This window comes from Microcaecilia unicolor, chromosome 11 (assembly GCF_901765095.1).
Source record: "Microcaecilia unicolor chromosome 11, aMicUni1.1, whole genome shotgun sequence".
Taxonomy (NCBI): domain Eukaryota; kingdom Metazoa; phylum Chordata; class Amphibia; order Gymnophiona; family Siphonopidae; genus Microcaecilia; species Microcaecilia unicolor.
Genome location: NC_044041.1, coordinates 81,253,005 through 81,325,093, shown reverse-complemented (window position 1 = coordinate 81,325,093; position 72,089 = coordinate 81,253,005). Strand labels below are relative to the sequence as shown.

At 44.2% G+C, this 72,089-nt stretch overlaps 1 protein-coding gene across 2 annotated transcripts; it reads left to right on the top strand.

Annotated features, from left to right (window-relative positions):
- Positions 1-16,643: 16,643 nt before the first annotated feature.
- LOC115480436 (GRAM domain-containing protein 2B-like) lies at positions 16,644-70,276 on the top strand. 2 transcript variants are annotated; one of them, XM_030219106.1, is made up of 13 exons: positions 16,644-16,886; positions 25,274-25,417; positions 34,690-34,771; positions 48,797-48,866; positions 54,038-54,141; positions 55,777-55,875; positions 56,400-56,471; positions 57,968-58,039; positions 58,188-58,251; positions 58,965-59,042; positions 61,041-61,140; positions 62,733-62,837; positions 68,912-70,276. In XM_030219106.1, the coding sequence occupies exons 1-12, from the start codon at positions 16,834-16,836 to the stop codon at positions 62,827-62,829; spliced, it is 1,035 nt and encodes a 344-aa protein (XP_030074966.1). In that variant the 5' UTR covers positions 16,644-16,833; the 3' UTR covers positions 62,830-62,837; positions 68,912-70,276. The 2 variants fall into 2 exon arrangements, with proteins under 2 accessions (XP_030074966.1, XP_030074967.1); XM_030219107.1 differs by lacking the exon at positions 58,965-59,042.
- Positions 70,277-72,089: the final 1,813 nt, after the last annotated feature.

Below are 72,089 nucleotides of genomic sequence, written 5' to 3'. Positions count from 1 at the left end.
CCCCACCCGTGCTACCTCAGCAGCAAGGAAGCCTGTGGGGTGCTTTAGCCGTGGATGCTGGCACTTCTGCATATGCTCAATTTAGTTATGAGCATGCACAGAAGCACCCTGCCAGCTTCCTCACTGCTGAGGAGGTATGGGCAGAGGCTGAGCCAGCTAATCTCTTTGACTGGCAGTGCTTGGGCATCCATGCCAGACATTTATCTGGTGTGCATCTGTAGGAGTTGACCCCCTCGTGGCTACACCATTGCTGGAGATAGAAGAGGAGCAAATTAGTTTAGTTTATTACTTTTATTCTGCCTTTATCCAAGGCAGAGTACAAAAAACATACATAATTGTAAAAACACAATACTTCTTTAAAAAAGCAAAAAAAACAAAACCCTACAATTGTCTAAGACAGCAAACCAAGTCATCCCAAATTCTCCCAGGTCATAGCAGGGGTGTAGCCAGATAGCCAATTTTGGGTGAGCCTGAGCCCAAAATGGATGGGCATGGAATTCAGCCCCTCCTAGCCCCCCCCCCCCCCCCCTCTGCTCTGCTCTCCCCCTATCCTCAAACACAAAATATTAAATACCTGAGCTGGTGAGGATCCCCAAACTCCACCACAGGGGCGTAGCCAGACACCCAATTTTGGGTGGGCCTGGGCCCAAAATGGGTGGGCAGAAAAACTCCGCCTTGTCCCACAATTGATTTGGTCTCTCCCTCTCTTGCCTGCATGCCATATGGTCTCTCAAACATCCCCCTCCCCCCATTACCTTTTAAATAGCAGATTTTATCTGGCAGCAAATAATACACATTGCTCATGTTGGCTCCACAGCTTTCCCTCTGATACAACTTCCTGTTTCCGCATAGGCGGGAATACATCAGAGGGAAGGCTGGTATGCAGGAAGGACAGGAATTTTTGGCTGGTGGGGCTTGGAAATCCCTGTCAGACACTTCATAGGTGTGCTGCTAATGGGTGGGCCTGAGCCCAAGGTAGGTGGGCCTGGGCCCACCCAGGCCCACTCTTGGCTACGCCACTGCTCCACCAGCTGAAGATTTCCTCCTCCTCAGGAAGCCAGTGCTGTTCCAAACAGCAGCTCCAAACAGCAGCTAGCAGCACTTGACTTGAGCTGACGCTGCTGCCAGTTGTCCGTACATGTTCAGTGCTTCCGCTTGGTGAACACTAAGCATGTGCAGAGGGGCCGGTGTGTGGTGCCAGCTGCTGTTTGGAAAAGCATTGGCCGCCTGACCAGGAGGAAATCTTTTGCTGGTGGGGTTTGAGGATTCCCACCAGCCACAGCAAGACAGCCACAATTTTGGGTGGGCCTCAGTACAAATTGGGTGGGCCAAAGACACAGAGAGCTACTACCATTCAAAAGCACTTTGTACCTGCATATTGGGTAGGCAGTTTCAAAGGAAATGGACTACATTGTTTCCCTCTGAAAATTGGCTGAAATTCATGGACATACAAGTACCTGCATACTTTGCATTAAAGCAGGCTAAATTGCCCCAGCAGCCAGTTTGGATACAAAAAATCTTAGGCCTCACAGATTGTAGCAGGGGTCAAACATGGGCAGCTGGCAAAATGTGTAAGCAGTAGGTGACACTGCTGCACAGACAGAAGTTGTGCTACCTTCAGGATTGCAATGGATAATGTTTTGAACTCCCAGCTGTGCAACAGATGTGCCTGCAAGCTTCTGTGTGTCCAGCTATGGTACCAACTGCAAGGTCAAACTCCAGCCACCCGTCTATGAGCCCTAGCTGTACATACTTCTACTGTTTCATATTGCACCTATATGTATTTGAACCCTTGTGTTTTATATATACACACTCTCATCACCTCTCGCTTAGACTACTGCAACTTGCTTCTCACAGGTCTTTCACTCAGCCATCTCTCTCCTCTTCAATCTGTTCAAAACTCTGCCGCACGACTAATATTTCGCCAAAGTCATTATGCCCATATCAGCCCTCTCCTGAAATCACTTCACTGGCTCCCTATCCGTTTCCGTATACAATTCAAGCTCCTCTTGTTGACCTATAAGTGCATTCACTCTGCAGCCCCTCACTACCTCTCCACCCTCATCTCTCCCTACACTCCTTCCTTAAAACTCCGTTCACTAGGCAAATTTTTCCTAATTGCACCCTTCTCCTCCATTGCTAACTCCAGACTCCGCTCCTTCTATCTTGCCGCACCTTATGCCTGGAATAGGCTTCCTGAGCCATTACGTCTAGCTCCATCCCTCGCAGCCTTCAAATCCGGGCTAAAGGCCTACCTGTTTGATGCTGCTTTCGACTCCTGACTTGTAACTTCTATCTTATCCTTATGTGTCCTTCTGTCTGTCCTTCCCTTATCCTTTTTGGTCCAGTCTGTTTATCCTGATTTAGATTGTAAGCTCTTTTGAGCAGGGACTGTCTTTCTTCTTCATGTTCAATTGTAAAGCGCTGCGTACGACTGGTAGCGCTATAAAAGTGATTTATAGTAGTAGTAGTAGTAGTAATATAGACACAGAAGTTCAGGAAATGTTCTTTTTTAGCCAAGTTTAAATTGTGGGCCTGTGTACATAAGACAGAGGGAGAAAAAGAGATCAGTGCCTCACCAGAATCCGAATATTTTGAGTTTTGTATCACCATCCTCTCTACACCTTTTCTTCTGCCTAATACTGGCTGATATGATGTCACATTCATGTTGTTTACTTTTCAAAATGCCTGAAACATCAGGTGAAGAGTAGGCATGACGCTGAAGATTTGTGTGTGATCTGAACTGTCACCTTGTCCTCGAAGGCACTGACTCATTGCCCTGAGGTCAGGAGAGTTTGTCTTCTGTACAGAAGCCTAGAAAGTGCTATTGTCTTGTGCTCTGTTCATCTGTAGCGAGAGCTTCTGGTCCTGATGTCTTTGTCCAATAGAGAGAGAGAAGCCTCACACTGCCAATTGAGAAATAATGCAAAGTAAAAATCAGATGTACAACAACTTCAGATTTTCTGCTTTATATATGTATTGGAAAAGCTACTTGGTACAACTGATCCATTACAGTCTAAAACAAATCATTTTTTTTTCAACATCACCATGTTGAATTTGAATATGACCCAGATACACAAATAGCAGATCTAAATATCCTGGGTGCTGCCTTGTCTATTTCCTGAGGAGATTCTAGTCTTCCAATAAAAGGCTACTTTGGGTGGAGGTACTGCTTGCTATCATGATCCATGGTTCTCACTTTCCTTCAGCAGGACAACTCCCAGTCAAGGAATGAACCCAGCACTGATTTTCAGAGCTGCCAAGTTACCCATTCCAGGAGGGAGACTTTTTGGCCGGTCCTGGTTTTAAACTTACATCCCAAAGCAGGTAGTATTTAATAGTCCATGATTCTATTCATTGAAATCAGTGCATAATGCACTGGGATGAGGCTGACAGAAATCCAGGACAGGCCAAAAAGTACTTGGCAGCTCTGCCCCAGAGATCACTTTACTTTGCACACCATTATATCCAAATACTTCATCATAAAAGGCCAGGAGATGATTATGGTAACATTCTGTTTGCCAAGTCATTAGCACTGAATTGGGACTAAAAGAGTCATTATTCTCTGTCACATCATGGCTAGGGTTACCATTATGGCTCCAGAAAAAGGAGGACAGATTGAGCCAGGCTGGGTTTTACTTTCATTGCTTTCAGTGGAAGCAAAATCCGGACTGGATCAATGTGTACTCCTTTTTCTGGAGCCCTATCGTAACCCTAATCATGGCATTAGTTTGGGTTTATTCGTGACCCAAGAAAAATTCTGAGGTTTCCTAGAGGTTAATGTTCTGTTGTTCTTTAGCAATAAAACATGTTGTGGGTACCTGTGAAATAAGGAACTGGCTCTGAGGAGGGAATTAAGATAGTGGTCTGCATTATGCTAGTGCAGTTTCCAGCTCTCACTTTCATCTGCTTGGAAATTCACACCCCTTTGCTTTTATTCCTACATCACACTTGATTTATTGTAAGTGAACAAATCAGACACTCCCACTTCCCCTTCGATGGCTCAATCACCCTGATTATTTCCAGATATTGTATGTATGTGCAAAGGTATTTGGATTCAGGGGAGGGATGAAAGGGGGATCTAGGCAGTTTCCTGGCATAAGTTGGCCAACACTGATTAACTGCAGGAAATGAGGTCCTGGCCTAGTGGTTAGAGCACAGGTCTTGCAATCCAGAGGTGGCTGGTTCAAATCTCACTGCTGTTCCTTGTGATCTTGGGCAAGTCACTTAACCCTCCATTGCCTCATCAGGTACGAACTTAGAATGTGAGCCCTCCTAGGACAAAGAAATATCCAGTGTACTTGAATGTAACTCTACTACTGAAAAAGGTGTGAGTAAAATAACAAAACAAAAACTGCCCAGACTACCAGCTTCTACCAGAGGATGTTGATGCAGAGTAGGCTGCTGTTGTGCCTATCCACCCAATTTGATGCCTATCTGCCTTCATTTACTAAAACAACCAATTTTCTGTTCAGGCCAGTGCTGCCTTTCAAGGGTGGGGGAGGGAGAGCAAGGATTAAAACTGAGGCCCCAATGCTCAAAAATCCAGCACTGTTCTAAATAGCAGTACAGCGCAGAACAATGCTCAATGCTAATGGATGCAAATATAGGTGCGCTCATAGCATTCAGCATTAGGGAGTTCAGCGGGAGGATTGTGCATGGCGCATGCGCAGAAGAATTCTGTAGTAAACTTGGCTTACTACTACTTATCATTTCTATAGCACTACTAGACGTATGCAGTGCTGTACACTGGACATAAAGAGACAGTCCCTGCTCGAAAGAGCTTACAATCTAACTAGGACAGACAAATAGGACAAATAAGGGATAAGGGAGTTACAAAGGTGGGAATGATAAAACGGGTGCTGAACAATTGAATAAGGGTTAGGAGTTAAAAGCGACATCAAAAAGGTGGGCTTTTAGCCTAGATTTGAAGACAGCCAGAGCTGGAGCTTGAGTGTAGGCTGAGAAAGTCTATTGAAGGCATATGGTGCAGCAAGATAAAAGGAATGGAGTTAGCAGTGGAGGAGAAGGGTGCAGATAGGAGAGATTTACCCACATGCACCTGGTAAAACCCGAACGTGAAGCATACATTAGCGTCTGTTTCCTGCATCTAAATTTAAAGCGTCCATGCTAAAAAAAAAAAAATTTAAAAACGCTTATATTTAGGCTGCAGAAAACAGATGCCAATGTGTGCTATCGCTTGGGTCTGCTGTTTCTCACGACCAGCGCTTAAGGGCTTGCGTGGGTTTTCTTCTGCTTCCAAAAGCAATCAAAACCAGTAGATTTTGCAGAAAGAATCATGGGAAATCCTCTCTTCCAACACTGTAACGCCTGCTCCGACCTAGCGTTATTTTTTGCAGCGGTAAGGCAGTTTTGTTTCCGGCGCTCTTTTCTGAGCATTGGGGAAGAATATAAAATGACCTCATTTATATGAGCTTGACTATATTGCATTTTTCATCTGTGTGTTCATTTGTTCCCTCACTCTGGGCCTCTGAACATTCTACGCAGGTAAATGCGGGCACTAGTAAGGCGCTAATAGCTTCTAGCACCCGCTTTCACTTTTTAGCATCAGGGCCTAAATGATAAAAAGGCAAAGTAGCAGCAGGACATATGAAATCTCCCAAAGGTAGGGATGCATGGAGTTCCAGCAGGGCACCAATAGGATGGAGTCTGATTATGGTTTATTAAAATTTGATATATCGTTCACCCTTACTGGATCAAAGCAATTTACACAGCTAAACAAACAAACATCAAAAAAGGAACTCTTTAAAATGATAGAAAAGACCTACTACAGACACACAAAATCACAACCATTCTTAGAGATAAATGTTACCAAAATACATTGGAGAAAAAAAAAAAGGGACAGTTCAGTCCTCCCAGCCCCTGGCTTATAGATTAAAAAGCCTGCTTAAAGAAATGTGGTTTCAATAGGACTTTAAATTTCCTATAATTTGCCTCTGCACAGATCTGCCTGCCGGAAGAAAGCCTTCTCTCTAGTTGTAGCCCAATGCAGTAGTGTAGCTACGGGTAGGCCTGGGTGGGCACAGCCCCACCCATTCTTGGCTCAGGCCCACCCAGCGGCAGCGCCACACTGCTCTCTTCCCCCCCTCTCCTCTGCCACATCCCGGCATCTGTGCACCTGTCTCTGAACCCCTATCCCTCCCCAGTGTCAATACAGGCATCCTCGGCACCTGCAGTGATTCTTTCTCACTGCTTGCGCAAGCCCCGTAGGCTTCCATTTGTCACATTCTGCCAGAAGGAAACAAGTAATGATGTCAGCAAGGGCAGGGCGTAGCAGATGGAAACTTGTGGGTCTGGCGCAAGCAGCGAGAATGAATCGTTGCAGGCGCTGAAGATGCCTGTACAGTGCACCAGGGAGGGACAGGGTTCAGAGACAGGAGCACCAATGACTGAATGCCGCGGAGGAGAAGGAGGAGATGTGGGGTAGGTGAAGAAAAATCTATATTCTTAAAAAATATCTCTGGGAAGATATTTGTGGTGTGGTATGGTGTGGAGGGTGGCAGCATATGCGCGTGGAAGGGCCCGTCAAAAATACTGAGTCTGGCTATGCCTCTGGCCCTAGGATCATTCTGGTAATCTCCATTTATACTTTCACACTAAGGGGTCCTTTTACAAAGCAGGGGTAAGCCCACCGCAAACTTATCGCGTGCCAATCTGGAGCTACCGCTGGCCCAATGCAGGGGCCAGCGCTAGTTCCACCCCAGCACATGGCATTTCCGGTGCTAGTGGAAATATTCAAAAAATATTTCCCAAGGGGTTTACCTAGCAGTAATCGGGCAGTGCCGCACACTACCCGGTGGGACCCTTACCGCCAGCTCAATGGATGGTGATAAGTGCTCCTCCCCCGCATGGCCACACGGTAAGGCCATGTCTTTTTTTGGCCTTTTTACCGCAGCTTAATAAAAGGGCCCCTTAGGCATTAACATGCCTTGTTCTTCTACTTGAGAAACAGGGTCCTTGGCCCCTTTGAGTCACTTGAGACCTAGGGTGGGTGCTGCTGAGGACCATAACAGGAGGTACACAAAAAGGGCCACCACGTTAGGCACTAGGCTGGTGGGGCACCACACTACCCTTTTGGGAAGAGGATGCCAACAGCAGCCCTTGACTAGGGTGCCATTTTGTCTAGGGGCTGCCTTGAGTGCTGGTACCCTAGCAGTGATAGCTTGCCACAGACACTCAGTCAGTAGGTGTACACAAGCCTGTTTGCTGCCATCCCCTCTCCCTCCTCCCTCATGGATTTTTTCTAGGACACATGAAGTTGGCTGGCATGTATGTCTGAGGGTGCCATAGCAACAGCTTCATTCACGTGGCATCCAAACAGGTATCAACCCTTGCTCCTGCCTTCTCTACTGCCTTAAACTTGCCCCTTTGCCCAGTGGCATGGAAAGGGCACAGAAATAAGAAGACCAGGGCTTTTTTTGAGGGGGTACTTGGGGGTACTGAGTACCGGCACCTTTTCCATTGTCTGCTAAATTGACCCATAAACACCAAGTTTTAATGAAAGAGCTCAGGCTTTACACACCAATTCTGCCTTCTCATAGATTCTGTGACTGGTTGCAGGGGGCCTGGTTATTGTGAACTGCATCCCTCAGTGATCACCCCACCCTTGAAGGGTGGCCTAACATTTGAGTACTAGCACCCTTTTTTGCTAGAAACAATGCACTGAAGAAGACTGAGGCAGGAGAAATATGCAGCAATGACAGACACATAAATATCTAGCAGAAGAGAGAAAGAGTTTGACAGCAGGTGAGAAAGGATGAGATTAACATGGAAGAGAGCGATGGATAAGAGGGTTACTGGCACAGGTTCCCTTTCTTGACGATATCCATGTTCTGTGTAGGGGTGTGCACTGAATTTTGTTTCGCTTTCCTATCTGTTTCATAATAGTTTTTACAACACTCAGACTTTTGCAAATTGCATGCTTCAAAACAATTTAGCACAAACCACAAGATAGAAATTCTTTTTTGTTAGTTTTTGTGTGTGTGAGTGTGTGTGTGTAGGTGTCGGTTCAGAGGAGAAATGACACAAGACAACATAAACATATTGCCAATGCTTTTATATCACTTTAAATTGACAGTGTATCTCTAATTCTTTGCAGTGCATAGTTTAATTTGCTAGGATCCTAATGTGCCCTACTAGAAACACTATCATAGCCAAGCAATGAGGTGACTGAGTAGTGTGATCACATACTGTTCACCGAGACGAGGTACATGCTGGCCGTTAACTAACAGCAGAAGTATGTATCATACAGTGTTTACATAATATTTACAGTACTGCAGGTGAGAGACCTGTCATCTGCGGTGTGATCACTTAAAATCTGTGCTGAGCACGGGCAGTGGTGTGCCTTGGTGGGGACTGGCCCTGGAGGTATTTTAAGAGAACAAGTTGTTTTAATTACACATGTACAGACACCACAAGCATTATATAAACACCAGCCTTTTTGAAGCATTTCCAGTTATTCTACAGTCCCACACTCCCAGGGGCGCAGCCAGACAACAGATTTCGGGTGGGCCTAGGCAAGAAGTGGATGGGCACCAAGTGATCTCCCCCTCCCCCACCACCAAAAAAAAATCTCAGCTGGCGGGAAAATGCTTCTTTCCACCTTGGCAGTCTGCAGCAGGCATGCGCTGAAAACTGAGCACGCACAGGTGCCGGTATCATGGAGAGTAGCATTGTCGTTAACATCAGGGGGAAGTCTTCAGCTGGCGGAGCTTGGGATACCCAGCAGCTACCGCTAAACGTGTGCTACTGTTGGGTGGGCCTGAGCCGTAAGTGGGTGGGCCACGGCCCACCTGTGGTTACGCCACTGCACACTCCCCCATATAATGGTCATACATGAAGGACCAACACTCTCTGCAGCCCTCCTCCATATTATAGTCATATAGTCATACGTGAGGGACCCACACTTCCTGTGGTGTTCCAAAATACTATGTAGGACCATCATATATGACTGTAATACAGGGAAATGCCGCTGGGAGTGTGTGACCCTCACATATGACTGTAATGTAGGACCATATGGTCATATTGCCTCTGCACAGCTGCACTGATCTCCCTTGACAGGCCATTCCAAAGCATCGGCACCTGCCAGGAGAAAGCCCTCTCTCTAGTGGTTGCCCAATGATCACTTTGATGATGTCACACCCAACACATTTCTTTAAGCAGACTTTTTAATCTATAGCCCAGGGGGTGGGAGGACTGAACTGTCCCTTTTTTTTTTTTCCAATGTATTTTGGTAACATTTATCTCTATGAATGATTGTGATTTTGTGTGTCTTTAGTAGGTCTTTTCTCTCATTTTATGGAATTCTTTTTTCGATAGCAGATAACGGCCAAGTGGCCCATCCAGTATGCCCATCCTCAACAAACACTATCTCCTCATTTCCCTAAGAGATCCCACGTGCCTATCCCATGTTCTCTTAAATTCAGACACAATCTTTGTCTCCACTACCTCCACTGGGAGGCTATTCTATGCGTCTACCACCCCTTTCCATAAAAAAAAAGTATTTCCTTAGATTACTCCTGAACCTATAACCATCTTATGCCCTCTCATTCTGGAGTTTTCCTTTATTTGAAAAAGGCTCACCTCCTGTACTTTAATGCCATGTAGATATTTAAAGGTCTCTATCATATCCCCTCTCTCCCACCTTTCTTCCAGAGTATACCCATGTGATGTAATGAAGCTACAAAGTAGTAAATTTTAAAAATATTGGAGAAAATATTTCTTCATTCAATGTGTAATTAAACTCTGGAATTCCTTTTCAGAGAATGTGGTAAAAGCAGTTAGTTTAATGGGGTTTAAAAATAAGGTTTGAATATAAGCGTTGCCATACTGGGATAGACCGAATGTCCATCAAGCCCAGCATCCTGTTTCCAACAGTGGCCAATCCAGGTCACAAGTACCTGGCAAGATCCAGAACAGTAAAACAGATTTTGTGCTGCTTATCCTAGAAATAAGCAGTGGAATTTTCCCAAGTCCATCTTAATAATGGGTTATGGACTTTTCTTTTAGAAATTTTTGTTACATTTGTACCCCGCTCTTTCCCACTCATGGCAGGCTCAATGTGGCTTACATGGGGCAATGGAGGGTTAAGTGACTTGCCCAGAGTCACACGGAGCTGCCTGTGCCTGAAGTGGGAATTGAACTCAATTTCTCAGCACCAAAGTCCATCACCCTAACCACTAGGCCACTCCTCCACTCTAAGCTCTGCTCCTGTTCTCATATGCCTCCATGTTTTACTGTTTTGGGATCTTGCCAGGTACTTGTGACCTGGATTGGCCACTGTTGGAAACAGGATGCTGGGCTTGATGGACATTCGGTCTATCCCAGTATGGCAACGCTTATGTAAGGTCTTTCACTCCCTGCAGTCTCCCCTGTACTAACAGTCCTGCGTGACATTACCACACTCCCTGCAACACTCCCTTCTACTATGGTCATATATATGCAGTACTCCCCAGTCCTATATACAGAAGGCCATATCTAGCTAAGGACAGAATGACTTGAAGCAGTTCAGAGGATGGTGACAAAAACAATGATATGCAAATAGGGGCAGAGCAGGGTTTGTGTGAAAAGAAGTATTAGAGACTTGAAGACCTGAATATTGGGATAGAGGAGATATGATACAGATGTTTAACTACTTGAAAGTTATTAATATATAAACAAATCTTTTCTGGAGATGGGGAAGCAATCGAAATAGAGGACATGAATTGAGGTTACAGGGTAGTAGACTTAGGAGTAATATCAGGATATTCTTTTTGACAGAGAGGGTGATGGATGCCTGGAATACCCTCCCAATGGAGGTGGCGGGACAAAATTAGTGAAGGAATTCAGAAATGCATGGGATAAACACAGCAGATCTCTATACAGGAAGAGGATGGAACCAAAATAAAACTGACCAGTGCTTAGATGGCAACTCCAGTAGTCGGAAATTAAGGCCAGTGCTGGGCAGACTTCTATGATCTGCATCCTGAAAATGGCAAAGACAAAGCAGGATCAAGTATGCGCATTTTATATCCTGTTCCTATCAAATGCTGTCAGTGCAGTGCTGTGTGTCTCAGTGGGGGAAGGGAATGTTGTTAGTTAGCTATATGATTGGATTGTTGATTTAAACATATATTAATAATGAATGTGACTATGTTCAAGCATTCTCTACTTCACGTCCAACAATTACGGATTACCCCAGTGAATCTGCAAAGCCTCTTTGACTAGGTGTAGAGAATAAGTTTGTTGATTTTATTCTCTGATGATTGTTGTATGCTTGTTTTACTGTCCTATTTGATTTTGGTGTTCTTTTCCTATGTGTTTTTAAATTCTATCAGAATTGGTGGGATATCAAGTTACCTAATAAATATAAACATAATAATGTAGCTCTGGCCAAGTAAACACCGTAATAAAGAAAATGTTATATTCAATGTGGAAACTCAAACCAATAAAACCATTCTTCCCGAGGGAAACTTTTCGAAACCTAATACAATCAATGGTCCTAAGCCATGCAGATTACTGCAATGGAATCTATGCAGGATGTAAAGAAGAACTCACAAAAAAACTCCAGACCGCCCAAAACACAGCAGCCAGACTGATATATGGTAAAACACGATTCGAAAGTGCTAAACCACTTCGAGAAAAGCTGCACTGGCTCCCAATCAAAGAACGGATCATCTTCAAAATCTGCACTTTGGTCCACAAAATTATCTACGGCGTAGTCCCAGGATAGTCCTCATAGATCTACCAACCAGAAATAGAATCGGATCATCACAATCATACCTAAACCTACATTACCCAAATTGCAAAGGACTTAAATACAAAACAACTTACACATCCAGCTTCTCCTACATAAGCACACAACTTTGGAATGGACTCCCAAAAGCTGTGAAAACAATCCATGACCACCTAAATTTCAGGAAATCACTAAAAAACCCACCTCTTCAAAAAGGCCTATCCCACCAATCCAACGTAAATCCCCCACACCCAGCAACACAGCATAACCAATGATCGTACTGGACAATTTACAATCTTTATTTCCTTGACCCTCATGACGCCTGATTCACACCTACCTCATTTGACCACAATATAACCTTGTATTTGTTATCAACCGAATTGGCAAACGCCTTTACGGTACTATGTAAGCCACATTGAGCCTGCAAATAGGTGGGAAAATGTGGGGTACAAATAATAAATAAATAAAATGTGCTACAATTACTGTCCCACACTGCCTGTAGCACCCCCCCCCCCCCCCTTTACCTAAGCCCTATGTGAGGAAACACACTCCCTGCTCTGTTTGGGAGGCGGGGCTGGTGTTTGGGTGGTGGGGCTAGTTCTGGGCAAGACTTCTACGGTCTGTGTCCTGAAAATGGCAGATACAAATCAAGGTAAGGTATACACAAGAAGTAGCACATATGAGTTTATCTTGTTGGGCAGACTAGATGGACCGTGCAGGTCTTTTTCTGCCATCATCTACTATGTTACTATGTTCCCTAGTCAAACAGCATCACAGGAGGGTCCCATACTCCCTGAAGTGCTCCTCAGTAATATAGCCCTATGTGAGGGTCCCACAATCCCTACAGAACTATGGTCATAGGGGAAGGGGAAAAGATTGATACACCACCTTTCTATGGTACAAGGTGGTTTACATATTATATAGAAGGACTTTTTCTATCCCTAGTGGGCTCACAATGGAGGGTTAAGTGCCATAGTGGGAATCAAACCTACTTCCACTGGTTCTCAGGCCCCTGCATTAACCATTAGGCTACTTCTCCACTCCTCTCACATTTTCTGCAGCACTCTCCTGCAGTACTCCCCTGTACTAATGTCATATGTGAGGTGCACTCCCCTGTACTACAGTAATATGTCAGTGTCAATATAGTAACATAGTAAATGACGGTAGATAAAGACCTGTACAGCCCATCCAGTCTGCCCAATAAGATAAACTCATTTTACATGGTAAGTGATATTTTATATGTATACCCGAGTTTGATTTGTCCTTGCCTTTCTCAGGGCACAAACCGTAGACGTCCGCCCAGTACTGTTCTTGTACTAAGTTCTGAAGCTAACATCGAAGCCCTTTAAAATTTACACCCATCCCTATCCTTTCAGTCACAATCAGTGCATAGACCGTAGAAGTCTGCCCAGCTCCCATTTTGTTTCCAATTACCGGCGTCGCCACCCAAACTCCGCTAAGATTCCACGGAACCATACGTTCTAAACAGAATTCCTTTGTGTTTATCCCACGCATGTTTGAATTCCATGACCGTTTTAATCTTCACCACCTCCCATGGGAGGGCATGTCACATATCCACCACCCTCTCCATGAAAAAAATACTTCCTGACATTAGTCCTGAGTCTGCCCCCCCTTCAACCTCAATTCATGTCCTCTAGTTCTACCGCCTTCCCGTCTCCGGAAAAGGTTTGTTTGCGGATTAATACCTTTCAAATATTTGAACATCTGTATCATATCACCCCTGTTTCTCCTTTCCTCCAAGGTATACATGTTCAGGTCAGCAAGTCTCTTCTTGTATGGTTTGCAACGCAAATCCCATACCATTTTTGTAGCTTTTCTTTGCACCACTTCCAGTCTTTTTACATCTTTAGCAAGATGCGGCCTCCAAAACTCAACACAATACTCCAAGTGGGGCCTCACCAACGACTTGTAGAGGGCATCAACACCTCCTTTCTTCTGCTGGTTATGCCCCTCTCTATGCAGCCTAGCATCCTTCTGGCCACAGCCATCGACTTGTCGCATTGTTTCTTCACCTTCAGATCCTCCGACACCAACACCCCAAGGTCTCTCTCCTGAGTCGAGCTTACTAATCTCTCCCCTCCTATCTGGTATCTCTCTTTTGGGTTTCCGCACCCCAAGTGCATCACTCTATACTTCTTGGCATTAAATATTATAGAACTATAAATATGATAAATTGGTAGGTTTCTATACAATTATCAAGTAATTAAATTTTAACTGCCAGACCCTTGACCATTCTTCTAAGGTTCGGAGATCCCTTCTCATCATTTCTACTCCCTCCAGGGTATCCACTCTATTGGCTATTTTTGTGTCATCCACAAAAAGGCACACCTTTCCTTCCAACCCTTCAGCAATATCTCCCACAGATATATTAAACAGAATAGACCCCAGCACCGACCCCTGAGGAACTCCACTGCTCACCTTCCTTTCCTCCGAGCGGATTCCATTTACCACCACCCTCTGCCACCTGTTGGTCAACCAGTTTCTTATTCAGTTCACCACTTTCGGTCCTAAGTTCAACCCTTTCAGCTTATTCACGAGTCTTCTGTGGGGGACTGTATCAAAGGTTTTGCTGACGTCCAAGTAGATTACATCTAGCGCACGTCCCTCATCCAGTTCTTTGGTCACCCAGTCAAAGAAGTCAATAAGATTCGTTTGGCAGGATTTTCCTTTGGTAAAGCCATGTTGCCTCGGATCTTGTAACCCATCAGTTTCTAGAAAGTTAACTATCCTTTCTTTCAACAGCGACTCCATTATTTTTCCTACCACCGACGTGAGACTTACCAGTCTGTAGTTTCCCACTTCTTCCATCTCCACTTTTGTGAAGAGGGACCACATCCGCTCATCTCCAATCTCGTGGAACCTCTCCCATCTCTAAAGATCTAGTAAATAAATCTTTAAGAGGTCCCGCCAGGACCTCTCTGAGCTCCTTCAGTATCCTGGGATGTATCCCATCCGGCCCTATTGCTTTGTTCACCTTCAGATTCTCCAGCTGTTTATAAACTCTTTTTTCCGTAAACGGTGCAGTATCCACTCCATTCCCAGATGTTCCTTCGGCAGCCAACCGTGGTCCTTCTCCAGGAGTTTCCTCCATGAACACCGAAGAGAAATAATTGTTTAGCACGTTTGCTTGATCTTCATCACTCTCCACATAGCCATTCTCTTTCAGTCTCGCAATTCCATTCCTATCTCTTCTCCTTTCTCCAATATATCTGAAAAAAGTCTTGTCACCTCTCTTTACATCTTTAGCCATTTTTTCTTCTGCTCGCGCTTTCACTAGCCATATTTCCCTCTTCGCTTCTTTCAGTTTAGTCCGATAATCTTTTCCGTGATCCTCTCGTTGCGTTCTTTTGTATTTCTTGAACAAAGCCACTTTTGCTCTTATTTTTTCAGCTACTTGTTTGGAGAACCATATAGGCTTCCTGCTTCTCTTGTTTTTGTTTACTTTCCCCACAAAAAGATCAGTCGCCATATTTATAGCAGCCTTTAGCTTGGTCCACTGTTTTTCTACTTCTCCTACGCCTTCCCACCCCAACAGCTCCTTCTTCTGGTATTCCCCCGTTTTATCAAAATCAGTACATCTGAAATCCAGTACTTTGAGTTTTGTGTGTCCGTGCTCCGCCTTTATATCAAACCATACGATGTGATGATCACTATTAAATCACTATCAAATCCCGCTGCTGCTCCTTGTGATCTTGGGCAACCCTCCATTGCCTCAGGTACAAACTTAGATTGTGAGCCCTCCTGGGACAGAGAAATATCCAGTGTGCTTGAATGTAACTCATCTTGAGCTACTACTGAAAAAGATGTGAGCAAAATCTAAATAAATAAATGAATAAATATTACATAGGTGGGCACCCACCCGGATATCGGAAACACTACCTCCATTAGTGAGCACTAGATCCAGCATCGACCCTTCCCTCGTGGGTTCCATCACCATTTGTCTAAGCAAGGCACTTTGACAGGCATCCACAATCTGCCTACTTCTTTCCGATTCCGCAGATGGGATGTTCCAATCCACGTCAGACAAATTGAAATCTCCCAACAGTAGCACCTCCCTTTTCATACCGTTTAATATCATTCTTATTAATCACTATTTCCCCTTATAATAAAGGGATCAACACGATATACAGATAAGAATAATATAACTGGACATAGTATATTCAGCAAAATAATAACAACAACAACGTGAGTGTCCCATATTCACAGCAGTGTTCCCCTGTACTACAGTCTTATGTGAAGGTCCTACACTTCCTGCAGCACTCTTCTGTTCTCTTCATGTGTGAGGGTCCCTGCAGAAGTTCTTCTCAATCCTAGCTGAGCTAGTAGAAGGTCTCTTATTTCAGTCTGATTGCTTTTTCCTTTCCCTGGCTAGGTATTTTGACAGATAATTAGTTTGGTGGAACAACATTTTGTAGCACTTGCTCTTAATTCCTACAGTTGTTCCTCAGAGCCCCTGTCACCCTCTTAGAAATCTGAAGCTAGCATGGAAAATATTTTCTGTAGTGGTGTGGAAATGTAGGATTTTGGCTTAGACGATGGGCTGTGATTCTGTGAATGAACCCATTCTTATTTTAACTGTGACCTCCCGACCCCATGGTTCTTTGACGAAGTAGCCCTGAAGTCCTCAGGCGAATGCCAGCCAGAAACTGTCAGAGCAAACTCTACATGAGAACACGCTGCAGTCCTCCACGTTTTGTTTCTTGCCACCTGAGTGTTCTGTGCCTTTAAGGAGATGATGCGGTTTTCAGACTCTTACAGTGGGAGGTAAATCGAATTATGCCAGAAGAGCCAATGAAATCTGTGAACTGGGCGCCTGGGCGGTACCTACAGGAGAGGATGGGGCGGTGCTGCCAGGTGTCAGATAAAGCCGGAGCCGGGTAAGAAGGAGGTTAGAGCCGGACCTTAGAAGGAAAGACAGTGATAGGCAGAGGTGCTGGGCAACCAAGAAGAAGAAGGAAAAAGAAGATGAGATAGCACAGGGAGCTCGTGTGTTTTAAAGCTCAGAATATTCAAGGAACATTTCAAAAAGGAGAGAAAGCTTCTTCCTTCTCTAACGTGTCCAAAGCAGAGAACCCAGAATGAAACTGTTTGGTATGTCCGGACGGGAAGCTTTGACTTTTCCAGTGATCAGGTATGGCACTGTGACTGGCACTCTCTTCGTTGGGCATCTGTGCCCTAGGGTGGGCTGTCCTATCTGTATGAGCTGGTATGGTTGGAAGGTGAAAGACGTGACACTGAGCACCAGTGCATGCTTTAGAGTTTAGACCTTTAGAATTTCGTTCTTTGTAGTACAGAGTTTAATGAAGGGATCTGTTTTGTTAGTTTTACTAAAATTGGCCTTTCCGGTGTGGCACAGACTGCGATGGGTTAGGTCAGATCCTGACTTGTACATCTTGGTAGTTCTAAATCATTTTCCTGTTGCCCAGGTTTTAGATTTGGGGGGGAAGCACTTTGACCTCTCCAGCCTTGCAGTCACTTCAGAGCTGAGTCGGAGGTGGTCGCCCGGAGCCCCAGCAGGTAGAGGGTTCAATTTATTTGTATTTGTATTTATATTTATTATTTTTTCAAAATTTAAATACAAGATTACTCTTGATCTAGCAACACAGATAACAATATTATTATAGGCATAATTTACAAAATTCAAGAAGCCAAATAATCTTCCTGAAGCCACATTTAGTAGAAAGAAAAGAGGAAAGAAATAAAGGGAGATCAAGAGGTTTCAAATTAGCTTTTTGTCATTAAGACAGGAGACTGGAACTTCATGTCCTGGGGTGTCTGAGAGTGAATTTAGTATAGTGTGAATCTGTGCGCACACATGTAGACTAATGCAGGCCATTCTTTCTTACTGTATTCTCATTACCAATGCCCTTAACAAGGTTATATAAATGAGACTGTTCTGGGATACAAGTAGTACAAGTATGCAGAACAGCTACAGATGAGTAACACTGACTCAGTCTCTCTCTTACCAGTATCCTGGTAGAAGGCATATTTTAAAAAATAAAAAAACTCAGTCTTAGAGACAAGAAAAAGTACCTGTCAGAAAAAGCAACTGATCTGACAGGGAGTCTGAGAGGGGAGAGTTACTGTAGTTGTTATTAAGAGAGGTGCAATGGAATGTCAGGGTCCTGGTCTGGCAGGGGCAGTGCCAAGGCAAAAGTGCCCTGCTTGCAAGGGAAGTATGGTAGTATGGGCATGAACCTTTCTCCCCACAACTTGGGTTTTCTCCTGGCCCCTAGTGAGACCGACTACAGGGTGAAAGACCCCAAATCACTTAAAATCCAGCTGGTGCTGGACAGAGGTAAAAGGGGACGGCAGCTTAATTTTTACAGTTTTTTCAGTACATAATGGCTATAATAGATATGACATATATATTATAACCAATAGGTAATTAGTGGTGTTGTGTCCTTTTGTGTGTCTGACTTGCAGTGAGCATGCCACAAGAGTTGTCCCTGGACATGAGATGAGAGCTGCTTTTCAGCTAGGGTCATGTGTCTCATTAAATTCCTGCCTCCATTGCGTTTCACATAAACACCTTCTGTCTCCAAAAAGCCATACATTCACATCAATTATGAGCATAGAAATCAGCTCTGTGGGGTCAATGGGTGCTGAGCAACCCCCATAGTGTGTAAATTCCTTCATTGTGTCCAAGGAAAGGTAATTTGTTTTGTGTTTGCCATCTCTGTTCTTGAAATGTTGGCAGCTATGGCTATGACTCCTCTGTGCAATATTTCAGTACATATAGATCTGTGCATATTCATTTGTATATAGGGACACAGAGTGCATGCCTATATAATACTCGTGTTCACGTAGCATAGTTGCAGAAGCAAAATTTTAGTATATGTAGGTATTGGGTACCAACATGAAGAGGGATTCTCCAGCTGTATTTAGAACATTTTATAATATGTCAGAAAAAAAATTATTTCAATGGTGCAGTCTGAGGTAGACTCTGTATTTTCTGAGATAGTGTATGTATCTCATCCCCTATATATACAGATAGCATGTGTGTAAACGTTGATGTCATACAGTGTGTGCGTATAATACAATTTTATTGTATATGCACTAAGATGGTATGTGCTCATGCTTCTGGGCCACCTTTCAATTAGGAGTATGGGCTCAGCAGTCAGATTTGGGAAATATTACTGGCATGACAATTTGTACATGGGTTACCAAAATAACATATCTAGTAGAGGACAATCAAAACTGAATCAGCAGCCAAAATTTGCCATTCGGTTTCAGCCAAAATCAAAAACAGTGCCCCCTCCCGGCAGAGAACGGGTCTTAACCCCCCCCCCCCCCCCAGAAGGAAGTGGGTCTCCCTGGGCTGGCCACCTGTCATCCCCCCCCCCCACATCCCCACGACCACAATCCCTCCACCCTCCACCACCTGAAGGCCCTCTCCAGGCCTAGCTTTAAATGCCCTGGTGGTCTTGTGGCCTCTTCTGGCATCAGCAATCCTCAGTCACTCTTGCCCCTACCAGTTCCTCTATCAGAATGGATGCCAAGACTTCCCACGGCAGCCTCGCAAGACTGCTGCGGGAGGTCCCGGCAGCCATTTTGCAATTGGAACTAGCCCAGGAGGACTCACTCTGGTTGCAGCAGTGGTGGGGCTGGGGACAGGCAGAGAGTGGTCATGGGGGGGCAGGGGGAGTTTCAGCTGAAAATGCACTGGCACTTTTGACTGAAACCGAAGTGTAACCAAACCTAGATTTCGGGCTGATTTTGGTGCCAATATCAAAACTGGAATTCAGTCAGCCGCTAATATATAGAATGCAATTTCATATCAGGCTGCTAGGAAAATGTCTATTCCTCTTCTCCTGCATATTCATAGTGGATTTAGGACTGTTTCAGCCTGCCAAGTTGATACAGAACCTATTGGTGAGCTCCCCAGCATGGACAATGCTGTTTTTGTTGGGAACTTCTTCATTTGTTTTAGAGATTTTTTTTCTAACCAAAACCATAAGAAATGATAGCAATAAGATGTGGGGGGTTGGGAAGAAGCGGTTCTATTGCCGTTGTCAGGGTGATGCCGCAGCAAAGAAACATACTGTGTTTGTCCCAAACTAAATTTATCCATCTGCTGCTTTTTTTTCTTGTTTTGTATGGTAACTGGTTCTGAGAACATTATATCATCAATAATTAGTTCTTGCTGTTCCTTGGATTGCACTACTCAATGCCTGTGTGTTGGGGGGGGGGGGGGGAGGGGAGGGATGTTTGACTGTATGGGTTACAAACATAAGAACATAAGAATAGCCATACTGGGTCAGACTGATGGCCCAACTAGCCCAGTATCCTGCTTCCAATAGTGGCCAATCTAGTTCACAAGTCCCTGGCAGGATCCCAAATCATAGCAAAATTCAATGCTACTAACCCCAGGGATAAGTAGTGGCTTTCCCCGTATCGACCTTTTAATAGCAGATTATGAACTTTTCTTCCAAAAACTTGTCCAAAACCTTTTTAAAATTCAGATACGCTAACTGCTTTTACCACATCCTCTGGCAATGAATTCCAGGGCTTAACTATTCATTTACGGAAAAAAAAATATTTTCTCCTATTGATTTTAGATTTTAAAATAGGGTTGCATGTTAATCATGATTAATGCATTATTTATTAGTCACAATTAAAAAAAATTAATCATGGCTAATAAAATTAATCAGCCCCCACCCTGCACTTCCCTCCCTTACCGGCTCTCCCCATACCTTCCAAGTTGCTTAGGAGGGCCGGCTTTAGGAGCAGGCAAGCAGGGCGCCTGCCCTGGGCCCTCATTGCACAGAGGGCCCCCGTGATTGCCTCAAACTGAAGGAGGCATAGCCTGCAGGTAGGCTTTGGTGTCCCCTCCTCTGTTTCTGTCCTGGACCCCTGTTTGTCTAACACTGGCCCTGAGAGCAGTGGCAACACAGCCATGTCTATATGCTGCCTGCTCCAGAGGTTCCCTCTGACCCATCCTGCCCCTGGGGAAACAGGAAATTGTATCAGAGGGGAGCAGAATGGGTAAGAGGGAGCCTCCGGAGCAGGCAGCGTATAGACATTGCTGTGCTGCCGCTGCTGTCTAAGCAACTTGGAAGGTACAGGGAGAAGGGGAAGAGAGGGAACGATATTGAACCCAGAGTGGGCAAAGGAGCAGAGAGAGAGAAAGAGCGATGTTTGGACCCAGGGGTCAGGGGGATAGAGAGGGAGAGATGTTGGACCCGGAGGGAGGGAGCAGAGGGAAGAAGGGAGAGATGGACAAAGGATAGAAATAAGATGCTGGCAGTCCTTTTTTAATCTCACGATTAATCACGATTAAAAAAATTTAAGCAACCTGCAGCCCTATTTAAAAAGTATTACCATGTAACTCCATGGGGTGGCCCCTAGTCTTTGTGCTTTTTGAAAGAGTAAACAATTGATTTACGTTAACCCGTTCTACTCCACTCAGGATTTTATATCCCCTCAGCCATCTCTTCTCCAAACCATGGGACTTCCATCCTTTCAACCCAAGCTTTGAGACATAGGACTTGGATGTATGCTTCCTTAAGTTTATACATGTTATTGTGTATTTGTCTTTGTGGTTTCAGCTCTGTGTGTACATCTGAAGTGGAGTATCCATATGTAACATAGCAACAAAGTAAATGTCGGCAGATAACCCACACGGTCCATCCAGTCTGCCCACCAAGGTGTCCAGAGTTATATCTGGCACTCTGTGCAGGTTCCACTTTTTCATGATTAAACAGGGCACTCGGCAACTGGCCTTGCCAACCTCATATGTGCAGTTATGTGATGCAATCTTGTAACGTAATATCATGATACCATTGCTTTCAACCCTAAGAATGTTTTCCCCTCTCCCACCGCTAACGTGTCATTTATTCACTAATATCAACTTTATGATTCTGCCCCTCCCCCCATAGAGATACGCAGCATCTATAATCATAGCCCAGTGGCATCGCGAGGGCAGCTGACACCCGAGCCGGTTCGCCGATGCGCACCCCCCCTCCCCCAGGTGCAGCGCGGCGCACCCTCCCCCCTCCGGAGCACAAACCCCCCCCCTCCCCGAGAACATACCTGGAAGGCGGTGAGGGGCGGGCAGGAGAGCCAATCCGCCGAGTGCACGCCGCTGGGGGGTGTAGGCGCCTCGCTGGTTCCCTGCTCTCTCTGCCCCGGAACAGGAAGTAACCTGTTCCGGGGCAGAGAGAGCAAGGAACCAGCGAGGCACCGACACCCCCCAGCGACGTGCACCCGGGGCAGACTGCCCCACCGGGGCCCCCCCTTCCTACTCCACTGTCATAGCCTATGCTTTGAATGTGCCAATTTTGGGGCACAGACCATAGAAGTCTGCCTGGCATCAGTTCAATTTCCTAGCTACTGGAGTTGCTATCGAAGTGCACTCTAGCCTTGAACTTTACATTACATTATATTACAATAAACTTCTCTACCGCTGATACCTTCAGGTTCTTAGCGGTTTACAATAATTAAAAAACTAAGACAGTCTCTTGGGAAGCAAAAAACAGAGAATCTTATTCAAGAACTAATTTTAACAAACTTCTTAAAAAGATAGGTTTTTACATTTTTCTTGAATAAGAAAAAAGATAAGTGTGCAGAAAAACAAATATTAAAATCACTCCAGGACCTCGATGCCTTGAACTGGAAGAAGTCTATCAAACATTTTAAATCTCTTTACTCCCTTAATAGATGGAAGGACGAAAGTAAATTGTGAAATGATCTTATATCCATATTATTGGAAATAAATTACATACAGTCCATTATATAGATTGAGTATTCACCATATAGGATCTTATATAGAAAGCAAAAGAATTTGAACATAATCCTTGCCTCTATAGGCAACCAATGTAATTCAACAAAATATGAAGAAATTTTATCCTGCTTCTGTAGTGAAAAAATGAATTGGATTGCAGTGTTCTAGATTGTTTGCACTTGCCGGATAACTCGTCACCTAAATAGATAAGATTACAATAAAAGCAACGCCTGTACCAATTATCTGAGCTCAAATTCAAAAATACTTCCTTATGCGTCTTTGCCACTCACAGGACCGTAGAATTCTGCCTGGCATTGGTCCCACTTGCCAACCTCTGGAGCTGCTGTCAAAGCTCACTCCAGCTATGAGGTCATTTAAGTTTTGTATTAATTGAATTCCATCCAGTTATGTGCCTTGTAGATCTGTGTGCCTTATCCTGCAGGGTGCCTTTGCAGACTAACAGTCTGGAGATTCTGAGGTGTGTGTGCATGATGGGACTCACACACAGTGCATTTTTTCTAGCTACCCTTTGGGCTGGGGTGATCACTGAGGAACCCACCCCACAATAGCCAGGACCCCTGCAACCAGTCACAGAATCTATGACAAGGCAGAATTGGTGTGTAGAGCCTGAGCTCTTTCATTAAAACTTGGGGACCATGGGTCAATTTTAACAGACAATGGAAAAGGTGCCGGTACTCAGTACCCCTAAAGTACCCCCTCAAAAAAAAAGCCGTGCTCACACAGAAGCAGTTGCTACCATCTTTAAATTCTCCTACTGGTTTGAGAAAGGGCAGGGCTTTTTTTTTTTGAGAGGGTACTTGGGGGTACTGAGTACTGGCACCTTTTCCATTGTCTGCTAAAATTGACCCATGGTCCCCAAGATTTAATGAAAGAGCTCAGGCTCTGCACACCAATTCTGCCTTGTCATAGATTCTGTGACTGGTTGCAGGGAGCCTGGCTATTGTGGGGTGGGTCTCTCAGTGATCACCTCACCCCTGAAGTGTGGCCAGGCATTTGAGTACCTGCACCTTTTTTGCTAGAAAACAAGCACTGAGAAACATAGGAGCCGACTCTGTGGGTGCTGTGGGTGCTTGAGCACCCCCAGTATTGAGAAACTTCCTTGTATGGGTCCAGGGAAGGGTTATTTCCATTGGGCTTAGCACCCCCAATAATTTTGAAAAGTTGGCTCCTATGCTGAGAAAGGGTGTCGTGTCAGGGTCTTCAAAGAAAAGAGTGTATACCCAGCGTGTCTGTGCACTGGTGTGTGACCTGCCTGTGAATCTCCATGCCACACCTAGGTTTGTTTTTTTTTAATGTGTCTTTGTGTATCTTCTGGATCTGGGTACATCTGTATATACAGAATTTGTAAAAGCAGCACATTATATATTCTTTTTTAATATAAATTTATAGTCCTATGTATAGCTAAAAACGATCTATGAACTGACCGACTTCCGCAAGCTACTGAAGACCCATCTCTTTGACAGGACATACCACAAAGATCAACACATGTGAACTCTCCCACATGTAACCAAAACTGTTTTATTATGTTCTCTTGCTATATTACTATTAAGTTTATAATGTTTTCTTGTTATATTACTTTCTTGTTTTTCATTATCATGTAACCCAAAATCCTTCTGTAATACTAAATGTCTACTTCGCGGACTGGGCCTCGATCAGAAGGACTCGGGCCCCCGAGTGGCGCTGGGGAGGCGGTCTTCCGAATGCCACATTTCCCGCGCCCGCTGCACGGGCGGGGATTCGGCGCTGGGCTCTTCCCTCTTCACTCGCTGTTACTGAGGGAATCCTGGTTAGTTTCTTTTCCTCCGCTTAGTAATATGCTTAAATTCAGCGGGTCGCCACGTCCGATCTGAGGTATGAAGAGAGACTTGCTGACCTGAACATGTATACTCTGGAGGAAAGGAGGAACAGGGGTGATATGATACAGACGTTCAAATATTTGAAAGGTATTAATCCGCAAACGAATCTTTTCCGGAGATGGGAAGGCGGTAGAACGAGAGGACATGAAATGAGATTGAAGGGGGGCAGACTCAGGAAAGATGTCAGGAAGTATTTCTTCACGGAGAGGGTGGTGAACGCTTGGAATGCCCTCCCGCAGGAGGTGGTGGACATGAAAACGGTAACGGAATTCAAACATGCGTGGGATAGGCATAAAGGAATCCTGTGCAGAAGGAATGGATCCACAGAAGCTTAGCTGAAATTGGGTGGCGGGGGGAAGAGGGGTTGGTGGTTGAGAGGCTAGGATAGGGGAGGGCAGACTTATACGGGGTCTGTGCCAGAGCCGGTGATGGGAGGCGGGACTGGTGGTTGGAAGGCGGGAAATACTGCTGGGCAGACTTATACGGTCTGTGCCCTGAAAAAGACAGGTACAAATCAAGGTAAGGTATACACATATGAGTTTATCGTGGGCAGACTAGATGGACCGTGCAGGTCTTTTTCTGCCGTCATCTACTATGTTACTACATGTCTACTTCCTCTTATTTCCACTATTCAAGATGTATTGTAAGCCACATTGAGCCTGCAAAGAGGTGGGAAAATGTGGGATACAAATGCAACAAATAAAATAAAAATAAAATATCAGGAGTGGTTACACTTACATACTCTACGGCATGTGCTGGAGGGAAGAGGCTGGGATACCTGTGTGTATGATGTGGTATGTGCTGCTTGAGTGTACACTGTAGTGCATGGTGTAACAAGGAGGTTGAGATTTATGGGTATATTTGTGTTCCGAATGATGAGTCTTGCTCTCACATTGTTCTTGCTGTTCTTTTCAGCTTCTCAACTGATACGTCCCCACCACTGGCTTCTGCGAAAGTCAAAAAGAACAAGAAGAAAATGACAGAGCAAAAGAAATCACGGAGCTTGGAAGAAACCGGTTCTGAAGCTTTAAAGCCTCCCAAACTCTCTGCTATGAGCAGGTAAGAGCACGCACACATCTTTTAAGCATTTTTTAAAATTCCTCATTTCTGCCTGTTCGTGGTGCTTTGATTTATAGAGATTACTTAATTTGGAAGCTAAGGGGCCCTTTTACAAAGCGGCAGTAAGCCCAACGCAGGCTTACTGCTCACTAAAAGGGAAGTAGCGCTGGGCTACCGCAGCAGCCCAGTGGTAGTTCCCTCCCCAGCGCATGACATTTCCAGCGCTGCCAAACTATTTCAATTTTTGTAGCACCGGCATGTACCCGGCGGTAATCTGGCAGTGCCATGCGCTGCCTGGTTGCCACCAGGTTAGCATGGGAGTCCTCACCGCCACCTCAATGAGTGGTGGTTAGTGCTTCCCCCCACCCCCCAAAATGGCCATGCTGCAAGTGGTTCACTTGCTGCACGGCCATTTCTTTAAGAAAAGAGAAACCTGCCTTTTACCCGCTGCGGTAACAGGGGACCTCGGTGCAGGTCAAAAACACGCACTGATGCCAGCATAGGTACACTTTTGCCGAAGCTTCATAAAAGGACCCCTAACAGCCTTATTTTCAAAAGTGATGGGTGCCCATATTTCGACCCAAATCGGGAGCCCATCTCGCAAAGGCGCCCAAATTGGTATGATCGAAAGCCGATTTTGGGAGTCTTCAACTGCATTCCGTCGCGGGAACGAACAAAGTTGACGGGGGCATGGTGAAGGCGGGACTGGGGCGTGTTTATTGGCCGAGGAGAGATGGGTGCCTTCGGCTGATAATCAAAAACAAATGGGCGGCGGAAGCGAGAATTTGGGTTGCTTTTGCTGGACCCTTTTTTTTCATGTCCCAAGTCCAAAAAAAGTGCCCCAACTGGCCAGATGACCACCGGAGGGAATCGGGGATGACCTCCCCTGACTCCCCCAGTGGTCACTAACCCCCTCCCACCACAAAAAATGAACTTTAAAAGCTTTTATGTTTCAACGTTTTTATTGAAGACACAACAGAAACTTTTTTACAATCATTGAAACCACTTTTGACAAATAAAGTTTTTACAACAACTTGTGGCTATTGTCTCCAAAGATTTTCTTTTCCTCCCCCTCCCACCTCCCACCTCCCTCAACCCCCCCTCCCCGCCCCCCATTTGAAAATGATACATATGTGTTATTAACATCTTAGTGTGTTGAGGACCAAACTTCTTCCCTTATGAGACAGAGAGTCTATATAAGCACCCCAAATTTTCATAAATGTGTTCTTTCTTTTCAATGAACGGTTGGCTTCTTTTGCTTCCCACATCATTAACTGGTGGGTGAGGTTCCGCCAGTGCCAATAATCTGGTCCTATGTCATTCGTCCAGTTTTGCAAGATACATTTCTTTGCCAACAGTGTTGTTTTACGTAAAAATATATTATGTTCCGGTATTTGACCTCTAAATGATCCCGGTAAATTTAACAGCATCTGCACTGATGTGCCTGCCAGCTTGTGGCCTAAAAGTTGTGATATGTAATGAGTTATTTTTCCCCAAAATCTTCTAACCTTCCAGCAGCTCCAAAAACTATGGTAGTATGTGTTATCTGTTCTCCCACATCTCACACACAAGGGCGTCTGCAATCCCCCGAATTTTGCTAGTTGTGCAGGTGTCATATATGCTCGGTGTATAAAACGGAATGCACATTCCCTATACTGGGCTCCACTGACCAATTTCGGTATCCCCTTCAGTTGCCTTTCTACATCCCATCCCACTAGTGTAACTCCTAAGTCTTTCTCCCAGCGCTCTCTTAACTTTTGAAAGTTTTTGGGTTTCTCATGTGTCCACAGTGCCTTATGTATCCCTGAAATTGATGGTGCTTCTTCAGAAATCTCTAGGAAAAAATTTTTTAGCTTCAATCCCTGTTTCTGTTCCAATCGGCCTTGATCTAGTGACTGAATAAAATGCTTCAGTTGGCAGTGCGCAAATGTGTCACCCCATTGAATTGTATCTGCACCCAACAGTTGATCTAAAGATTTAATTTTCCCACTTTCATCTAGTACGTCTTCCAGACATTCCAAACCTCTCTCTGCCCATCGCTGAAAAACTGGGTTTTCTATACCTGCTGTAAAGGTTGGGTTTCCTCTAATTGTTAATAATTCTGTTACTCCTCTCCCCATCTTCAATCTGTTCCCCAAGAATTGCCACGCTCTCCTAAGCGATTTTAGTAGTAAGTTATTCCTGTGTATCTCCGGGATCTGCGGCGTTTCTAATTGTATCAGGGATTCCAATCGCCACGGACCAAAGTATTCCTGTTCTAACGCTAATGGTGTATACCATGTCGTTCCAAATATCCAGTCCCTCACATGTCGCATTAAACAAGCCATATTGTATAACTTCAAGTCTGGTAATCCCAGCCCTCCCTGTTGCCAGTTACCCATCATGAACTGTTGTTTCATCTTAGCTTTCTTATTGGCCCAGCAAAATTGCATTACCATCTTAGTGAATGTTTTCAGATCTTTACCCATTATACATATTGGTATGGTCTGCATAACATACAACCATCTAGGTAGGATCACCATACGAATTAGGCATATTCTACCCATCAGCGACAACTGCAACTGACTCCAACTTGCGAGTTGGTGTCTAGTCTGAGTCAACAGCATCTTAATGTTAAGTGAGTATAATTCTACCACATCTGGCGTCAGCTGTATACCCAAGTATCGAAACGATTTAGTTGCTCTTCTCAATGGAAACGTTCCCTGCCAAGTCGCTGTATTCTGTATATTACTAACCAATGCTTCTGATTTCTCCAGATTTAGTTTGAACCCAGAATAGGTTCCAAATTCTTTAAACACTTCCAGTAATGCTTGTAAGGACTCTTCTGGGTTTGTAAGTATAACTAATAAATCATCTGCAAAGGCAGCCAATTTGAATTCCTGTTTCCCCAACACCACTCCTCTTATGGCCGGCATATCCACAATATCTCTAATCAGGGGGTCTAAGTATAATGCAAAAAGAAGTGGCGATAGGGGACACCCTTGCCTAGTTCCTCTTTGTATTTCAAAAGCCTCCGAGCAATTATCATTGACCGTTATTCTAGCTTGCGGGGATGTGTATAGTGTTCTAATTGCTGTGACAAACCACCCTGCAAAGCCATAGGCATTTAGCGTGTCGAACATATAGTTCCAGTCAACTCGATCAAATGCCTTCTCGGCATCAAAACTGATCATCAAGGTTGGTTGTAACTCCCTCTTTACATGTTCCAGCGCTGTGATAATTCTCCTCAAATTTTTAGCAACTGATCTTCCTTTGACAAATCCCACTTGTCCCTCTTGCACTAAATTTGGTAATACGCGGCTCATGCGTACTTTAAAAGCTTTTTTTTGACAGCCTGTATGCGAGCCTCAAATGTCATACCCAGCTCCCTGACAGCAGTATGCAGGTCCCTTGGAGCAGTTGTTAGTGGGTGCAGTGGACATCAGGCAGGTAGACCCAGGCTCATCCCCCCCCCTACCTGTTCCACTTGTGCTGGTTAATGTTGAGCCCTCCAAAACCCACTGTACCCACATGTAGGTGCACCCCTTAGGGCTATGGTAATGGTGTAGACTTGTGGGCAGTGGGTTTTGGGGGTGGGATTTAGGGGGCTCAGCACACAAGGGAAGGGTGCTATGCACCTGGGAACTATTTTAATTTTTTTTTTTAATTTGTAAAAGTGCCCCCTAGGGCATGTGGTGTCCTGGCATGTGAGGGGGACCAGTGCACTATGAATCCTGGCCCCTCCCACGACCCAGTGCCTTGGATTTGTTCGTTTTTGAGCTGGGCACCTTCGGTTTCCATTATCGCTGAAAACCGATAGCGCCCAGCTGAAAAACACCCAAATCCTAGGCATTCGCCCCGCACAACCCGTATTATCGAAAAAAAGATGGGCGCCCATCTTTTTTCGTAAATACAGTTTGTCCCTCCCCTTCGCATGGCCGGCCACGGAGATGGGCGCCCATGGAGATGGGCACCTACTTTCGATTATGCCCCTCTATGTGTCTTTTTTTTTTTTTTTTACAATATTTTTGGAGTTATACGATTTTGAGCACTAATCCCTAGATTCTGTATAAATTGCCCAAATGTGGGCTCGGATCCCAGACCCACGCGTAAACTAAATAGTTTAAGTGCTAACAGTCAATTATTGGAGTTAATCAACACTTAATTGGCAGTGATTAGGAGTTTACACACGGATTTGCCCTATGCCCTATGCTATAACATGTGTGCCTTTCATAGTGCACAACTCCAGAGGGGGTGTGGCCGTAGGAGGGGTGTGGGTGGGTCATGGGCATTCCTAGAATTTAGGCACGATGTTACAGAATACCTGCATTTGCATACCTAACTGCCATCAGTTGGACGCCAGCATTTGCACCAGCCTTTGGCATGTGTCAATGCTCGCACCCATAGTTAGGCGTGAAATGCATTCTAAGCTAGTATTCTGTTCTACGAAGGACACTCTGCTCAGAATGCCATTTATAGAATGCTAGCTTAGCGCGGATCATCCCGGTACCTGACATTGGGTGCCATTTATTGAATCTACAGGCACAGAGCAGACACAAAATCCAGGAGAATCTTTGTCCCAAAACGATCTTTATTTAACGAGACCTGACGTGACCACATTTTGCCAAAATAGGTTGTATCAGGGGTATAACAGAGTACCAACAAAACAAAATATTTAAAAACATTTTTTTGAATAAAAGCTAAAAACAAGCATATAAAATACCTTCAAAATAAAACAATAAAGTATACATAGAGCTAAAACAAAAGCTCTCAAAGCATAATACATGTATGGTGACAATTAAAATTCAAAATCATAACAATAAAATACAGATTCTGCATAAAATGTAAACATGTACATGACTAAAATCAAAATACAAACTATAAAGAAAAACACGGCTGCCAGTACAGGTGGTAATAACAATCACTTCATAAAACAGCACAAATCAAAATATGGAAAGAAACAGATCTCCTTTCTGTTTTTTCTTCAAATAAACAGTGCATGTTCAACAGTGTGAAAACACATACTTGCCAGGGACACAGAACTTGTTTCCCCTGATTGCAAAGCATCCAAAATTGTTTGAAACAAGAATAGCAGCAAAATTAGAAGGAACAAAAATGATATATAGTCTCAATAGAGGGGAGCAGTTCTCCTGCCATAAAGATACTCACTGTTAGTAGACACAATCAGCAGTATAACAGCCATCTTACATGATGGCTGCTCTAATTTGGGAGAAGCTGCTATTACACTGTTACACTGCTGATTGTATCTACTAATAGTGAGTATCTTTATGGCAGGAGAACTGCTCCCCTCCCTTGAGACTGTATCATTTTTGTTCCTTCTAATTTTGTTGCTATTCTTGTTTCAGACAATTTTGAATGCTTTGCAACCAGGGGAAACAAGTTCTGTGTACCTGGCTAGGTATAAGTACATAAGTAATGCCACACTGGGAAAAGAACAAGGGTCCATCGAGCCCAGCATCCTGTCCACGACAGCGGCCAATCCAGGCCAAGGGCACCTGGCAAGCTTCCCAAATGCACAAACATTCTATACATGTTATTCCTGGAATTGTGGATTTTTCCCAAGTCCATTTAGTAGTGGTTTATGGACTTGTCCTTTAGGAAACTGTCTAACCCCTTTTTAAACTCTGCCATGCTAACCGCCTTCACTACATTCTCCGGCAACGAATTCCAGATTTTAATTATGCGTTGGGTGAAGAAAAATTTTCTCCGATTTGTTTTAAATTTACTACAGTGTAGTTTCATCGTGTGCCCCCTAGTCCTAGTATTTTTGGAAAGCGTGAACAGACGCTTCACATCCACCTGTTCCACTCCACTCATTATTTTATATACCTCTATCATGTCTCCCCTCAGCCGTCTCTTCTCCAAGCTGAAAAGCCCTAGCCTCTTTAGTCTTTCTTCATGTGTTTTCACATTGTTGAACATGCACTGTTTATTTGAAAAAAAGAGATCAGTTTTTTCCATTTTTTGATTTATAAAGTGATTGTTATTACCACTTGAACTGGTAGCTGTGTTCTTCTTTATAATTTGTATTTTGATTTTAGTCATGTACATGTTTACATTTTATATAGAATCTGTATTTTATTGTTATGATTTTGAATTTTAATTGTCACCATACATGTATTATGCTTTGTATGCTTTTGATTTTGATTTAGAGCTATGTATAGTTTATTGTTTTATTTTAGAGGTATTTTATGTGCTTGTTTTTTTTAGCTTTTATTCAAAAGCATTTTTTAATGTTTTGTTTTGTTAGTTCTCTGTTATACTCCTGATGCAGCCTATTTTCACGAAACATGGCCACGCCAGGTCTTGTTGAATAAAGATTGTTTTGGGACAAAGATTCTCCTAGACTTTATGTCTGCTCTGTGCCTGTACATTCTGTCTGCTGCAGACCATACTCCTCTTTGTCGTGTTTGCTGATTTATCGAATCTAGCCCTAAATATTTGCATACACAATAACAGATGGGGAAAATTATATATTTGTTAAAGTTTTCAGGTGGACTGATGATTACAACTTAGTCTATATTTGAAGGACTGAAGTGTTTAATCTCCAAAAAAATTGACCACCTAAAACTATAAAGTTTAACCTTTCGTTTGAGTGAGATATTTGTTTGAAGACTGCCGAACATACATATTCATCTCTTTGGGACGTTTTGTTATTATCCTGGTGTCTTTTTTTAATAGGCATCAAATAGACTTTCTTGGAACTATAATGTAAGCACCCAGTTAAAAAAACTTACCCCTGTCGTGTGGAGGTTGGTTAGAAGTTGTACACACACAATTGGCTCTGAGGCCCCAATGCACAAAAGCTTACTGTGCTCAAAATGTATGATTTTGACTTGTTCAATCCAGTTTAGCTTGCACACTATTCAGCAAGTGTTTTTTACTGTTCGTAGTAGCAGCCAATGAGAATTGTATGCAAATGTACTACAACGAGCTGATTAGTATTAAAATGTGCATTCCGAGCGATGTACAGAAAGGTGCGCCTAACTTTAATGAGGAAATTTTTACGGGAGGTCAGGAGCTTTCGTAGCATAACGGTGGCTTCTTGGCCGAGCAGTCTGCTATTATATTTACATAGTATTTTTATGTGTGTATGTCCCTCACGTAACAACACTATGAAGAAATTGTCTTTTGGAACAAAAAAGCACATTGTGGAGGCACGCACATAATTTTGAGAAAAAGCTTCACACAGCTTTCATACACACACATATAAACAATAAATCTCCTGGGGCGTGAAAGTTGGCGTGGAACCCCACAAAAAGAATCTTTCATGACCTGGGTGTATGAAAGTCGTGTGTAGCAGTGAAACGCTATGGAGGTGCGTCCATAGCACATGCTGCTCTGGGCATGCGCATAGCATTGACGCTTAGTGAGGAACTGTCGTACATATGCATTGCTTAGCGGGTGGCTGTTCTACGCATTCGCTGGCTTTTTCCCTACTGAGCTGCTTGCTGTAATTACAAGCAGCTCATTTTCATGAGATATCCCTTGAGCATCGCTCGCTGCTATTTCAAACTCATTGACTTTTACTGGGGATCTAAAAGTAATGTTTTGTTTTTTTTTACGGGGAGATTCATACATTGGCACCTGAGTTGCATTCCAGCTGGCATTAAAGTAAATATTTAGGAACCCCCCCCCCCCTTTGAAAAAATGTTCCTGAAAGGCATATGGGCTTTACACTGGGAGTTCAGGTGACTAACATAGCAGGGCTCAAAAGAGGGTGATGGAGTTCCTGGAAGAAAAGTCCATAAAAATTATTAGCCAGGAAGACTTGGAAAAGCCTTAGTTCATCCACGAAAATTAACTATTAGAAAAATCAACTTTTTAGAATTGGCTGGGCACTTGTGATCTGGACTGGCCACTATCAGCAAATTAGAACAGTAGACTGAGAACCACGGAAGCCCAGCTCAAATCCTAATGCAGCTCTTTGTGACCTTGGGCAAGTCACTTTAACCCTCCATTGCCTCAGGTGCAAGCTTAGATTGTAAGGTCTCTGGGGACAAAAAATGACCTACTGTACTTTGTCTTGAGCTACAACTGAAAATCCAAAATCCGTTCAGTAGACCATGGTCTGACTCAATACGGGTTTGCTCATGGTCCTAGACATTCTACACTGTTTCATACTGGTTTTGGTATCTTCTATCCCCACTCATCTTCCCTGCTGTTCCTCCTTCCCTCTTTGCTCTCCCCCCCCCCCCCGCCCCACCTTGACTCTGTTTCCAGTCTCCTTTCCCCTACTCTTTTCCTGAACATCACTTCCTCTGCTATACCTCCCCCTCCCCTACTATCCCCTACATGCTTCCTGCTTCTCCTCTCCTTCCTCTGATGCTCTTCCCTACTTCCGTTTCCTTCTCATTCCCCTCTCTTGGCTATACTCCCTGTTTTTCCTTGCTCTTCCCTTTCTTCCCCCATATCCCTGTTCCCCTGTGTGTTCACCCTTTCTGCTCCAAGGAATATATGTGGAATGTGGCTGATTTGCTTTAGTGATGAAATCACACATGGTATTGTGTGGATCCTACAGGCTTACAGGAAGCTCAGAAGTAGAGAATGACTCCGGGACGGGGACCTACAGTAACCGTGGGGACAGAGCCCGTAGGGACGGGACAGGGATAGGTCACACGGGGACAGGGACAAACTTTGTCCTTGTGTCATTTTCTACTTTGAATCCTGTTAATGAACTGGACTGTTATGTTTGAGTGATACAGACGATGATATTTTGATTTTTTTTTCTTTTGAAAAACAAGCAAAGATGCTGGCCACAACTAGCAAAATTTGCATGGGGCATCCTGTGCATTCCTGCTACAAGCACGTCTTCAAAGATTTCTCCCTTGCTAGGGTATACAGAATGGGTTGTATTTTGTACTCCTGGACATTTTAATAGGGTGGATTAGGGTTCCATGGGGTAGTAGAAGTCGGCTATTCTTGGGAATGGAACATTAGAGGGTGGTGGTGGTGGTGGTTGTCATTGTTTTCTGTTTGTGACTTATAAACAACAGTTGTACAGCATATTGTTCCTTTTTATACTTTAATAAAAAGATTTAAATATAAAATCATATGTGTTTGAGGCTTTTGCAGGTGGACGGAGCCTGTGGGGACGGGATGGGGATGGGGACAGAACCTGCTGGGATGGGGCGGGGACGGAGACAGAACCCACAGGGATGGGGCGGGGGATGGGGACAAACTTTGTCCCTGTGTCATTCTCTACTCAGAAGCTTTACTACTTTGCTGCAATTATATCACAAGCATGTTCCTGTTTGTTTCTATTTTTACAGGTCGAAAACCTACGACTCTTCTGTCTCCAAAGGGCCCGATAATGAATCTGCCTCTGAACAAAAGCGGTCCTTTTCTATGAATGTGAGTTATGCATTTATGTCTCAACCCCACCCAGTTTTCCCATCCATTTCCTCTCTCAAAAAACTTGGCCATTTTGCTTAATGAAAGATCTCATTGTCCCTTTCATTCTTGAAACAGGAACTGTATAGGTGGCCAAACCTGGGGATTAAAGTCTGACCAGTGAGCTAAACCCAGGGATCACAGACAATTTGGCAACCTAGACTGAAATCTTGGATGGTAGAAGTTAGGTCACCTAACCACTAGGGCTCCTTGTATAGCTTTGGCCCAGCCTGATTAATAGGCACAGCGCTGACCCAGAGCCAAAATCACAAGCTGCAGCCAGTTTCAAGGCACCATCTGTTAGTGCTTTGGTTGCCTCAGACTGCACTTCCGGCACATTACTTAACTCCAGCTTTTCCTACTTTGTTCTCCAGCCTGCTGAACACATTTCCATTGTGTACATTTAAAAAAAACAACCCAGTTTCCTCTGCATAGTCTTTAAAGAGTGTCTATTTGAGACGTTCCTCTTGCCACTCCCCCTTCATCCTGGTGATTCTTGGACAGGGAGGGGAAGTGCTAATTTCTTGGGAAGCCATTTGTGAGGCAGCAGGAAAGTTTGTGTACTTAACCCCTGCTGCTGCAGACATAGGCTCCCCAAAGCCTGATGTGCTTAAAACTCAGCCAGGCTTCCATTCTCTTGTCATCCCGTTAAAAACCAAAAGAAGACAGGAACTAGAATACATTGGGATGGGAGTGAGCTTCAGGACCGCTGGCAGTGTATAAACTAATAATAATCACTAATAATTTTGAGGTCCATATTCAGCTGGCAGGGATAGTACCCCTGGATATTCAAAAGTAGGCCATGTTCGAGCACTGGCATTGAATATTGGGTAATGCATTGCCAGATAACACTGTCGCCTGCCTTTGCTGGCGGGGGACCCCCAACCCCCGCCAGCCGAGGTCCTCTTCTTCTGTAGGACGTCAGAAACAGAAGGAAGCCTTTTGCGAGAAGAAGAGGACCTCGGCTGGCAGGGTTGGGGTCCCCCACGAGCAAAGTTAGGCGAAGGTGGGTTGGCTGCGGGGGGGGGGGGGGTCGAGAGGGTCAGCGGCAGGGGGGGGAAAGTTGGTGATGGCGGCGGTGGGGTCGGCAATGGAGGGGGGGGGGGTCGGCGGTGCCGGGGGGGCTAAAATGTGACCTCTCACCTCGGGCTCTGGACCCCCTCCCGCCGAAGTCTGGCTATGCCCCTGACGACTAGGCGGAAATATTTTTGACGCTGGTTTTTCTGCCACCATATATAGAATCTAGTCCTAACTGGGTATTTTCAATGGCACTGTCTGGTTAATTGTCACTGAATATACCCGGTGAATATACTTGGATGGACAAGCGATTTTAAATGGCAAGTAGCCTCTCCTGACCAATTAAATCAGTTTGAATAATGACCCTTTTGGAATTACATAGTTCCTGTCCTCAAAACAGAACCCCAAAAGACTTTAGCACTACGAAAAGTAAGTGCAGCCACTTTTGGAGTGGGTAACTGTGACAGCTTTCAGAGTGCAAGAAGCAGAAAATAACACTTTAGGGTAGGCCAGATTAGGGGCAGGGTTTCCAGAGATTGTTCCCTGGAACTCGAAGGCTTCCTGAAGGAAAAGGCCATAGAATGTTATTAAATGGACGTAGGGAAAAATCCACTATTCCTGGGACAAACAGTACAAAATGCTTTGCTCCGTGGATCTTGTCGGGTGATTGTGACCTATGGACGACTGTCAGAGACAGGGTGCTGGGCTAGATGGACCTTTGGTCTGTCCCAGTGTGGCGATGCTTATGTCTTATGAATACTCCTGGATTGCCTGAAAACCAGAGCTGGTGAAAGTCGTGAGGACTGGAGTTTGTGAGGTCCTGTACTAGATCAGCAGGCGATAAAATGACTGGTCCAGGCTTGCAGAGACCTGGCAACTGCAGAAACTGGGAACTCTGAAGCTTGTTGTCCAGACTGTGGATTGTGGCCACCAGGGCCGTAGCCACGGGTGGGCCTGGGTGGGCCTAGGCCCACCCAGTTTGGGTTCAGGCCCACCCAGCAGAGCACCTTCATTGGAACAGCAGCAGAGGGAGCAGGCTGAGCTCCCCCGATCCTGCATCTCCCTCCCTCTGTCCCACTACAGCACTTCTCAGACACTACCTACCTACCACTGCCACGATCCTCCCGTTTCAGCAGCAGTGCAGACCAGCGGTAGCGATTCATGCTGCTGCTGCTTCGTTCTAACCCGGAAGCGTCTCCTCTGCAGCGTCCCGCCCCCATTATTACAACTTCCTGTTTCTGCTGGGGCAGGACGCGGGCGCTCGGCAGAGGAGACGCTTCCGGGTTAGCACGAAGCAGCAGCAGCATGAATCGCTACCTGAATCGCTACCGCTGCTGCTGAAACGGGAGGTACATGCAGGATCGTGGTGGTGGTAGGTAGGCAGCGTCTGGGAAGCGCTGCAGTGGGACAGAGGGAGGCAGATGCAGGATCAGAGCTCAGCCTTTTAAGGGTGGTGCCCCATTGAAGAGAGGGAGAGATGGGGGGAGGTCTCCTTAAGATAGATGCTGCATGGGGGGGGGGCATGAGGTGGAGAGGGGCAAGAGAGAGAGAATTGTGGGATATAGGGTACAGAGGGGTAAGAAAGTTAAAAATCTTGCATGGGGAGGGGAGAAGGACAAGAGAAGGAGAAATGTTGGACATAGGGGGTAGTGGGGAGGGAGAGATGGTAAATGTTGGACAGGGGGTGGTGAGGAGGAGAAGATAGATGGTGAAAAATTGGACATGATGGTGGAGGGCAGGAAGAGATTTGTAGGGGGAAGCGAGAGATGTTGGATGGGGCACAAGGGAGGGGGAGAGGCAGAAATGTTGAACATGGCACAACAGTGGAAGGGAGGAAGAGAGAAAATGCTGCATGGGGGGAGGGGGAATAGAAGTGTTGGACCCATGGCACAAGAGAGGGAGAAATGGTAGAACATGGGAGAGAGGGAGATATATTGGACCTGGGGTGAATGAGAGGGAGAGAAAAACACAGGAGGTGGAGAGGGAAGAAAGGAGGAGATGTTGGATTCAGGAGCAGAAGGGTGATGGAGAGATGCAGGACAGTGGGAGTGAGGGAAGAGAAAGGGAGAAATGTTGGAACATGGGGGAGAGGGCAGGAGGGAAGAGAGATGTAAGGCTACAAGAGTGGGGTGAGGAGAAAGGGAGCAGATGCTGGGCTACAAGGGTGGAGGGAAGGAAGATGGTGGAACCATGTGGGAGAGGCCAGGAAGGAGAGGAAGAGGGTGGCAAGGAAATAAATAAAAAGATAGTGATTACAGAGGATAGAAATATGGTAATGAAAGGGAATGGAGGGCTGAGGAAGGAGTGAGATGGGGAAATGGAAAAGCTAGTAGGTGAGAGAAAAAGATGAAAAATCTGATAGGTAGCTGTTAACTAAAAAGGAGGAGAACAGTGAGAGGGTGAAATTTGAGTTGACAGCAAGGCAGAAAGAAGAAAAAAGAGAGGAAAGAGCTAAAAATAAGAAGTCAATATGTCAGAAGCATGTGTAGTGAAGGTAAAAGAAGACAAATGGACAGCAGCCGCTTGAAAGAGAATTAGAAGACGACAGACAGGAAAGCAGAAAAGAAGCTGCAACCAACATGATGGAAAAATACAATGTCCAGACCACAAAGGTAGAAAACAATGTATTTTGAATGTTTTAAATGGAATATGTTGGCTTTGGGAAATCTACATAGCAAATGTGTTTGTATCGTGTTCAGGAGAAAGGAAATGCATTTCTGTTTTTATTTCTGCAGTGTTGAAGTACATGCTAAGTTTAACTTTTTGGGGGTTCTGAGTTCAATTTTTGTCTAAATATTTTTATTTCTAATACGCGATCCCATGTTCTGTATTTGGTGAGGGTCTGTTGGTGTGACAGTAATGGCAGGTTGGGAAATTGGATGGAAGGCAGGGAGGAGAGGGGATCAGGGAGGGGGCCCTAGCACGTCTAACACCAGTTCTGACCCTTGCTGGTAGGGATCCCAAGCCTCCCCAGCTGAGGACTTCCTCCAAAGACGGCCATAACTTCCTTCTACCAAGCTCTGCAGTCAGTGACAGCATGCTTGAGTCACCGACAGCTAAGCACGCATAGGGTGCTGGCATCAGTGGCTTACGGATGTTGCTACTGCCTGTCAAGTTTGGTAAAAGGGAGTTCTGGCCACCTTCAGAGAAAGTCTTCAGCTGACAGAGTTTGAGGATCCTTATTAGCTAATGTATTTATATTTTGCGGTAGGGCAGGGCAGAGAAAATATTGTGCCCACCCACTTTGGGCTCAGGCCCATCCAAAATTGGCTGTCTGGCTACGCCATTGGTGGCTACTGGACCTAATCTTGTCCCTAGAAGTGCAGATTAGGCCGGGAATGGCACCATCTCTGGCACATGCTTTGGGCAGTGTCACTGTTCCCAAAACTCCTCTTTATCTGACCATAAAAGCAGCACCATGCTCATCAGTCCCCTTTCCATGTTTATGATATGTGCTCCCTAGTTCCTGCCACTCAGGGGCCGTGAAATGGCTGCATGGTTTGGTTTTTGGAAATGGCCTGAGGGTATTTTTAGCTGGTAACACTGTCTGCAACCTATAGAGCTGGCAGATAGGCATCTGGACTAGGCTGTCATCTTGACTAAAGTTCATTTCCTGCTCATGACTCAGTGTTTCTAAGGCCCTGAGGGCACACATTGGGAGCCATTGCTGGGTGGCTTTTCATTATCCTTCTGTCAGCTTTTTAAGAAAACTGGCATGACCTGCCTCCTCCTTTATGAAAATTATCTATTTTGTAGGCTGAGCTTGTTCGCATTTCCTGTTCTTCTCTCTTTTGGCACACATAGTAATTTGCTCTCTGTTCAACTGAAACCACTGCCCTATCTTAAAGGAAAAGAGTGAATGCAGGCATTTGGAGGAAAGGAGACAGGCATCACATTTTTACATAAACACACAGTTTTGGGGAAAAAAGCAACACCGTATCTGGTACAACACATATCAGGCCATCCCATGGTCCTTTGCCGTCCCTGAGCCTATTAGAAGATCATACTTTTGCCTGATGTTTCTTATCACTGCCTTAACATTCTTAATTAAATCAAATCATGATCTATTTCTCATCTTTAGTCCACAATATGGAGGCAATGCCAACTATACATCAGGAATATTATATTAAAGCTAGTAAAAAAAGGCCCGGTTCTGGAGCCAATGAAACGGGCGCTAGCAAGGCTTTCCTCTGGCCCCCCCTCCACCCAACGCACCTTCGTCGTCAGTGACGCCATTGCACCGCCCTGGCCGCCGTCGATGTGAGTGAATTGTTCCACCCTCAACGTCATAACGTTTGACGCGAGGGCGGGGCCCCAAGACTGTGTTTTTCGTGGCTTCAGAGCTTCGAACTTACGAACCTTGGCTTCAGAGACGTCAGACAATAGAACATTGAGGGTGAGTTTTATATATATAGATTAACTAAGAAAAAGGTGGCAGAGCAGAGGAACAAAGTGTTTTAATTTTACGGCGTACAAGTTATTACAGGTCCTGGTAGCGAAACGAGTGAGCTAGCTAGCTTAGATTCCAGGAAAGAATTCAGTTGTTTAGAGTCATAGAATATATATTTAACAGAATTTAATTTTATAACACATTTACATGGGAAATTTAACCAAAACAGCGCGCCCAATTGCAGAGCTTTTGGGCGAAGTTTGAGAAATTCTTGTCTTTTCTTCTGTGTAACCTTTGAGACATTCGGGTACATTCTTATTTTATAACCTAGGAAATTCTGTTCTCTATGAAGAAAATATTGCTTTAGTATCCAGTCTCTGTCAGGTTGTAGAATGAATATAACTTTGAGGGTTGCTGATGTAAGACCCACCATGTCATCTTCTATCATTTGTGTCAAGTTTATATCCCCAGAGTCTGTTGGGGGCATTACTCTTTCTGCTTGCTCAGAATCTCTCTTCAGGAAAGGTGTTATATAGAATATCGTAGATATAGGAGGATATGACTGTTCGGGTACTTTCAATACTTCTGTAAGATATTTTTTAAAGGTAATAAGAGGTGATATTGACAGCTGCTTTGGAAAATTTAACAGTCTAACCAGCTTATAATCGAAAGAGAAAAACGCCTATATTGCGAACCAAATCGGGAGATGGGCGTCTTTCTCCCTTGGGCGCCCAAATCGGTATAATCGAAAGCCAATTTTGGGCGTTTCCAACTGCAATCCGTCGCGGAAACGGGTAAAGTTGATGGGGGCGTGTTGGAGGCGTGGTGAAGGCAGAACTGGGGCGTGGTTATCGGCCGAGGAGAGATGGGCATCTTTAGCTGATAATCGAAAAAAAAAGGTGTTTTTACAGCAATTTTGGGTCACTTTTTTTGGACCCTTTTTTTTCACGAACAGGTCCCAAAAAAGTGCCCCAACTGACCAGATGACCACTGGAGGGAATCGGGGATGACCTCCCCGGATTCCCTCAGTGGTCACTAACCCCCTCCCACCAAAAAAACCCCACTTTACAAACTTTTTTTCCAGCCTCTATGCCAGCCTCAAATGCCGTACCCACCTCCATGACAGCAGAATGTGTTCTATCCTGTGACAGCCTTTCCCTGGTTCTGATGTGGCTCTCGGGTGAGTGTGACACCTTTTCTGTTAAGGGCACTGCAGAGTCACATCAGCAATGCATTGTGGTGGGTGTAGGGTATTGGGCTCCGTGATTCCACTAGCTTGTGGCAAATGCTCACGATGTTGGTAGTTGGTAGGCTCTACTCCCATGGTGCTTTTCCCCCTGCTTACTGGGTCAGAGTGTGCCCTGTTTTGTTTCCGGTAGTCCATGAGGTAGTGGCCATTTTTGTAAGCCAGTTTTAGATCCCTTTCACATGTTAGCCACGTTACAGATCTTAGTTCTTCCCTTGAATGTGACTGAAAGAGGGCATTGTACACCATTCTGCCAGCTCTGACCTACTGCTCATCTCAGTACCAGGGAGACTCGTTGCCAGTGGGGCACAACCTCTGATCTGCAGTTAACTGTGAGTAAGTGTGCTTATTCCAATAAAGGACGTTTTTGGAGAAATTAGTCTTCAGGTGTCAACTGGTGTGCCATTGTTATATAGCAGCAACCAGTCCTAGAGACCTGCGTGTATGCAGGTCCCTGGAGCACTTTTAGTGGGTACCGCAGTGCACTTCAGCCAGGCGGACCCAGGCCCATCCCCCCCCACTTGTAACACTTGTGCTGGTAAATGGGAGGCCTGCAAAACCCACTGTACCCACATGTAGGTGCCCCCTTCACCCCTAAGAGCTATGGTAGTGTTGTACATTTGTGGGAAGTGGGTTTTGGGGGAGGGGGGTTGGGGGCTCAGCACCCGTGGTAAGGGAGCTATGCATGTGGGAGCGTTGTCTGAAGTCCACCGCACTGACCTCTAGGGTGCCCAGTTGGTGTCCTGGCATGTCAAGGGGGCGAGTGTACTACGAATCGTGGCCCCTCCCATGACCAAATGGCTTGGATTAGGACGTTTTTGAGCTGGGCGTTTTTAGTTTCCATTATCGCTAAAAAAAACAAACACCCAGCTGAAAAACATCCATTTTTTCGAAAATACGGTCTGTCCCGCCTCTTCACGTACCCGTTTTCGGACATAGACGCCCATGGAGATAGGCGTTCGCGTTCGATTATGCTCCTCCACGTGTATTTGAACGTTGATAACTTTCAAGCATTTCAACCTTGTTTTGTAAGTAAAGATTTTCCTTAATCAAGTTGATTTGCAGCTGTTGGCAGCCTTGTATAGCCTTAGAGTTATTTTCTGTATCTTTGCTCAAAGTTTCCATCCTTTGATCTAAAGCAGGTAATGTTTCAGACAAGGACTCTATCTGTTGATTGACAAATGTGAGTTTCAAACCAAAAGAAGCTTCTAGACAAACTAGAGCTTCCCAGATTGATTCTAAAGTTATCTCCTTTGGTTTCTGAGGTAATAGGGACTTACTTGGTAAGTCTAATTGACTTGGATTCTTCAGTAGCCGGCTCTCTTCTAGCGCCAGATATTCTCCAGGAACACTCTCCCCTTGTTCACCCGCTGATACCAACGCGGGGATAGTCGGCGTCTGTAGTCCCGTAGCAGCGCCCATGCCAGGAGACCCCGTCGACGTTCGCGCGTCCTGAGTCTCTTGAGTTGCTCCCGGGGTTTCCGCCGGCACCAGGGGAGGATTACGCTCTTTGGGACTCCATGATGTTTCAACTTCAAGCCGCAAAGATGAGAGACCTCTCTCCATACTAGGCGGCAACGAGGGAGAAGATCCTGAAATAACACTCGGTACCATGAAACGATCCAGAGTTCCAAAAGAGGGCATAGGCAGCACTGCAGGGCTGGTGCGCTGCCTGCCTCTTCTTTTGGGCATCAGGAAATCAGTTTTTCAAGGTAAATAGAAGGTGGAACTGGAGCTGCTTCACTTGCGACTTACTCGGCCGCCATCTTGCCTCGGCAACACTGCCTTAACTTAAAAAAATAAGCAAACTGTACAACTGTGAGCCTACTAATAAGTGGGAAAAGGTGGGATACAAATGTAACAAATAAACTTCTGTACGAGAGACCAATGTATTGACTATCACTATGCCCTTCTTTCCAGTACCAGCTGACGTAGACCAGGTTTTACCCCTTTGGTTCTAGGTCAGTTCCCACTTGGGATAATTCCCACTGGACAGTTTCCATCCACCAGTTGCCCTCTGGACAATTGCCACTTAGGTCAATTTCCCCCTAACCATTTCCCACCTCTCCAGCCAGGACAATTCCCACCTCCCTATCGTTTATAATGCCAAATATACTTTTAAACAGTGTAAAACCACAAAAAAGGTGACCTATTTAACTATCCAAATCCTTTATTAAACAAATAAAACAGTAATCAAGCAACACAAATATAAATACATAATAACCCTCTCTCCACTGTACCCCCAGGACCATCACTCTCTCAGATAAGTAGGCAAAAGACAAAAAAGCCAGCAGTAGCATTAAGGCACTCTACCCCCCTCCCCCCCCCCCCCCGAAAAAAAAAAACTGGTAGATGTTGCCTTTCTGTCCACAACTTATTAAAATCGGGTATCTACAAATATCTGAACATAACACAGTTTCTCCCATTACTTTCTTAAATCCGGAGGTGCCAATTCCCACCCAGTGAGTTTGCACCCACTAATATTCCCCTAATGATGTTTCAATATCTCCCCTCTGGGGAATACCCCACTGGACATACATTTTCAACAGCGACGAAGCCCTTGGCCCTCAATCGCTAGCGGTAGCCATATTCAAATACTGCCCGATCCAGGCCCAGCAACGCACAACAAAAAACTTACGGGAGGTAAACTAAAAAAACAGAAACTGAAAAACAGCCGCAGAAGTGCAGGTAAAATGCTAGAGCACTGCAGAACCGAAGATTGTCGAGGTGGGAATTATCCTGTGGGAATTGTCGAGGGTGGGAATTATCCTGTGCGAATTGACACCCTCGGGTGGGAAATTGTCAGAGATGAAATTAGCCTAGATGGGAATTGTCACCAGGGCAATGGATGGGTGAGAACTGTCCAGGGGACTACTCCCCGGTTAACTACCTCTTTCTATGTGTGAAGATGTAGTTCCTGCTTTTCTTAAGAACACTGGACAGCTACAAGATTAGTGCATGCTATAGGACAAAACCTGGACTGGATCAGTCTGGCATGTAAAGTGGGAGGGGGAGGAGCTTATCTCACAAGCAAGGGACATCATATTAACAGAAATCCTCACAGAATGAGCACTTAAACTAAAGGCTGGAGCCTGAGGGCCTCCAACCTTACTCTTCTTCAAGCCCAAGCACAGAAACAAACTTCCTGTATGCCCAGCCTGTATTGGGGTAGGCTGGCTCTTCCAAAAAACAGCAAGGGAGATGCTTGTTCAAAATTATGATCTTTATTAAAAGTCACCAAACGACTCGACACAGCTGCCATGTTTCAGCGCCAAAGTGCCTGCTTCAGGAATCGTATGGTTTAGGTTATGCAAAGGTAAATGGTATTTCCAAAACCAAATGCAACCGTGAACAAATTATGGTTATCCAAGGTATAAGGCAAACACTTTCAACAAATGTCAGCAAAAGCTGACATTTGTTGAAAATGTTTGCCTTATATCTTGGAAATAATTGATTGCACCTAATCCACACACCAAACAATTTCCTGTCTTAAAGTAGCGTTGTGAACCAGCTCAGCTCAGGTTTTTGTTCAGTGCAATCAATAATTTCTTATTACACAGGATTATTCCTTATTTCTTATTTCTTATATTGACTCCTGAGGCAGGCCTTACAGCCGAAACACAGCTCGTATTGAGTCATTAATATTTAATAAAAATCTACACCGCACCATTGGTTTGGGACGTAATCGTTACCTTTGCTGTTTGTGTGTTGCTTTGCTCTGTGTAAGGGTTGTTTTTTTTTTTCCTTTTTTGTTTCTTCTCTTTGGGGAAGACACACTCCTTTCAGTCAGGGTCATTCTTCCCAAGATATGCAGCCAGCAGGAAACTCTTGGGCTTTTACTCTGTTTTTTATCTTGGTTTGACTAGGAAAAACAGGTACTGGCTTCTGGTTTTACTTAAAAATAGACATATGTGCATGTTTAAAATTGGAAATGTGGCACATGAGTGCTTGTAGGAGGTGATTAGAAAGGAGAGTTAGCATTTTCTTCCCCACTGTGAAAAGCTGTTAACTGACCTCATGGACAGTAAATCTGTAACTCAGAGAAATAAAAGTAAAATTACCAATATTCTTTAGGAAGGAGAGTTAGATAAAGAAACCGTTAAGACAGTGATTGACTTATATTCTGTCTGCTAACATTTTTCTGGCTCCAAAGCTCATTAGTTCAAGTAAGACCTTTGCCTCCCAAACCACTGACTTGGAAACACACAGTGGTTGGTATTGGCAGGCACTTAAAATCTTTGTTCCAGCCCTGCCCCTACACGTGGATCTCTGAGTAGATTTGGTGGCTTGGCTGAGAGCTTCCAATGAATGTGCTGTAGTCTCCCAATCTCATAAAAACCATTGCTTCGGTTACATATGACTCTAGTTGGGGTTAATTTGTGGGGAAACGGCCCGGAATTCAGTTTCACCACTTATTTTCAGACTGTAGTGCAGCAGAGGGACTCTATCCCTTCCCTTCCACGCAGCCTGCAGAGAAGAGGAATAGTAACATAGTAAGTGACGGCAGATAAAGACCTGAATGGTCCATCCAGTCTGCCCAACAAGATAAACTCATTTTACATGGAGTGGAGGAGTGGCCTAGTGGTTAGCATGGTGAACTTTGGTCCTGGGGAACTGGGTTCAATTCCCACTTCAGGTACAGGCAGCTCCTTGTGACTCTGGGCAAGTCACTTAACCCTCCATTGCCCCAGGTACAAATAAGTACCTGTATATAATATGTAAGCCGCATTGAACCTGCTCTGAGTGGGAAAGCGCGGGGTACAAATGTAACAAAAATAAAATTTATATGTATACCCAAGTTTGATTTATCCATGCCATTCTCAGGGCACAGACCATAGAAGTCTGCCCAGCACTGTTCTGAAGCTAATGTCAAAGCCCATTAAAATTTACACTCCAGCCCATCCTTATCTATTCAGTCACGATCAGGGCGTAGACCGTAGAAGTCTGCCCAGCTCCCGTTTAGTTTCCAATTACCGGCGTCGCCACCCAATCTCCGCTAAGATTCCACGGAACCATTCCTTCTAAACAGGATTCCTTTGTGTTTATCCCACGCATGTTTGAATGCCATTACCGTTTTCATCTCCACCACCTCCCGCGGGAGGGCATTCCACATATCTACTATTCTTTCCATGAAAAAATACTTCCTGACATTATACCTGAGTCTGCCCCCCTTCAACTTCAATTCATGTCCTCTAGTTCTACCACCTTCCCATCTCTGGAAAAGGTTCATTTGTGGATTAATACCTTTCAAATATGGTGGTAGAGCACAGCAGAGTCACTACTCCCTAATCCAGCCCTTCTGCTGCCGTTGCGCCTGGCTGTCCCAACTCCACAGTTCCACTTCCTTTATATCTACAAATTAAGCCCTGACTCTAGTATTGGAAAGGTCAAGATTTCTTTCCCCCACCCCATTACCCGATTCAGCATCATGGGGCCAGTTGTACTAAACATTTTTTTTTCCATGGATACAAAATGGGGAAACCTATTTAGGACTTTTATTCCCCTGTGAAACATTTCAAGAGCTCAAGATTGCTGGCTTTAAGGAACAACCAGGACCAATTCTGATTCACAACATAAGTAGCTTGCTAAGTGGCAACACAAGGAGGTTGTATTTTGTTTTCTTTTGCCGTAGTCCCAACACCTTTCCGGAACTGTGCCAGTTTCACTGGAGACTCAGTCACCTTCTATGGGTCATTGCATAATGGAAATGGCAGGGAGATGAAATGAAAGTGCAGGTTTGTAGGACCAGACAGCACATGCAATACTTCTGCTACAATGTTTCCATTGTTCTGGACAGCTCAGTGTCCTGTTCAGAAAATCGCTTATCCCCTTCTGTTTCCAGAAATGATGGATTCCGAGACACAAAACCCATTTATCGACATGTTCTAATCTGCTGCAGTCTTCTGACCACTGGTTTCTTTAGTCTAGATTTGAGTATTCTAAGTAATCCCTTTTGACTGTGATGGTTAGTGTGGGTGAGGCAGAATAAAGCAAACTAACAGTCTTCTCTAGAAGATGATGTGGCCTGTTGAGTAGAGCAGTGGGCCATGAATGAAAAAACAACAACATTCAGTTCCTGTTGCTGCCACTGACTGCTTGGGCAGGTCACTTGAGTAAGAAGAGTGTGAACAGGGGAGAACAGCTGTAGCCTAGCACACAAATCTGAACTTGCCTGATAGGGTGAGCGTCTGCCTCTAGGTCATAAGGAAAAGGTGAGTCAGTCCAACTCCTGCTTCAAAAAACTTCCTGTTGGAAACTCACCAGAATTCTCTGAAACAGGAGGCCAAAATGTATTTGTGTGGGTTTGTAACCCACTTTTTCCAGTCTCATGATCATGATGAAAATAGTGCTACAGAATAACACATGTAAACACAAATTTAGCATAAATCAACTATTTTAAACAAATATTGATAGGTCCTAGTAACCCACCCCATTTGCCTGCCTGTGGTCTTGAAAAAAGCCCCAAAGCAACAGGACCCTCTATCTGTAAATCACCATGCGATACCAGTACTGGGATTAATGTGGTTGAGTGTCCTGTCCTTGGAAGGAGAGTCTCTTATAATTTGGTGTGAAAAAATGTCAGAATTTTCAAGAGGTGGGGGAGGCTTTATGACAAGCAGCCTTCCCTCATCCCCAAGTGTTGCAAAGTGTCCCTCAAAATAGCTTTTGAAAATTGTCCAGGGTAGCCATGTCATTTATCAATGACACCTCTAGGAAGGTTTATGTTATACAGAATCACCTAATTGAACACTCATTCCCTTTCCTGGATCTCATATTCTTCTGGCTGATGTAATCCACAGAGGATTTGACTAACCAGTAGCGATACTAGGAAGCAATTAACTTCTCCCATCTGGGCCAGAGAATTATGGCCTCAATAAACTTTAGGTTTGACAGGGGTGGGAAATAGGTGAAAAGAAGCCCTCTGAGCCACCAAATGTTCTGTAAAATCTGCTTTCAACACCTTTCAGTTTGCTGGAACTTTATCTTGAAGTAGGCACCTCAGGCATGGCACAGCACAGAGCCCTTTCCAAGCTGCTTGTGTGTGGGTGGAAGTGTTATGTTTCAGGAACTTCTCTGCATGATAACTCATTTTTATTCTAGTAAATATATATAAATCTAAGAAAAGATAGAAACTCAGATTCACACGAAATGAAGGACTCAAATTTAATGCATGTCTCTCTGTCTCCTCTTTTCTTCTGTTCACTTTCCCCTGTCTCTCCCTTTCTCTATCGCTTCTATTTCACATCCTTTTTCCCCTTTTCCATTCTCTCATGTTTTCCCTTCCTTCCTTCCTTCCTTCTCCCTATCTTCGCATTCTTTTTTATTTTCCCAGTTGCCAAAGCACAATGTTACCTTTCATAAGGTCTTCAAAGAGGTACCTGAAGAGGAGAACCTGATTGATTGTAAGTTTAGTTTAATGTGATTCTAAAATATATGTCACACTTTTCCAACAAATGCTTAAGGTGGAATGTAAAAGGAAAAAAAAAAAAAGAAAACAACAAATTGTCTTTGGTTATACATTTTTAAAAATCTAAAAAAAAAAAAAAAACCCACACACCTATCTTGCAACGTAAGATATCCCAACTGCAAATGATTTATTCTATTGCCGCCTGAATCACTTTATCCAAAAATGTTAAATAGATATAAAATGTTTGATTCTGGTCTATACCTGTCATGAATATTGGGATTCAATGAAAAAAAATTTTAATTTACAAACTATTATGACACTACGGAGCTCATTTTCAAAGCACTTAGACTTACAATTCCATAGGTTACTAGGAGGAGCATAATCGAAAGGGATGCCCAAGTTTTCCTGGGGACGTCCCAGCAAGGGGCGGGGAAACCCGTATTATCGAAACAAGATGGGCGTCCATCTTTCGTTTCGATAATACAGTCAGGGACTCCCAAATCAGCAAATTTAGGTCGACCTTAGAGATGGTCATCCCCAGCAGAGATGGTTGTCCCCAGGACTTGGTCGTTTCTGATTTTCAGCGATAATGGAAAGCGAGGATGCCCATCTCAGAAACTACCAAATCCAAGCCATTTGGTTGTGGGAGGAGCCAGCATTCGTAGTGCACTGGTCCCCCTGACATGCCAGGACACCAACCGGGCACCCTAGGGGGCACTGCAGTGGACTTCACAAATTGCTCCCAGGTGCATATCCCTTACCTTCAGCCAGATGCACTAACTGAACGGAAAAAGCCCTTCCCTTACCGATCCCTTAGCGATTCAGAAAGGAACGGGCATCACATGCAAATGAGCTGCTCGCTGTTAGCTCATTTGCACACGATTTCCTTCCTAAGGAGGGGAAGCCAGTGCAGAGCAGCCAAGCATTATGTGTGGCTGCTCTGCGCATGCCAAAGATGGCTTCATACATGCAGACAAGCTGCGTGTATAATAGCCGTCTACAACCTTAGAAAAACACAAGTCCAGGTGAAAACGTCCAAGTGCTCGTCAGAGACGTCTTTTTTTTTTTTTTTTTTTTAGAGTATGGGTGAAGGACGTCCTTTGCTATGCCTCCGTCCCTGCGATGGCAGTTGAGGACGTCCAAAATGTGGATGTTCCTGTGAGAAGGACATTTATGCCTTTGCTATGCCTCTGACATCCCCTTTATTTATTTGGATTTTGGATCACAAGTAGCAGCAGTGGGATTTGAACTGGCCACCTCTGGACTGCAAGACCAGTGCTCTAACCACTAGGCCACTCCTCCACTCCACGTCACTCCCTTGAAATTTGGCCGTCCCTGTGGGGGGGCACAGTTCAGGACCTCCAAAATGTTTGAAAGAAGGACATCCATGCCTTCGCTACGCCTCCACTGACACACATATACCTCCCCCCCCCAGGGATCTGCATACTGCTGCGATGGACCTGAGTATTACATTTCAGGCTGGCAAAAAAAGTTTTTGAAGTTGTTTTTTTCAGGGTGGGAGGGGGTTAGTGACCACTGGGGGAAGTCAGGGGAGGTCATCCCCGATTCCCTCCGGTGGTCATCTGGTCAGTTCGGGCACCTTTTTGAGGCTTGGTCGTAAGAAAAAATGGACCAAGTAAAGTCGCCCAAGTGCTCCTCAGGGACACCCTTCTTTTTTCCATTATCGCTCAAGGATGCCCATCTGTTAGGCACGCCCCAGTCCCGCCTTCGCTACGCCTCCAACACGCCCCCCGGGAATTTTGGTCGTCCCCGAGATGGGAAGCAGTTGGGGACGGCCAAAATCAGCTTTTGATTATGCCGATTTGGGCGACCCTGAGAGAAGGATGCCCATCTCCTGATTTGTGTCGAAAGATGGGCGCCCTTCTCTTTCGAAAATAAGCCTGTAAGTCTAACCCTCCTCCCCCCAGTCACTAAGCCACAAGCGGCAATGCCGACACAGCTGTGTCAGCATTAACGCACGGCAGCTGCTAGTGCAGTTTAGTAAACGGGGGGGGGGGGGGGGGGGGTAAGTACTTTGAAAACACACCTCATTATGGCCTATGCATTTTAATAAATGAAAATAGCATTTTTTTGTTTTGTTTCTACCAGAGATATGTTAACAAGTTGTGTAAATCAGCGAAAAGGTGTCCCCTATCCATCACCCCCCCAGCCCTCAGAAAGCTTCACTAGCCAGGAAGGGCATGGATTCATGAGGCAGATTACTGTTTTTTAACCAGCAAGTTTGAAATCTGTCCCTCATGCATCCATTTTGGATGATCTAGCCAGCACTCTAGGCCTGTCTGTAGATTCTACACCCTTCTATTTTTCCATAGGTTTGTAAATAGTTGTAATCTTATCTTCAAAATATGCCATCAGTTATTACAATCAAGATCCAGCACATTGTCTAGCATTTGATAAGGGAGATAGAGTCAGTTTTTTTTTATCTCCTGATAAGGTTCTCTTGAGCAGAAGAAACTGTTAAAGAAAAATCATTTCTGTCTCTTTTAACCAGTGCAATAGCTGACTTACACGTATGTCACAGTGTAAGACTTGCATAGCTGTTTATCTGCCTCAAAATGAGATTTCTTCCACATTATGTCTAAACTTCCTCCTTGCTCTTTCAGTAATCTCACTTCTGCGAAAAACCCCAGAGCACATTTTGCTATACTCACTAGTTGGGTCTTTCATGGGACTACCAAATTTAAACCATCTCCCAAATTTCAGTTGCACCCCTTCACCAGAGTGTACATAAGTATTGCCATACTGGGACAGACCAAAGGTCCACTAAGCCCAGCATCCTGTTTCCAACAGTGACCGATCCAGGTCACAAGTACTTGGCAAGATCCCAAAAATGCACAACACATTTTATGCTGCTTATCCCAGAAATGAGCAGTGGATTTTCCCCAAGTCCATTTTAATAATGGTCTATTATAGCCTTTTCTTTTAGGAAGCCGTCCAAACCTTTTTAAAACTTTGCTAAGCTAGTGGTTCTCAAACTTTTTCAGGTCAAGGCACCCCTATGCTACACAGTCCTCTCAGGTCTCCCCCTCCCCACCAACAGTGTTGAATCCTACCTTTGCTAGCAGGGATACCCAAGCTCCGCCAGCCGAAGAGGTCTGAGGCCCAAGCTCCATGCTGCTTGCACACCAAATCAGTTGTACGCTTCAGCCACCGACACCTGCATTCCCATGCATGCCCTCCTTCTCCTCCCCCTTTCCATCCAGCATCTGCCCTCTTTCTATCCCCCCTTCCATCCAGCCTCTGCTCTCCCTCTCTCCCCACTTCCATGCATTCTCTAGCCTCTCTCTCTCCCCTTCCATCCAGCTTAAGCCCCCTCTCTGTTTCTACCCTAATCCAGCGTCTGCCTCCTCTGTCCCTCTTCCCCCATACACACCCATCCCTGCCACTTTTCTATACCAGCAGCAGCGGCAAAGTAAGATACAGCCACCACAAGGCAAGGCTGTTCCTTCACATGGCTGCGGGCAGGACCGTTGGCCACGTGTATAGAGAGTCCTACCTCGGTGGCTGCAGCTTGTTTTGCCGTTGCTGCTGCTCATCTAGAGAAGCAGCAGTAGGAGCTTCGGTGGCAGCGGGAAGGAGGTGGGGTGCTGCACCACACAGTTTGGAAACCACTGGTGTAGACAAAATATTGTGCCTAAAACTCTCCCCAATTTTTGACATCGACCTAGCCAGGTCAGTCATACGTCTTGGGCAGATCCTTTTTTAGTACATTTATTAACCTCATTCACAGAATCAATGCCTTCAAGGGAAAATTGGGTAAGAGATAGATCAAACCAAGTCACTGTGGTAGCTCTTACATTGTCCAGAGGGCAAAAAAAAAGGTCTAATGTATGGACAGGAACGCGTGTTCCATCTGAAATAACTTTGGGGCTCATTTTCAAAAGAGCAAAATGTCCAAAAAGTGGCATAAATCTGAATCTGGATGTTTTTCTCACAAAAACATCCAAATTGGTATTTTCAAAACCAATTTTAGACATTTTTCTATGAGGTCTGTCAGAAGTGCATTCAAATCACAAGGAGGCATGTCAGAGGCGTGTTAAGGGCAGGATCTGGGCGTTCCAGACACTTGGATGTTATTCTGCCATAATGGAACAAAACAAATATCCAGGGCTATAAATTGGACATTTTGGTCTGTATAAGCCATAAAAAAGTGCCCTAAATGACCACTGGAGGGAATCAGGAATGACCTCCCCTTACTCTCCCAGTGATCACTAACCCCCTCCCACTCCCAGCCTCTATGCCAGCCTCAGATGTTATACTCCGGTCCATTAGAGCAGCAAGCCGATCCCTGGAGTAGTATAGTGGTGGGTGCAGTGCACTGTAGACAGGTAAAACCAGGCCCATACCTCTCCCTACCTGTTATACTTGTAGGGGGAAACTGTGAGCCCTCCAAAATTCACCAGAAACCCACTGTACCCACATATAGGTGCCCCATTCACCCATAAGAGCTATTGTAGTGGTGTACGGTTGGGTTTTGGGGGACTCAACAGACAAAATAAGGGAATACCTAGGAGCTTTTATTTGAAGTCCATTGCAGTGCTCCCTAGGGTGCCCCATTGCTCTCCTGAGATATCTGTGTGGTAAGTCAACAAAGAATGCTGGCTCCTCCTACATCCCAATGGCTTGATTTTGTGCATTTCTCACTTGGGGTTTCTTTTTTTTTTTAATGGACTAAAAATGTACACACACAGAGCACAAAAACATCTAGCAAATAGCCATTTTCAAAGCAGAAATACATCTATCTTTTTCTTTTTTTCGAAAATGGCTATATTCCCCACTTGAATTTTGGATGTTTTTAGCAAAACGTCCAAAGTTGGACTTAAACATCATATTGAAAATGCCCCTCCACATGTCATGTGACTACCATGTTTTTATATTTGTTTAAATTTATTTGAATTTTTATAATTGATTTTTTAATGTTTATTGCATAGTAATTTTGTAAGTCAGTTTATTCAATGATATGTGATTATTTCTTTTATATTCTAATCTACTTTGAACTACTGTGTAGTAAAGGAAGACTAGAAATGATTCGATTCAATTAAAATTAAATTAACTTCTTTCCTTTCAGGTCACATGACATTCTTATGTTGTTGCTAGCATGGTCACTGACCTTGACCCTGCCTTCTCTTTCCTTTCCTCCTCTAGCTTTCTCTTGTGCATGGCAAAAGGAAGTTCTCTACCAGGGTCGTCTCTACATCTCCCCAAATTTCATCTGCTTTTTTTGTAGCATGCTGCGCAAGGAGATTAAGGTGAGCATTTGACACTGTTGTGAACTGCTAATCACAATTATAATGATTAATTCAATGATGCGGTTCAATTCAGCTGTGCTTTGGACAGTGCCCATCATGCTTGGGGGAAAATGATCCATTTCCAATCATGATCACTGTTCTTAATTATCAGCTATGATTAATGATCACACAAATACCTATATAACTGATAAGGCTCCAATCAAATGAATAATAGTGTCTTCCTGAAATGATCCTGATTAAATTGCATTAGTCTGATATAAAACTTGCCATTTTGCCAACCATAGTTATTGGTTATCTTTTGGTGCCTATTAAGACAGACTGTTCATCTGTTTGTCTGTCCTGCCCCAGAAGCCCCTCAATTTCCACATATACCCCATCCCTTCCCCTGCTTCCTGATTGGAGCTCTGAGGTTCCCCCACTACCTTGGGCAGCATGGTGTTATAGAACAATAGAACATAAGCGTTACCATACTGGGACAGACCAAAGGTTCATCAAGCCCAGTATCATGTTTCCAACAGTGGCCAATCCCAGAATAGTTAAAGAGGATTTTATGCTGCTTATCTTAGAAATAAGCAGTGGATTTTCCCAAGCCCATCTCAGTAATGGCTTATGGACTTTTAGAAAATTATCCAAACTTTTTAAAACCCTGCTAAGCTAATTGCTTTTACCACATTCTCTGGCAATTACACATCACTGATTCAAGGCGTAGCCATACTTCAAGTGTGCCACTGGAATAAAGCTTATAAATGTGTTGGAGCAGAGAAGTAGCCCAATGGCTAGAGAAGCAGGCTACAAGGCAGGTTCAAACCCTGTTTCTCTCATTGATGCTTGTTGTACCACCATTGTCTCAGGTACAAATTTAGAACCTCATTTACTAGCCTGCATTAGAGATTAATGTACTTTAATGCATGTTACTACAAGTGATGGGCTCGGTTGTTAAATAGGCCCCATTAATCTTGGGGCATGCATTAATGCTTATAAATACATTATGCCAATTAGTAAATAAGGAGTTTTGCAAAGATGCGGTAAAAACTGGCCTTACACAGGTCTTTCCCATGTGCTAAGGCCATTTTTACTTTAGCCATAAAATGGCCTATTTTCTGTTTTTTGCATTAATGGCCATGCACTGATGTTGCCATTAGCGCGCAGTGATTTTTAAAGATTACCGAGTGAGCACTTAACTGCCACTCATTTTGTAGGCTGTAATGGCTCACACATTATCGCTGTGCTAACCAGTTAGTGTGTGGTAATGTAGAAGCACTAACTGGTTAGCACAGGAATCCTCATTCTCTGCCCCTGACATGCCTTCCTAAACAACAACAAAAAAAATTTGGAAATATTTTTTACCACACGGTTATTGTGCGCAGATTTTGGAGTTACCACAGGATGCCTGAGAACATTCCATGGTACTCTTACTTTTATCTGTGATATAAAAAAGAGCCTCAGTTGTAAGCCTTCTGGGACTTGGAGCTATGGTAACTTACCTTGAGCTTATTTGAAAAGGTGAGTGATTAAATGCAAATCTATAAACCAAAATAAGTTTAACTAAAGTTGCCTTTACTGTCTGTTGAGAAGTAGGAGAGGAAAGGAACAGAATAAACTTCAAATCTCAAACAGATTTTCTCTTTTGAGCAGACGCAGATTCCTGTCACTTCGGTAGCCGTCCTTAAGAAAGCCAACACTGCACGTCTAGTACCCAATGCTCTGAGCATCAAGACCATTGAGGGCGAGAAGGTGAGAACTCGGACAGCAGCACCAGGCCTCATGCTCTCACTGGAGAGATGGGCCTTTAAACCAGCTTCTAGCCCAGTCTAGCCTAGATAAGATTCATCAGCAAGCTCCATAAGGCACAGGCTGGGCTAGTCCTGATTTGATCCCGTTCTATATTTCTAAAATCACACCCATATATGTATATGGATGCATATATGTCAGCTGCATTCACTACACAGCCTGTTCTAAATTGATTCCTGTACAGTCAAGTCCTCACAAAATGAACTTTCCGCATTTTCCCTTTACTCTAAAAAATGCCTTTTCCTCAAATATTCTAGTGCAGAAAGAGCTGCCTATGCACCAGCTTCTATTGCATTAGTTTGATCTATAGATTTTTGGAGTTTAGAGAAGTGAAAACAGACCATGAGAATCAGTGGTAGGTAACAGGGGGTGTGTACATCTTCCACAGGCTGCATGCATTGAAATAATTCAACATTGCTCGTCTCAAGAACATTGACTTGACCTTTGGCCCTTCTTTCTTCTCACAGTACCTGTTTGGATCACTCCGGAACAGGGAAGCAGCCTATCAGGTGGTGAGTTCCCTGTGCAGCCATCTCCAGGTAAACCTGATTTCAGATGTCTCTCAGGTATATTGCAAAAATAGAAGCACACAAGGATCTTCAAGAGTGGGACAATCAAAATGCCTTTAATAATTCGACCCGACACGGGCCGTGTTTCGGCATAAATACGCCTGCATCGGGTCAATAATGTTCAAGGCACTTGACAACATAGCCAAAGAAAAAACTCTTCCCACAACACAATTGCAAATGCTTAAGCTGGTTTCTGCCGCATGTTTCAGCATTTGAAGACGCTTTTGATTTTGCACATACAAAACGCTCTTCTACTGATCTGACTACCCATGTTTTAATCACGCTTAAGCATTTGCATTTGTTTGGGAAGAGATTTTCCTCTGGGTCTTGTGACAAATTATTACTTTTTTTTTTTTGCTGTGTTTGTCTGTGTATCCTTGGACCATCTCTTCTGCTACCCTCTCAGGTATATTGAAAATGCTTTCATAAGAATTACTATACTGAGCCAGATCAAAGGTCCATCTAGCCCAGTATCCTGTTAACTCTGGCCAATACAGATTGCAAGTACCTGGTAGAATCTCCAAAAGTAGCAAGACTTCATGATACTTAACTCCAGAGATCACTTTCCCAAGATCTGCTTTGATACTGGCTTATGGCCTAATGGTTGGGGTGCCCCTTAATGCCCTTATAGCACTGGTCCTATGCAGGCTTCTTTGTCGCACCTACCTTTTAGGTGCCACTTTGTAGAATTGCCCCCTTAGACTGTGAGCTGTTTTGGACAGGGTCTTATTGTATCTGAGCACTAATCACCATTGTCCAGTGCTGTGTATATCCAGTAGTGTAAATGATAAATGTTATATTCATCTGCCTACACAGATACTCCCAGTTCCTCTAAACTAGGAATATAAAATACGCCATACTGAGCCACAGTATTGGTTCACTAAGCCAGACTTGTGTGATGAAGCCAGTTATTTATTTATTTCAATATTTTATTTTCCGCTCTATCTTTCCAATTCTAGGCAGAGTACATAATTACGTACACAGCTTAAGAAAAAAATAAACATACAACATATAAGAAAATAAAATATAAAAATTAAAATAACAATTCAATAAAAGCAGTACATCAGGACATAACAATCAATTACACATAATTGCCTTAACCCAGCAACACAACAAAACCAAAGCTCATACTGGACATAACTCTTCCTCCTTATGACTCACATAAGAACTAACTTTACCACAACCTCACTTTGTATTTGTTCAAACCCGATACTGGCGATCGCCTCTACGGTAGTATGTAAGCCACATTGAGCCTGCAAATACGTGGGAAAATGTGGGATACAAATGTAACAAAGAAATAAATAACATAGTTATGAACCTTCACAATTAGACAAAAATATATCACCAATCCATCATTCTATCTAGTGTTATTTTTTGTCTCTTGAAATAGAAAGGTCTTTAATGCAATCTTTACGTGCTCCCTGGAGTCCTCCTCTGAGTTTAGGATGTTCTTTCTGTTGATGCAGGATGGAAGCACAAGCAGCAGTCCCTTAGTCTCTGCAGGTGACACCAGCTCTGAGCATTGCAAGAAGACTTTGGTAAGAAGGTGGGCTATTGTGATGGGATAGGGAGGAAAGTGGTGCAAGATTCCAGCCCTAGCCAAACAGTTTTTCCAGAGGGTCTGCAAGAGTTCCTTTGCCAAAGTAAATGTGATAGGCTGATCACTAATGTATTTTAATATTTTAGAATTCCAGCCTGTCGGACCTAGAGCAGAAGTCTGATGAAGTGTGTCGCTTCCCAGATGTCCCAGGTAAGGCAGAATAATGCATAGTTTAGCCAGATATTGTGAAAAGATCTTTGAGCTGACATGGCCAATGCACTTTACATAACCAAAGATGTAGGTGCTAAACCGCTAGTGATCGAAGCAAAAGACACACAAAAGACACACAAAAAAAAAAAACGTCCAAAAGTAAAATTCCAAGATTCATTAGTAGAAAACCCACCTTTGCTACAAGTCTCATTGACGAGGGATTTTTCCTCCTTTGCACAGGAGCTGTAAGATAGGTTTTTCATAGTTTTTTGACATTTACATTTTGAAGATGCATATACTTTGAGTTCATAAATATCCACTGACTTCTGATGCTGCCTTTTTAGGTGAAATGTGGCCACATCGGGTGGGTTTGCTACTAATAAATCTTGGAATTTTACTTTGGACATTTTTGGTGTTTATCTTTTGTTTCTGTTTCTAAAGAAGCCAATTCACTTTTTTGTACACCCAGAAACATAAAGGCCAGTGTCAAATCATTGCATGCAAACAGAGAATTATTTAGAAGAGCAAACAAATATACAAGTCTATGCTTGTGTACGCACAGACAGATATGGAAACACATAGAACTAGTTTTCACATACTGGTTATATGCTCATCTCTGGATAGATTATAGAAAGACATAGACCTTATACACATCTCATCCCATATGACAGCAACAAAACACAATACTTTCTTTTGTGTTTGCTTCTGATTAGATGGTGCAAGTCAAGTGATAAACAGAATTAAGGGTGGAAACCAGGTGGCTGGCTCTTCACCAGAAGTGCAGAGTAAGGGTGAGTGCCTCTGATTTCAGTCTGTGCCCAGGGCCGCCAAGAGACAGAGCCGGGCCTAGAGCAGGGCTGCCGCAACCACCGCCACTCCCCCACTCGGACTGCCCCACCCCCTTACCTTCCTGCATCTGCTCCTCCCTCGGTCTGTCACTCTCCTGCTCTTGTGTGCCGGGACCCAGGTTATCATGTTAACGCAATCACCCAGGTCTCAACAGGCAGACTGAGGGAGCAGAACCTTCTGGCGCCGGTCCTCCTTGGAGGCCAGGCCTGGGAAATCTTGCCCCCCCCCCCCCCGGTCAAAGGAACAGGTAGGGGATCTTGGCTGCCCTTTCTGTGCCCTACCTGCTCCTTTGGGCTTCCAGGTCAATTGAAACTGGCACCATGTGCAATCATTCACAACTACCCTATGGTTTCTTCCCCCCCTCCCCCTCCTTCCCTACTTCCATTGCTGGGTGCCATGCACTAAGGCTTCTCCTGAGATCCTGCAGTCATGGGTCAGTATATGTTGCCATTGCATGATTATTTTGGCTACCTCCATTTCAGGGACTGTAGACGCTGCTTCCCATAGCATCCTCAGCCCCGGTTCTGCAGAGTCCTGGCCCAGAAGTGAAATCCTAATCAAATCTGTCAATAATCCCAAAGGGGCTTGCTCCAGTTAGAGAAGGGAAAAAAAAAGAACAAGACTGTGGAACGGAACGTGTCAGCAGATTTCTGCTGCACCTTTTGTTTTTTACACTTTGTTTTTGCATAAAATGATGAGATGTCTCCAGGCTGAAGTCATATTTTTAACCTGAATCTAATTGGTATTAATAGTCTGGATTTTCCAGAGAAAAGTAGGTTTACAGATCCCTACTCACCCACAATTAAAAAAATGCAAAAGAGGTCGTTGATAGTAACCAAACCTTCTCTACAAATTTTGCAAAACAAGAATGACATCACTGTCTGTATCTCTACTCATTGTTGTCCAATTTAATTTTTCTAAGCACAAATAGCACATCATTCAAACATAATGGGGGCAGTTCTGCAACTGGGCTCGTCCATTTAGGTGGCCTGAGGCTGTGTGATAGGAGCCTATATTCTTTAACAGCAACAGGGCACCCAGTATTATAAAATACTAGCTAATTGGCGTGCTAACACTTACATAAGTGTTGCCATACTGGGACAGACCGAAGGTCCATCAAACCCAGCATCCCGTTTCCAACAGTGGCCAATCCAGGTTACAAGTACCTGGCAAGATCTCAAAACAATACAATACATTTTATGCTGCTTATCCTAAAAATAAGTAGTAGATTTTCCCCAAGTCCATCTTAATAATGGCTTATGGACTTTTCTTGTAGGAAGTTAGCCAAACCTTTTTTTAAAACCCATTAAGTTAACTGCTTTTACCACATTCTCTGGCAATGAATTCCAGTTGTACTAGCCATGGACCTGGTGTAACTGCAGGCACCTAAATGCAGCAGGGATGTGCGTAACTTTAAATGTTCTGTAAGTTACACATGTAACTGGGAGCCTCGCCCATGTCAGGGAGCTGTCTACAGCACTGTATTCTTAGGACCGCTCCATGACACCGCCAACGGCTAAACACAGCCCATGTTGGTGGCGGGTCTGCTTGAAAGTATTAAGAAAAGATAAGTTGGGATTTAGATGTTTTCATATGAACAATTTAAGTAATATGTTTCATGGTGAAAGGATATACAATAGGTTGGACAATATTTTAAGATATAGTCACTAAACCGATGAGGAGGCGGGTTATAGACCGAGTAGTCTATATGAAAAAAAAGTTGCCACTGAGGTTTAGTGAAGTAATGAATGTTTTTCACCCCTTGAGATCTTATTAGGATTGGGTGTTATATTGTTAGAACTAGTATTCTACACATTTATGTACATAAGGGCCACATAAATACGAGTACCTAGAATTATGGAATTGCCTGGCTCCCCAAAGTGACCCTCTATAGTGAAGTTTACCCATGTTGACTCCTGTTTCTCCCTATCTGTGTGCAGGAGAATCCTGGAAGAACAAAGCAAGACCAAAAACAGCCATACAATCCAGGTGGCGAGAAATTAGCACCATCAATGTCCTCCTTATAATCTACCTCTTGCTGTGAGTTGGGCAGGGAGTGGGTAGGGTGTTGGTGACTGTTTAGTGCCAGTACCTCTTTACATGCTCTGGGGCTATCAATGACTCTGTTAATATGGCAAGTGTATATCAGATTAGGTTCCAATAGAGATAGGTAAGACCAGCCAATGTGAGCTTCAGAACCGCAGTCTGTCAGAAATGTATGACTGACAACTGGAAAGAATAATGCACATGGGTTTGTTTGGTCACCTTCTTATATTCTTCAAGTGTATTTCCTTGACAGTTCCAAAGGATCACTGCATCCTTCCCAAGCAAGCAGCTCACACCAGGGGCGTAGCTACGTGGGGCCACGGGGGCCTGGGCCCCCGTAGATTTGGCCCTGGACCCCCCTACCGATGACCCTCTCGACCCCCCCCTCCCGCCGCCGCCTACCTTTGCTGGCGGGGGACCCCAACCCCCGCCAGCCGAGGTCCTCTTCTTCCTTTGTTCTGTTTCTGTGTCTGACGTCAGGACTTCAGACTCAGAACGAAGGAAGAAGAGGACCTCGGCTGGCGGGGGTTGGGGTCCCCCGCCAGCAAAGGTAGGCGACAGCGGGGGAGGGTTGGCGGTGGGAGGGGGGGTCAAGAGGGTTGTCAGCAGGGGGGGGGTCAAAGTTGTTGGTGGTGGTGGTGGTGGCGGCACCGGGGGGGGGGGGGCTAAAATGTGCCCCCCTCACCTTGGGCTCTGGACCCCCCTCCCGCCGATGTCTGGCTATGCCCCTGGCTCACACTTCTGATTCTCCCTCTGTACATCTGGATTTCTCCCACCACAAAATCCCTGCTCTAAGAGCCAAAATTAAAATGTCTGTTTTCTTATTTCTTCTTGGTTATTCCAAATCTAGGGGCCCTTTTACTAAGCCGCGTAAGCGTCTACACGCACCAAAATGGAGTTACTGCCTGACTACCAAGTGGCTCTTGCGGTAATTTCATTTTTGGCGCGTGTCCGATACGTCTGAAAAATATTTTTTTATTTTCGGGCGCATGTAATGACAATCGCCAAGCGGCATTTGATGCGCGTAGGTCATTCCCACCTGGATTCTTTACCACTAGGTCAGTGGCTGGCGGTAAGGTCTCAGACCCAAAATGGATACGTGGCAATTTTCATTTTGCTGCACATCCGTTTTCTGCAAAAAAAAAAAAGGGCATTTTGTAGGTGTGCTGAAAAATAATTCTGTGCGCGCCCAAAACACACGTCTACACTACTGCAGACCATTTTTCAGCGCACCTTAGTAAAAGGACCCTCTAGTCTTTAGTGTCTGCATAAAAGGCTTATGGGATTATATTTGTGTGTTTGTCATTGGTATTGGGATAGACTGAGCTGTAATGACTTATGGCTGGCAGTTATTATGATACTTGTTGTCTGAATAGGGGGGTAGCGTAGACTTCCCTTTAAGGTATAATGTTTACTGCTTAGTCATTGGCTGAAAGAGTGAGCTCTGCTCACAGTTTGATTTATTACTTTCTTGTAGCATTCAGATACACATTGGCTGGCCTTTAGGTATAGAGGTTGGGTTTAACTCAAGATTCAAGGGCTGTTGGCTCACCTAACCTTACGGTTTTCATCTGCTTCTGTTTCAGGGTGGTCCTTCTGCTTGTGTCCTCTGGGTACATTGGCCTGAGGATCGTAGAACTGGAACAGCAGCTGACCTCGATGGGTGCCTGGCCAGATAGCTGATGGAACAGGTGAGTCCCTGTTGTCCATCTTTCTTACTCACCACAGGCAAGGTTTCTCAGCATCCAGAATGACCTAGATGAGATTCTCAGACCACAGTCCCTTCTTTATTAGTCTGAACAGCTCTTTGCATAATTCTTATGATGTCGTTCCCCCCCCCCCCAAAAAAAAAAATCGATGTGTCACACCTGTAAGAAGATTATTTCCTTCTATATCACACATCAAACTATAAATATTAGAAGTGAAAGCAAATTCTCACAATTTGCCTCATTGTGAAATGGGAATTAAAAAACATAAATAAATCTGAGTGTCAATGAAACAATATTAGGGGCCAACTCCATGGCACATGCTATGCACTGCCATGTGAAGGACCTGGGCCTGGTTCCCGCTGGCCAGGGATGTATTACTGCTAATCATTTGTAAAGCACATACCAGATATAACAGCACTGTTCAGAGACACGTGAAGGATCATTTTATAACAATTTGCCTAGGGAAGGAAGTCAAGCAGGGATCTGCTTTAAACCTAACTTATAAAGACACAAAGGAGGGGGGGAGTTAGAAATGTGGGCTACCGTTAACTGCTGTTATTAATAATTAGGTCTCATTGCATAAAATGGACGTGTGCTAAAAATAACCCATCTTACTGGTAGTCCATTTGATAACTAAGACCCATGACCTTGGGCAAGTCACTTAATCCTCCATTGCCCCAGGTACAAAAACTTAGATTGTGAGCCCTCTAGGGACAAAGTACCTGCATATAATGTGTACAGCACTGCGTACGTCTAGTAGCACTATAAAAATGATGATGAGTAGTAGTAGTAGTACATATATGTCATTATAGAATTCCAGTTTGAAAGCTGCTGAAATTGCAGGTAAAATGTATGCACATTAATTATGCATGTAGCTCCACCTCTGCTCCACTCAAACTGCACCCCAAATATGCCCAGACCAGTGTTATATAAAAGTACACGCCTACATGTCATCATACATTCTCTTACGTGGGGGATAATTTTATTAGAGGCCTTTTACATGTGCATATATGCACAAATAAAATCCTTATAAAGTTACCCCCATAATGGACAGTCTCTTGCTCTTCACAGCTCACAGGCTGCTTAAGACAGCTGGACAAGACACACAATAAAGACGCTCTGAGTTAGAACAGCAGGACAAGGGCTGAGATTCTGCAGAGGCAACACTCACTGCCCCCTCAACAGTCTCAAATTAGCGGCCAAACTTAGGGTCTGGGTTTTGGAGGGAGCTTGTCGGCCTTGGTTGAGGCCTGTGTTCAGAAGAGCCAACCAAATTTAAGGGGAACGCACTAGGTGGTTGTGAATGAAGGTGGCCTATGGTTCTTTAGCTCAACAGAGGCCAATTCTGATTAAGCTAGAGGTCCAAAGGCACAGGAAGAAAAACTGCCTGGACACAAACCCCAGATTTAGTATGTGCTTTGCGTGCAACTTAATTGAGTAATGAGCTCTTAACGATGAATAATTGGGTGCTAACAACCAATTATCAAAGTTGGCGCTCATGAAAATTTACACACGCATCTGGCTATGCGCTATTCTATAAGGCATGGCGCCTAACTCTGCTAGTACATAACTCAAAAGGGGGTGTGGCCATAGGTGTGTCAGGGGCATTCTGAAAAGTTGCCTGCATCAGTAGCATAGCCAGACACAGTATTCTGGGTGGGCCTGAGCCCAAACTGGGTGGGCACCCCCCAATCATTCTGAAAAGTTCGCTCCCAAGAGGGGGGGAAAGTCCCCACAGTTTTGCCAGACAAGCCCGAGGTCCTACCCCGTCCCCTCGAGAAATGCTAAGGAGGCTCCTGGGGAGAGGCTGCAGCTGCTGAGCCCAACTTTGCGACTCTCCCTCTGTTTACCTTTCTCGGTTTCCAGCCGATCATAGTTGGGGACCCGGTGGCTCCTCGCCAGCTTCTTCACCAGGAGAGAGCGGGGCATCCTCTGTTCCGGGGCAGCGCGCGCGCCTCGTCTTCACCCCTTCACATTCCACCACGCGCTGAGTCTGAGAGCGGCTTGCGACGCTGCCGCCAGGCAGGTGCAAGAATGTCCGAGCGTATTAGCATAGGCTGCTCGCTGCACCAATCGGAGGGTGAGGGACAAGTGCAGGGGGCGAGGTCTGCTGCCTTAGGTTTCTTGGCTCGTCTGGAAGAAGAACAGGTGTACTTCTGACGAAGGTGCTCCACTGCTGGGTGGGCCTGAACCCAAACTGGGTGGGCCTAGGCCCACCCAGGCCCACCCGTGGCTACGCCCCTGGCCTGCATAATTATAGAATACAATTTCAGCCCCCTTAACTTGAGCACCAGCATTTACACCAAGTTTCAGCAGATGTAAGTCTGGCACCTAATGTTAGGGACAGAAATCGGCACTAGCATGAGTCGATAAAGGGTTTTATAGAATCGCTTTTAGCACTGATTTTTTTTTCCAGCAGCGAATTTGGAGCACCATTTATAGAATTCCTCCCTCCCCTCCCCTCCCCTCCCTACAATTGTACATTAGAAGGACTAATTTTTAAAACAGGAATTCTTTCCAGAAGCACAGCCTCATGATGAGATGGGTGATTCAAGTATAGTTTCTGTATGGTAATTCTCTATTAAGGCAGCCTCAGCACCACCCATCGCACAGCTATTCTTTTCTGTCCTCTCTGCCTTGGTAAAGTAGGTTTATGAAGAAAAAAAGATGTTATTTTTGAAATGGGAATTCTGGTTTTTCCACATATTTGGAAAGGCCGTCAGAGACTCCTCCTGTACAGTCAGACAGCCGGCGTGAGCACACACACCATCACTTGTACAGATAACGTACCAACGCCCTCCTTATGTATGTCTCTACATGTATAATATGTCATTACCAAAACCACAAGAATCAAAAGAGTAGGGAAGAGACAATGGCCAACTCAATAACAAATATAGTCCAGAGGTAGGTTGTAAGGCAACGTATTAGATACTAAAGTACAAACAAACTCAACACTGAGCCATGTTTCAGCAAGAAGATGCCTTCTTCAGGAGTCAGTGTGTCTGATATGTGATATCAGATCATCACGTACTTACTTAAATCTCCGCCACCCTAGCTGCAAAGGACTCAAGTACAAATCTATTCATGGATCCAGTTTCTCATATATAAGCACACAACTCTGGAATGCAATTCCAAAAGCCGTGAAAACTACGTACGACCACCTCAACTTCCGGAAATCACTAAAGACCAACCTGTTCGAAAAGGCATATCCCACTGACCTGAACCCAGCAACATAAAGATACCTAAACTTGTAATGAACACTATGAACTTTACATAACTTCCCTCTCTATGATTCCCTAATGTGTCTGTGCATACCTATTTCATTGAAAATTAACCTCACTCTGTATTTGTTTCTTCACCGTAGGTAGCTATCACCTTATGGTATTATGTAAGCCACATTGAGCCTGCAAATAGGTGGGATAATGTGGGGTACAAATGTAACAAATAAATACATAAATATCTGTATCATATACAAGCTGTGAGACTTTAAAAAGCACAGGTAAAGCTTTTCCTGAGCCTATCAAACATCGTGGTAGGCACTTCAGATAGCCCTTGTTTTGGCATAATGCCTCCCCCAGCTCATTGCCAGATCGAAAGTAATTTAGGGAGAACAAACTGTTTTGAGCCTAGAACGTTTGGAAATCCAGGTCCCAAGCAGCCTGCTCTTCTTCAGCATGTCATGATACAAGGGCAATTGGTGGACAAAAGAGCATCAAGAATGAGGGTTACTTTTCATACCTCCCCTTCTTTTATGGGCTTGCACACTCACAGAGGGGCCCTTTTACAGAGCGGCGGTATTCCAATGCGGGCTTACCACTCGCTCTTCCGGGACTACCGCCAGCCCAATGCGGCTGCTAGCGGTAGTCCCGCCCTGAGTCCGTGCCATTTCTGGGAGAAAAAGAAAACCTCTGGAAATGGCTTGCATGGCAATAAGCCAGCGGTAATCAGGCATCAGTGCGCTTCCCAGTTACTGCCTGGTTAGCGCAGGAGCCCTCATTGCTCACCGCCATATGGCCATGCGTGTCTGGGGGCTTTTTTACCCGCGGCGCTAAAAAGGGCCCTGGCACGTGGGAAAAACAGCCCTGCCGCTAGAGCAGGGTTCTTTTTTCCACAGCTTGGTAAAAGGACCCCTTACTGACTCAAAAGGACAGTGTTGCACTCAGCTCCTGACAACAGCCCTGATTGACCCTTGCCAGCCCTGAAAAGATCCCAGTTACGAAATCCCTAATCTTGCATTTATATGCATCCTTTTCAATCCCTTATGAAAACCACAAGTGGCTTACAATATATTGAGCGGCGTTTTAGAAAATACATCCTACTCAGAATATGGATGTTCAAGTGTGTATAATCACGTATGAACGGTGATATCGAATTTTTACAAACTGAAACGTCAGAATTTTGTTTTTGTGGCAGCACAGGAACATCCATGATATACAATGGCCACATTGATGTCCATGGGAAGCAGAGGGAGTAGCCTAATGGTTAAAGCAGTGGGCTAAGAACCAGGGATCCAGGTTTGAATCCTACTTTAGCTAGTCGTGGGATTTGTTTTTTTAATTGTGAGCCCTCCAGGGACAGAAAAATACCTACTGTACCTGAATGTATGTAGAGGTTCAGCTCCTGTTTTGCTACTCCTGAATGTAAACCACTTCAAAAGCCTTCAGGCTTGCAGGTTTCTTATACATTCAAATACAGTAAGTATTTTTCTGTCCCTGGAAGGCTCACAATTAAAACGCACACAAAAAGCTGAAGTGGGATTTGAACCTGGGTCCCTAGGTTCTCAGTCACTGCGCTAACCAGATGTGCATGGAAGGCTATTAAGAATGCCTATAGTTCCTGAAGCTGCCACTGAGCTTGGTATCCCTTGCCAGTTTCACATTCGGAGTATGGAGGAGGAGAGCAACCACTGAGAAATTCGGGAGGTGACTTGCCTTAATCACCAGTCAGAGCACCTTTCTGTAACCTGGACGTGCTGAGCATCAGGTCTAAATATGGACCTCCAACTTTTTAGACATAGACATCCCTTCCCCCTCTGAGATCAGAGCTGGACATCCATATTTTGACCCTTCCCTAGTCCTGCCCAAAACATGCCTAGACCACATCCTCTTGCCATAAGGACATTAAGCAGTTTTAGACATTCAGATACTGGCTTTATAATATCAGGATTTTGATGTCAATGCAATGTGATCCTCTACCTGCCTGTTTTCAGACACCTAAAACAAGAATAGACTTTCTATAATCACCACCATAATTTTATATATCATTTGTTTGAGATAATTGTTCATAAATTTTATTGCATGATTATATGCAAGTCTTATTTTAAATGCGCTATTTTTTTTAACAATTGTCTGTTTTTTTTGTGGGTTTTTTTTGCAACCCACTTCAACTGAGGATTGAGCAGAATATAAATGTTTTAAATAAATATATTAAAATGCATTTCATAAAACAACTCAATGCATAGATTTGATCATAAAGAGCCTAGTAGGATGCTAAGCGGAATCTAAGTCTAGTGTTTTGAAAAAAAAAAAAGCTCTTTCCCTAAAAACTTCCAAAGTCTGGGACTCTTTTCCAGCCAGTACCAAGGGAATTGCCTTAGTCCTCCATAGCAAGTAGACTTTTCAGGATATCTACAGTGATTCAGAAGAGAGACCCTTCCTAACCCTGCCTCTGTTGTATGCAAATATATCTCATGCATATTCATTGCACATATCTTGACTACCTATCTATCCCTAGTTGTTGGCTACCCCTGGAACAGAAGCAGCATGCTCAAGGAGAGGTCAGACTATTGCTGGGCACTGCCTCTTTCATCATTTCTTATGCAAATATCACCTGTTTGCTAGTTCATATTTTCCTATGTGTTAATTAAGCTCTAAAAAAAGGCATCCTGACACTAGCTGAAAACTTCAGATCACAGCTGTTTTAGCCCCTGAAAACAGCACCTTTGCTGGGGTGTTGCATTCAAAAGCACATGCTCCAATGTGTAACCAGAAAGAGGTGTTAACATTTAATTGGTTTGATTTCTGTAGTTCATAGTCTGTGCTGTGATCCCTTTGCAGGTGCCAAGAGCTGCAATGGAATTCTGCAAGGTCTTTTGTTTCGTGAGGCCACACTCTGCTGGACAGAGGTGACTGGAAAACTGTGAAGAAGTATCCCAGTGGGAGCCAACGATGTGGACCATCCTACTTACAAGCACAGATTCATACTATTTATATATATATATATTGGTGTAGTACTGTAACTGATGTGAAAGATTGATGGACTTTACCTTTTAAGAACTGGAGGGTAGGCATGGGAGCATGAGGACCTTAGTTTGAAGTAGCATGAAGGTCGTTTAATTAGGGAGCAAAATCTAGATTACAAATGCTGGTTTTCTGCCAGGTCATGCCAGGCTGCAGCCCTAAAATCCTTCTAAACTCCTGCTGGGAGGCTTTTTTTTTTTTTCTTTTTAAACAAAATTACCACTGCACATTGTACTTCAGAGGGAATAGCATGTAACGTGGTGATTTCTTTTATTGCCTTTCACAGCTTATACCTATAGTTTACTTCCAAAGGTATTGGTCTGTTGAACCCTAGCATGACCCAGGACTTATTCAGATGAAAATAAAATAGCCCCAGCAGATCCCTTGATTTGTTATGGGCTGCTGAGCCATTACATCTTGGCTTCTGTTTTTTTTCAAGAAGCAGTCAGCTTTAGCCAGTGTTCAGTCCTGGATTTCCAGTTAGGCTGTTCAATACAAATCTGTTAGAGCAGCAGGAACGCCACCAGCCCTGCAATCCTTAAAGGTAAAGCTGTCGGTCCTTTTTCTGATCACATGAATTGCAGATTTGAGCGTTAACAGGAGTTGTAACTTCACATCTACAATCAAGATGAATATATATTTTTAAATTTATATGTATGTATGTATATTGTAAAACATTTTTTATCCTAAACTATTTATCACAGCACTTTAATGTACTGTTATTTAATTTAAATTATGTTTAATTCTATCCTGTGCCATCCCAGGACTTTCCAAAGGTTTTTCAAGACCACATGGTACATCTCTGATGGGGTGGGAAAACTTCAGGCTTGCTCTCTAACCTCTTGTATAATTTTTCTGCAAAAGTCTCTGGGTTTGGGGCTGAGAAAATGGCTTGCGTTAGTAAGATATAATGGCTCATGGTGACGTTCCTGGAATGATATCTCATGTAGTGCCAACATTGTGTCTGTCTTACGTTACTATGCCCTCCCCAATGGGAGAACTCAGGGGTTGAAGTCAGTTGCTAGAGGATGATCAGTACTTTGCAGTGTCAGTGTAGAAAAATTTCAGCCTGATCTTCCTCATCTACTTTGACTGTGCAGTATCATTTTTAAGAACATAAAACATAACCATTGCCATACTAGGACAGACTGAAGGTCCATCAAGTCTAGTATCCTGTTTCCAATCCAGGTCATAAGTTCCTGGCACGAACCCAGAACAGCAAAACAGATTTTATGCTGCTTATTCCAGAATAGACAGTGGATTTTCCCAAATCCATCTTAATAATGGCTTATAGATTTTCTTTTAGGAAAGTATCAAAACCTTTTTTAAACCCTACTAAGCTCACTGCTTTTACCACATTCTCTGCAATGAATTCCAGAGTTTAATTATTTAGTAAGTGACAAAATATTTTCTCTGATTTCTTATTGATAAAAATGAAGAGGCACCATGCCAGTTTAATTCTATGTGCATTTTGGATTTTTTTTTATTTTTATTTCTTACAGCAATGGCTTCTGCCTTCCCTCTCTCTCTCTTTTACAAGGGTAGTAAAGCACTAGACTATCCACAGGTGGCAGGAGATGCTGTAGATCAGCACATAGGTGATAGACTTAAGCTCTCAGAGGTCACCTTTGCCAGTCTGCCTAGGGTTATAGTAACTACAAGATATTTCCCTCTCCCAGACTCTAGGTTCAATGTGTATTGAACATACAACTGCCCCATGCATTGATGTCATGTCAGGAATGTTCTTTTTGCATTCAAACCCTCAAATTATGGGTTTAAGTAATTCAGTGTGTGTTATAAGAATTTAGGGTTAACACTACCTCATCTGGAAATAGCATGAGATAACCACAATGGGAGTAAGCTACAGCCCATCTTTCATGTGGTACAGCTAGTTATTCGAAGGAATTCAGGCTCCAGCTTCTCCCTATGCTCTTATACTGAGCGGATTGGTGCAGAACAGAAATTTGAAAATAAATATATCACAGCTCAAAACGATTGGACCAGTGAGAGCTCAAATCCATCTCCCCCAGCCCCATTTTCTCCTCCCCCCTCCCAACTGCTACCAGCAATGGCTAAAGCTCTGAAAAAGCAAATTGAATTGTTGGGAAAGAAAAGAAAACACCTCAAGAGGGTCCTTATTTTTTTATACTTGATGCTAAACATTGATTGTAAAGCTGACTGCAATGGGAAGATTTTTATAAATAAATACATTAATAAAACTCTTTAAATCTGTTATAAAGTTCTGTTTTCTTTCAGAGGTTAGCTATGTGTGTGAATAGCAGGCACTCTCTCTCTCTCTGAACAGGCCATTGTCCTTCCTTCCAGTGCTAAGGTAGCCACCACTGCCTCTGTGAAATTAGGATTTTAGCAAGTTAGGTTAACGAAAAAACACACACACAACACTGAAGCTGCAACAATCCATCCTATCTGAAGGCACCAAAATTTACAGCATAGGGAGGAGGGGAGGGCAAGATGGAAAAGGAGCACAGGCCTAGCTCTTAGCCTATTATAACATTACTTTGATTAAATAAAGGTGAGGAGGCTTTCAGTAGGGTCAAAGTTGAAAGTGCTACAAGATCTCTGCATAAGCTTTCACTTCCACTCTCGTTTTGCATTAAATTACTGAATTCAAACATGTGCAGAGATGCCACATTACCCAGTTGCAGGCTGGAGACTGTTTGTCCAGTCTTGGGTTTGAATTTGCATCCAAAAGCAGTGTGGGATTTGTAGTGCCTGATCCTGCCCATTTAAATCAGTGCTGCAAGTCCCATAATGCAACAAGGGTGTGATCAGAAATCCAGCACTGGCTAAAAAAAAAATCTCCAGCCTGGAACTGTGTAACATGGCATCTTTGCATATGCTGGTCCTTTGGTTGCTTAAGAATGACTTGAAACAGTCATTACAGCACATAACTCTTAGAAACCAAGTGATACATTGTAAAGACCACTGTTAGTTATGCAGGGCTCACAAGCTGCCCAGTTTCAGGAGGGAAACC

What these genes read in the sequence shown, in the direction of transcription:
- LOC115480436 (XM_030219106.1), top strand. Translation starts at nt 16,834, where the DNA reads ATGAAACTGTTTGGTATGTCCGGACGGGAAGCTTTGACTTTTCCAGTG. An exon ending in AGCGGTCCTTTTCTATGAAT is followed by an intron (nt 34,772 to 48,796) that starts GTGAGTTATGCA and finishes TTATTTTCCCAG; the next exon opens with TTGCCAAAGCACAATGTTAC. An exon ending in AGACCATTGAGGGCGAGAAG is followed by an intron (nt 55,876 to 56,399) that starts GTGAGAACTCGG and finishes TTCTTCTCACAG; the next exon opens with TACCTGTTTGGATCACTCCG.